Source organism: Sus scrofa, chromosome 9 (assembly GCF_000003025.6).
Source record: "Sus scrofa isolate TJ Tabasco breed Duroc chromosome 9, Sscrofa11.1, whole genome shotgun sequence".
Taxonomy (NCBI): Eukaryota; Metazoa; Chordata; class Mammalia; order Artiodactyla; family Suidae; genus Sus; species Sus scrofa.
Genome location: NC_010451.4, coordinates 5757972 through 5829608, shown reverse-complemented (window position 1 = coordinate 5829608; position 71637 = coordinate 5757972). Strand labels below are relative to the sequence as shown.

Sequence of the window (71637 nt, the reverse complement as noted above, 5' to 3'; positions counted from 1 at the left end):
AATATTTACTATAAAGCTTCAGTAGTGTGGTACTAACATAAAAAACAGACAAAACATAAATGGAATAGAATAGAACATAGATCCAAGAACTGGAAACTCAATTATAGGGACATTTGGTTTTTCAATACCTCTGACAAAACAATCCAATTAATAATGAAGAGTCAAATTAAAAAATGGTTCTAGTAAAACTGCATATCTCTATGGAAACAAATAGATTTCTATTCTTAAATTACACTGTTCCTAAAAATTAATTCAAGAATGACCATAGATCTAAACATAAAGATATAAACCATAAAGCCTTTAGAAGAAAACAAGGAGAATCTTTCTGTGACATGAGGGTAGTGAAAGATTTATTACCAACTCACAGAAAGAATAAGCAAAACATATTTGGAGGAATTTCTTCTCTCTCTCTCTCTTTTTCTTTTTTAGCCTCCCTACAGCATATGGAGTTCCTGGGCCAGAGGTCAGCTCTGAGTGACAGTTGGGACCTAAGCTGCTGCAGCAGCAATGCTGGGTCCTTTTTAACCCAGTGTGTCTACCTGGAGATCAAACCTGCGTCTTGGTGCTCCCAATCTCACTGTGTGGCAGTGGGAACTCCAAAACTCAAAAAGGTATATGCACCGTGTGTTCATACTAGCACTATTCACTATAGCCAGGACTTTAGTCTGCTTTTTCTTAAGATCTTCAGCTGGCTCCATGAGACTCACCCACATTGTGGAGAGTAATGTGTTTTGCCCAAAGTCAATGTTAATTGTGTATGGGGGAAATAATGATAAAAAAAAATTAAAAAAATGTTAATTGCATCTGAAAAATATCTTAACAGCAGCATCCAGACCATTGTTTGACCAGATATCTGGGTCTTGTGACCTAGGCGATTTGACTAGTAGGTTACATTAACCATCAGCTTCCATCAATGAGTGGACATTTTTTTTATAATGAAAGGAGAACTCGTCAAAAACAACAACAAAATAATTTTTATCAAGCTCCTCTCTAATTTAAGTGGGAGGAGAGTTCTTCTGAATCAGCTTCTTAAATCATTTTGACTAGAATTCTGCAGTTTTATTACCCTATACAAACATAAAAATCCTTCATAAATGTAAACTGTTTTTCCTTTACAAATATTTACTATTTACTTTGATTAGCTAAATACAAATTAAAATATATGAACATACTGTAAAAAGGAGGAGATAATTTTATCAAGAGGAACTTTACCGAATAAGAAAATTGAACATAGGTAACTTAGTAGCAAAAGAAAAAGATGATACAGAATGTTTTTACAGTTGACCTTGGCTCACACAGGTAGATTTAAATAAGATATTAAAATATTCTTATGTAAATATTTAAAACATCATTATTATAAACTCTAAAGCTTAAATGTCTTTAAACATATGGCATACATCGAATTTCAAGTTTGTCTAAACTTTGAAGGAATATATTTATTATACTCAGTTTAAAAATAATTTATATGTTAATTTCAAATGACGTGCTGAGTAAAAATAGAATCAATATTTGATAATGCCCATTAAAAGGGAAATGGGAATATTTGTGTAGTAATACTGTTTATTAATTGGGAAAACCACATGGGCCCACCTGTCCAGGAATGATGTTGTGGGCACAGGGTGGTATGAACAGGGTTGGAGAGCCGTAATGATGTGACCCAAATGGACAGTTCAGGGAGGGCATTGTTGAAAGGACGGCTCTATGTGTACACTCCCTGGGGTAATGTTGTCCCTGAGGCCTTCAGGCAAATGCATAATATCTCAGACCCTTGGTTCCCATCGCTCTGAAAGTCCTGTGGTGTGTAGCTCGTGAGAACTCCATATGAAGAAGGTGAGTGAAATTGCATTGCTGTGGGGAGAAATTTCAGGGGAAAACGTGCTCCTGAATAGTTGTTATGAGTCCTAACCTAGGCTGAAAATATTAGGGCCTTTCATTGGTATGAAATAGACCCAGTTGGAGAGAACAGAGCATTATATACATCATAGAAATGGCAAACACTATATATATATAATAGGCCTTTTATATTACTTTACTTCATTTTATTTTATTTATCCTTATTTATTTATTTTTGCCCCACCCAGGGCATATGGAAGTTCCCGTGTGAGGGATCAAATCTGAGCAACAGCTGTGACCAACACCACAGCTACAGCAACACCAGATCCTTAACCCACTGTGCTGGGCTGTGGATCAAACCCTGTGCCTCCACAGTGACCTGAGCTGCTGCAGGCAGATCCTTAACCTGCTGCGCCACAGCAGGAGCTCCAACTTATTTTTTGGATGAGCCAGTTTAGCAGTACACCACTGGGCCTGCGTCACAATTATAGAATGTTCCAGAACAGAAAGTGCTGTAATGGAGGGAGAGTGTGGGAACACTGGGTTTGAGGGACCTGAGTCCATGGATTGGCCCCAGATCCTGATTCCTGTAAACATCCCAGGTATTTATTCAGGGGCTTATTTATGACTTCCTGCCCTGATCTAATCATCCCACCCATGCAACATTTGTTATTTGTTATTGCATTAAATTGCTAGAGGTTTTGAAGTCTTACACTATGCCTCAGCGTGCTAGGTTCTGAAATGCACAAAGGATATCACACAAACCACAGAAAGTTCACCATCTGTTGCCAGATAATCAGATATGCTCCTGTCTATGAGATAGGTACTCTGATACTAGACTCCCTGTGAAAGCAGGAGAAAAACAAACTGAGGGAAAGACGTGTCAGGCAGATGGTGAGAAGCTCCCTGAATAGAGAAAGTTCTCTTAGCAGAACAAAGCGGGATGCTAAAGGCATCTGGATCAAGACTGTGAAAACCTGCGTGAGGCATTGGAGAGGTTTCTCAGAGTGATGCTGGATTAGGCAACCAACTCCTCTAGTACATGGAAGGTTACCTTTGAACCAGACTTTATTTCTTGAGCTCCTTAGCTCTATTCTGTGCCTCTCATAAGAAAAACTCTCTTTGCCATTCTACCTTCCTATTGGAATATTATACTATCTTCAAGAGGTACTTCAGCTATGTACTTCAAAATCTTCACAGATAGAGAAATAATTGCTTCCTCTTTTTTTTTACTATATTAGTTTTATTTTGCACACCTGAGATATTAACTTAATAATTTAGTTTTCTTGGTTACATAAGTATCTATATTGTTTTTGTGATTAAGATCTCATTTCGAGAATAAACTTCTTCATCTTTCTGTATAACATAGCCATGGCATCTTCTGAACTGAATGGGATCAGGAAGGTGCCAAAGTGCTGATGATACCAAAGAAAATCTTCAAATATAATCTGCATTTCCCCCCCTATCTCTGCACATAGACGGTGGAGTCCTAGTGGACATGACTGCCTTTAACCGCACTGGGGTCAGCCACACCGTCTTCTACTTGCTGGGCATCCCCGGCCTTGAGGACCAGCACCTGTGGATTTCCATCCCCTTCTTCATTTCCTACATCATCGCCCTGCTTGGGAACAGCCTGCTCATCTTCCTCATCCTCACGAGGCGCAGCCTGCATGAACCCATGTTCCTGTTCCTGTGCATGCTGGCCGGGGCCGACATCGTGCTGTCCACCTGCACAGTCCCTCAGGCCCTGGCCATCTTCTGGTTCCGTGCTGGGGAGATCTCCCTGGATCGCTGCATCACACAGGTGTTTTTCCTCTCTTCCACCTTCATCTATGAGTCAGGCATCTTGCTGGTAATGGCGTTTGACCGCTACGTTGCCATATGCGACCCTCTGAGATACACCACTGTCCTGACACATGCACTGGTAGGGAAAACTGGAGTGACTGTCTTTCTGAGAAGTTTTGGTACAATATTCCCCATAATATTTCTTCTGAAGAGACTGACCTTCTGCAAAAGTAACATCCTTTCTAACACTGCTTGTAAGCACATTGTCTTGGCTCGTGTTTCCTGTGATGACATACGCGTGAATATCTGGTATGGGTTTTTCGTCCTAATGTCAACTCTGGTTGTAGATGTTGTGCTCATTTTTATTTCTTATGTGCTGATTCTCCGTGCTGTCTTCCACACCCCTTCCCGAGATGCTCGCCACAAAGCTCTCAACACATGTGGCTCCCACGTGTGTGTCATCATTCTCTTCTACGCACCTGGCATCTTCTCAGTCCTCACTCAGCGGTTTGGACGTCACATCTCACCCCACGTTCATGTTCTGCTGGCCAGTGTCTGTATTCTGGCCCCACCTATGCTGAACCCCATCATTTATGGGATCAAGACCAAACAGATCAGGGACCAGGTGGTTCACGTGTTCTTTACAAGGCGGACATGAAGGTGCTGATGGAAATTAACGTTGTGCTTTTCTCAAAAATTCTCCCTGGGCTTGAGGTAAGCTTTAGCATCAGTCTGCTTTTCTTTTCTTGATCACTGATCATAAAGTTTTTCTTCTTTTTACATCAAGCATTTCTTAGTTTTAGACTACTATGCTAATAAAAAATCTATTAGAGGCTACAAATAATATTATCTTCTATCACAAGTGTTTTTCTGTCTTCTGTGGTTCAGATAAGGTGAGCAGCTGATCACTCTACCCCGTGATAAGACCAGGTTTCAGCAGTTTAGTCACATTCTGTCTTTGTCTTTTATGTTCTTATTTCTAGGACTGAACTAACCAGCGATTTAAACTAAGATCCTGGAAGACCTTTTTCTCCTCAATCTTAAAAATAACTGTGGAAGACTCACTTTTTCCTTCTAGAGATCTTTTAACTTAGCTTTTCAGATTTCATGTTTTGTAGCCTCAAAAGCAAAAAATGACAGAAAATGAGAGGTTAGAATACAGTTAGTTACACCCACTCCTGCTGGTAAGGTTTTCTGACTTAGGAATCGTAGGAATGCAACGGATTTCATATGGCCTTTTAGATCTCCTGGTTTAGACACCAGCATTTAGTGCAGCCACAGTATTCAGCATCTGTCCCATAGGAAAAAAGAGCTATGCATTTGAGGTCTCCAGTTTTTAAATTTTTATTGCAGTCCTATGTAGCCTCTAAAAGCTCTGCTGGCTTCACTTTCCTCCAGGAGAAGCCTTCTTCCTGGGCCAAGACTGATCCTTAGCCTACACCCAGAATTAGCAAATAGTTGCTAGGGGAAAGAGTGCTTGGCAATTGACAGTTTGCTTCTGAATGGCTTGCCTGTCTCCTGAAGTTTTATTCGTCTAATCTTTTTTTACTGTTCTAGTTCTCTGATGGCATAATATATAATTTTTGAAATTTATTTGTCTTCTTCTAGTTTCCATGATGGAAACATTATCATGCCATGTCCTACAATGTCACACCCAAAACAAAAATTTCAGCAACTGATTAGTGATCATATTGACAACATAAAAGTAAGAAACTAATAACATTTAGACTAAAGATAATAAATATGTATGCCTTTGGGCTACTAAGATGTATTATTTCTACCATTTTTGTCTGAATACAAAAAGTAGTCACAGATTTTTTTCATCACCCCATTTTGAGATTCATTTAATTTTGGATTTTAAGAATTCTCCAATTTAAATTAGCATATATACATATACATAATACATATGTTACACACACATACACACACAAAATGCAAAATAAGGTACTTTCTTTTGAGTCTTACTGGAATCAAGAATATACACAAAATAAAGGGACTAACTTACCTTAGGGTTTTTAAAGATTATACTTCTGAACCTAATAAATTTTGACTCAGCAACTATTTTTCTCTTGTGATACATTATTTCCATCATACCAACAAGACAGAGCATTAATTAGTGTCTTAATTACCTTGTATAGAATGCTTCTTACAGCTACACGTTCCCCCGAAGCACAAACAATCATAATTTTTAGGAATATCAGGAATTTCCAGACTTTTTTCACTCCACTAATCCTGTCAGGATGAATGTGGTCCTTTCTGCAATATTTGTTAACTACCTACAGTTTCCATCAACGATTTCATTGCTTCTCCTGAAGAGAACATAGTGGCATATTACCCCATAGTTTTTGCTTCTTAGGGCTGCACCTGCAGAATATGGGAGTTCCCAAGCTAGAGATCAAATCAGAGCTGCAGCTGAGGCCCACACCACAGCCACAGCAATGCCAGATCTGAGCTGTGTCTGCAACCTAGACCATGCTCACTGCAGTGCCTGATACCTAACCCACTGAGCAGGGCCAGGGATCAAATCTGCATCCTCATGGATACTAGTCAGGTATATCACCCACAGATCCATGAGGTGAACTCCTACCCTGTACTTTATATCACAGAGCCTTTATGATATGGGCAGTAAATGGTGCAATTTGTGTGTTTGTCAGTGGTCATTTTTCTCACCTTATTTTTTCAACCTGTAAATAGCATTTGGAAATGGCTCAAAGTTCTGTTCTTGAACCCTCTCCTCTGCTTCCATGGCATCGATTTCCTCCTATACCTCCCCAAAGATTTTCCAAGAATCACCCAGAAAGAGAAGCATATAAATCAAATCTTCAAATCTTAAAACTCTGCGTATTTGGACCTACCATATTGGACTCCTATTTATCTCATCTGCTTTATCTCCTGCCTCCCCTTCGCAGCTGCATTGCTACAGCCCTGACTTTCTCTCTTTGAACTCTCCAGTATCATTTTAAGTGTAGGCTCTTTGAACTTTCTTTTTCTAGTGCCTAAAATGCTCTATCTAAAAAATGCCTATTTTTCTATAACTTAGCTATTTATCAGATAAGTATCAGCCAAATGTTCTCATCTTAGTGAAGACTTCATCCAGTTTTAATTACCTATGTCTAAGTAGGAAATTACAGATTTTTCAAATCAAAAGTACCTCCACCAGATGCCAACCAGGACAGCTTAGCCACCCATTCTCAGCTCAGGCAGTTGTGTCTAAAACAAAATTTAAGAACTTCTGTCCATCCCTTTATCGATACTTTGCGGAGTTCCCGTCGTGGTGCAGTGGTAATGAATCCAATTAGGAGCCATGGGGTTGCAGGTTGGATCCTGGCCTCTCTCAGTGGGCTAAGGATCCAGTGTTGCCGTGAGCTGTGGTGTAGGTTGCAGATGCGGCTCAGATATGGCATAGGCTGGTGGCTACAGCTTCATTAGACCCCCTAGCCTGGGAATCTCTATATGCAGCAGGTATGGCCCTAAAAAGACAAAATAAATAAGTTATAGATACCCTTGCTTTACTTGGAGCTCGCCAAAACACTGATTTATTTGTAATTTGCCTAAAACCAATCTGTATCCTAAATCCTGTAATAACTGTATTTTCATTTGTTTAGTGAGATACCCTACTGTTCTTCCAGTCTCCTTCCTTGCAGTGGATCAAAACAAACACACAAACAAAACAAACAAATCCTGAATTAAAAATTTTTATTTTTTTATTAAAGTATATTGATTTACAGTTTTGTGCCAATTTGTGCTCTATACGCAGTCTCTCTCTCTCTCTCACACACATCTACATTCCTTTTCAAACCCTGAATTTTTCGGACAACAGGACAACAGGCTTGTCCCTGAGGGTTATAGACTGGTTGGGCTAGGACACTGTCGTTAACCTCTAACCTCCTGCCTCACTCAGAATTTTATCCTTGAATTTTTTGGACAGTTAAGCATTGCTAAGTGTATTTAGATTGTGTACTTTTCACTGTTGGAAGAAGGTCATTATTTTTGTGGAAATAAAAACTTATATAGAAATTTCTGCTAGATAAAATTTGTTAAACTACAGTTTAGCTCATAATGACATCTTAATTTAAGAAATTTTCATTTAATTATTTTCAGTATAGTTGAAAAACATAAACGACCCTAGTATTTATAAGTATTTTCTTAACATTTTGTACATATTCCACCTGGCCAGAAGCATGTCAGATGTTCATGCACTTTTCAAGAACCTATTCCATATTTAAAAAACCACCTAGAGCCCAGCTAAAGTTTATGCATAATTATATTTATGATGACTTTATTGATACTGGCAATCATTTGAAGATAAGCATTCACCAAGAGTCTACAGGTGAACTAAGATATAGGATTTAAAATATATTGTTGACATGAAAATATATTAGGTAATAAATTAATATACATATTAAGTATATTTTGTGTGACAGGAAATGCTTAGTATGCAACATTAAATAAAATATGACATACAAATCATGACACAATATACTAATGCATAAAAATACAGTTAAATGGCAAAATATTTTCTAAGAGTTAATAGTTATGTTTTATGAATATAATTATTGGTAATTATGTTTATTAGGTTTCACTAAAAAAAGATACTGTTGAAATAATAAATATAAGAACGTAAAGTCTAAAGTAAATTGAATGAAAAAGAAGTAATGGAAATTATCTTAGAATAAGAACAACTTCTTTTTTTCTTTTTCTTTTTCGGCCACACCCATGGCATATGGAATTTCCTGGGCCAGGGATCAAATCCAAGCAGCAGATGCAACCTGCAACACAGCTGTGGCAGGGCTGCATCCTTGACCCATTGTGCCATAGCAGGAACTCCAGAACAACTTTGTGTGGGCTTGTGTGTTTGGTTACATAAAGTTTAGTTCTCCTATGTAACTAAAATTAAAGACAGACGAAATGAGGAACTATTTGCAAAGAATGTTATTTTGAAAACTGAAAACTGTGAAATATACTATATGTTAAATATGAATGATTAGTTACTTTATGAAAAACTAAAATTGTTATAATCTGTAGCTAGTACAAATTAATTAAAATACATTTCAAATATAAGAAAACATTTGTTAAAAATCTCTGTGAAAACAATAGGATATAAGATTTTGCACATCACTTGATTACTTTGAAGTAGGAGAGAAGGTGGAATTATATGATATATATATATATAATATGATAATTCATATCATATATGAATATGATACATATATTATCTGATAATATGTATATATTATAAGATAAGCATAAGTCACAAAAGAAACTTGTTTATGTATTTAACTATTTTCCCAATAGCCTATAATGAGAATTTCATACACTTGCTCTTTTTTTTTTTTTTTTTTTTGGTCTTTTTGCCATTTCTTGGGCCGCTCTCACGGCATATGGAGGTTCCCAGGCTAGGGGTCTAATTGGAGCTGTAGCCCCCGGCCTGCACCAGAGCCACAGCAACGTGGGATCTGAGCCGGGTCTGCAACCTACACCACAGCTCACAGCAACGCCAGATCCTTAACCCACTGAGCAAGGCCAGGGATGGAACCCGCAACCTCGTGGTTCCTTGTTGGATTTGTTAACCACTACACCACGATGGGAACTCCATACACTTGCTCTTTAAAATGAAAAATTATTTTCTAAATTTAGTACTCCCTATGTTAGTAATGTTAGTAGCTATAATAAGTACTGGGGGAATGACATACACACATATTCACACAGACACACATAAAATGTCTTTTGTTCACATGCACACATACAGACACGCCAATGTTCATACACACACACTAATAACATACATTTAAGTGTTTTTAGTAATGATTATCTTTTTTATTGCTCAATGAATTTTATTACATTTATAGTTGTACAACAATCATCACAACCAAATTTTATAGCATTTCCATCCCACACCCCCAATGTAGCCCCCCCAACCTGTCTCATTTGGAAACTGTAAATTTTTCAAAGTCTGTGCGTCAGTATCTATTCTGCAAAGAAGTTCATTGTGTCCTTCTTTTTTCAGATTCCACATGTAAGTGAGAGCATTTGATGGTGGTGTTTCACTATCTGACTGACTTCACTTAGCATGATAATTTATAGGTCCATCCATGTTGCTAAAAATGCCATGATTTCTTTCCTTTTAATGGCTGAGTAATATTCCATTATGTATATTATCACTTCTTCTTTATCCATTCCTCTGTCGATGGACATTTAGGTTGTTTCCATGTCTTTGCTATTGTATATAGTGCTGCAGTGAAGATTGGAGTACATGTGTCTTTTAGAGTTATGGTTTTCTCTGGATAGATAGATGCCCAGGAATAGGAATGCTAGATCAAATGGTAGTTCTGTTTTTAGTTGTCTGAGGAGTATCCAGACTTTTCCACAGTGGTTGCACCAATTTACAATCCAACCAACAGGGTAATAGGGTCACTTTTTCTCCACACCCTCTCCAGCACTTATTGTTTGTAGACTTTTTGATGATGGCCATTCTGACCTGTGTAAGGTGGTCACTCATAGTGGATTTGATTTGCATTTCCCTAATAATTAGTGATGCTGAACATCTTTTCATGTTTTTTTTGGCCATCTGTATGTCTTCTTTGGAGAACTGTCTGTTTAGATCTTCTGCCCATTTTTTGATGGGGCTGTTTTTTGTTTTGTTTGTTTGTTTTTTTGGTATTGAGCTTCAGAAGTTCATAAATAAATTTTGGAGATTAATCCCTTGTCAGTTGATTCATTTGCAAAGATTTTCTCCAATTCTGTGGGTTGCCTTTCATTTTTTTTTTAGGGTTTCCTTTGCTGTGCAGAAACTTTTAAGTTTAATTAGGTCCCATTTGTTTATTTTTGATTTTACTGTCATTACTTAGGATGTGGATTTGAGAAGGTGTTGCTGTCTTTTATGTCACAGAGTGTTTGGCCTGTGTTTTCCTTTAAGAGTTTTATAGTATCTGGTCTTATATCTAGGTCTTTAATCCATTTTGAGTTTATTTTTGTGTATGGTGTTAGGGAGTGTTCTAATTTCATTCTTTTCCATGTGGCTGTGCAGTTTTCCCAGCACCACTTATTGAAGGGGCTGTCTTTTCTCCATTGTATATTTTTGCCTCCTTTGTCATAGATGAGTTGACTGTAGGTATGTGGGTTGAATTGTGGGCTTTCTATCCTGTTCCACTGATCTATATTTCTGTCTTTGTGCCAGTACCACACAGTTTTGATGACTGTATCTTTGTAGTATATATGAAGTCAGGGAGCCTGATTCCTCCAGCTCCATTTTTCTTTTTCAGGATGTCTTTGGATATTCTGGGGGGGCCAGTACCACACAGTTTTGATGACTGTATCTTTGTAGTATATATGAAGTCAGGGAGCCTGATTCCTCCAGCTCCATTTTTCTTTTTCAGGATGTCTTTGGCTATTCTGGGTCTTTTTGCTTCCAAACAAACTTTAAAATATTGTGTTTGGAATTCCCATTGTGGCACAGTGGAAACAAATCCGACTAGGAACCATGAGGTTGTGGGTTTGATCCCAGGCAACACTCAGTGGATTAAGGATCCAGTGTTGTCATGAGCTGTGGTGTATTTTGCAGATGCGGGTTGGATCTGGCATTGCTGTGGCTCTGGCATAGGCTGGTGGCTACAGCTCCGATTCAACCCCTAGCCTGGGAACCTCCATATGCTGCAGGTGCAGCCCTCAAAAGACAAAAGAAAATAAATAAAATAAATAAATAAATGAATAAAATATTTGTTCTAGTCTTGTGAAAAATGTCTTTGTTATTTTGATAGGGATTGCACTGAATCTGTAGATTGCCTTGGGTAGTATGGTCATTTTGATAACATTGACTCTTCCAATCCTAGAGCATGGTATGTCTTTCCATCTATTTGTGTCCTCTTTGATTTCTTTCATCAGAATCTTATAGTTTTCAGAGTACAGGTCTTTTGTCTTTTTAGGTAGATTTATTCCTAAGTATTTTATTCTTTTGGATGCAATGGTAAATGGGATTGCTTTCCTAATTTATCTTTCTGATCTTTTGTTGTTAGTATGTAAATGCAGTTGATTTCTGTGTATTAATTTTGCATCCTGTGACTTTGCCAAATTCATGGATGAGCTCTGACAGTTTTCTGGTACAGTCTTTAGGATTCTCTAGGTATAGTATCATGTCACCAGCAAACACTGATAGTTTTCATCTTCCTTTCCAATCTGGATTCATTTTATTTCTTTTACTTCTCTGATTGCCGTGGCTAGGACTCCCAAAACGATGTTGAATAGTAGTGGCAATAGTAGTAGTCTTGTTCCTGATCTCAGCGGGAATTCTTTCAGCTTTTCACCATTGAAAATGATGTTAGTTGTGGGTTTCTCATATATGGCCTTTATTATGTTGAGGTAGGTTCCCTCCATGCCCACTTTCTGAAGGGTTTTTATCGGAAATGGTGTTGGATTTTGTCAAAGGCTTTTTCTGCATCTGTTGAGAGGATCACATTGTTTTTATTCTTCAGTTTGTTAATGTTGTGCATCACACTGATTGATTTGTGGATATTGAAGAATCCTTGCATCCCTGGGATAAATCCCACTCGATCATGATGTACAGTCCTTTTAAGGCATTCTTGGATTTGGTTTGCTAGTATTTTCTTGAGGATTTTTGCATCTATGTTCATCAGTGAAATTGGCCTGTAGTTTTCTCTTTTTTTGTGTGCTATCTTTGTCTGGTTTTGGTATCAGGGTGATGGTGGCCTCATAGAATGAGTTTGGGAGTGTCCCTTCCTCTGCAATTTTTGGGAAGAGTTTCAGAAGGATAGGTGTTAGCTCTTCTCCAAATGTTTGATAGAATTTGCCTGTGAAGCCATCTGGTCATGGACCTTTGTTGGAAGTTTTAAAATCACAGTTTCAATTTCAGTTCTTGTCATTGGTACATTCATCTTTTCATCTTGGTTTAGTCTTGGAAGATTGCATTTTTCTAAGAATTTGACCATTTCTTCTAGGTTTTCCATTTTATTGACATATAGTTGTATATAGCAGTCTCTTATGATCCTTTGTGTTTCTGTGATGTCCATTGTTGCATCTTCTTTTTCATTTCTAATTTTATTGATTTGAGTCCTCTCTCTTTTTTTCTTGATAAGTCTGGCCAAGGGTTTATCAATTTTGTTGATCTTTTCAAAGAACCAGCTTTTTGTTTCATTGATCTTTTCTATGGTTTTCTTCATTTCTATTTCATTGATTTCTGCTCTGATGTTTATGATTTCTTTCCTTCTACTAACTTTAGGTCTTGTCTGTTCTTCTCTCTCGAGCTGCTTTAGATGTAAAGTTAAGTTGCTTATTTGAACTTTTTCTTGTTTCCCGAGGTAGGGTTATATTGCTATAAACTTCCCTCTTAGACCTGATTTTGCTGCATCCCATAGGTTTTGGAGTGTCGTATCTTTGTTGTCATTTGCTTCTAGGTATTTTTTAATTTCCTCTTGGACTTCTTCAGTGATCCATTGGTTGTTTAGTAGCATGTTGTTGAGTCTCCATGTGTTTGTGTTTTTTGCAGTTTTTTTCTTGTTGTTGATTTCCAGTCATATAGCATTGTGGTTGAAAAGATCCTTGATATGATTTCAATTTTCTTAAAATTACTGAGGTTGGATTTGTAGCCCAGGATGTGATCAATCTTAGAGAATGTTCCATGTGATTGAGAAGAATGTGTATTCTGTTGCATTTGGATGGAATGCCCTATAAGTGTCTATTAAGTCCATCTGGTTTAATGCATCATTCAGGGCCTGTGTTTCCTTATTGACTTTCTGTCTGTATGATCTGTCCATTGCTGTAAGTGGGGTGTTAACGTCCCCCACTATTATTGTGTTACTGTCGATTTCTCCTTTTAAGGTTGTTATCAGTTGCCTTATATATTGTGGTGAACCTATGTTGGGTGCATAGATATTTAAAATTGTTATATCTTCTTCTTGGATTGATCCTTTGATCATTAGGTAGTGACCTTCCTTGTCTCTTAAAATATTCTTCATTTTAAGGTCTGTTTTGTCTGATATGAGTATTGCTACTCCAGCTTTCTTTTGATTTCCGTTTGGTGGAATATTTTTTCCATCCTCTCACTTCCAATTTGTATGTGTCCCTAGAAGTGAAGTGGGTCTCTTGAAGACAGCATAGATATGGGTCTTGTTTTTTGTATCCCTTCATCCAGTCTATGTCTTTTGGTTGGGGCATATAGTCCATTAATATTTAAGGTAATCATTGATATGTATGTTCTTATTGCCATTTATTGACGGTTTTGGATTTGCTTTTGTTGCTTTTTTTTCTTCCCTTCTTCTCTTGTTCTTTCCTCTTGTGATTGATGACTCTCTTTAGTGTTGTATTTGAGTTGATTTTTCTTGTTTGTTTGTGTATCAATTGCAGATTTTTGGTTTGCAGTTGCCCTGAAATTTTGATATAGGAGTCTATATATTTTCCAGATTTTTTAAATTGTTGTCTCTTAATTGCCAGTGTCCTGAATTTGTACTCTCCTCTTCTCACGATTTCTGATTTGGGTTTCATTAATTGTTCATGGATGATTTCATATCTTTACTGTATATATGCTTTTACTGGTGTGCCTTGTCATTTGTGGTATTTTTGTTTCCTATTGATGTCTTTTCTTTTCTGTCTAGGAAGCTCCTTTAGTATTTGTTGTAAAGCTGTTTTAGTGTTGCTGAATTCTCTTAGCTTTTGCTTATCTGTGAAGCTTTTGATTTCTCCTTCAAATCTGAATGAGAGCCTGGCTGGGTACAGTAATATTGATTGGATGTTTTTTCCTTTCATCATGTTAAGTATATTTTGCCACTCCCTTCTGGCCTACAGAGTTTCTGCTGAAAAATCTGCTGATTACTATATTGGGGTTCCCTGTATGTTAATTTGTTTCTTTTCCCTAACTGCTTTCAATATTTTCTCTTTGTCTTGAATTTTGGTCAGTTCGATTAATATGCGCCTTGGGTGTTCCTCCTTGGGTTTATTTTATATGGTACTTGTTGCACTTCTTGGATTTGAGTGAGTGGTCCCTTTCCCATGGTAGGGACGTTTTTGGCTATTATTTCTTGGAATATTTTTTCTGTCCCTTTCTCTCTCTCTTCTCCTTCTGGCACCCTATAATACAGATTTTGGTGCATTTAATGTTGCCCCAGAGTTCTCTGAGACTCTTCATTTGTTTTCAATCTTTTTTCTCTTTTCTCTTCTGCATCAGCAATTTCCACTATTCTGTCTTGCACCTCGCTTATTTGTTCTTATGCCTCCTGTATTCTGCTGTTGGTCTTCTAATGAATTTTTGTTTCAGTTACTGTATTTTCATCTCTGCTTGCTTAAGTATTAAGTCTTGTATTTCTTTGCTCAGTGTTTGCTGTAAATTACCCACCTTTGCCTCCAGTTTATTTCCAATATCTTGCATCATCATCTTCAGCATCATCAATCTAAAGTCTTTTTTTCCTGGAGGCTGATAATCTCCTGATCACTTAGCTGTTTTTCTGTTTTTTTTTTCTTTCTCCCTTTTCTGATTTATAGTTATCTGTCTTTTCATTTTAATAGGTTTTTGGTGTGGTGTCCTTTTTTGCAGTCAGTAGAGTTGTAGCCTCTCTTATTTCTGGTATCTGCCCCCCTTGTGGCTGAAGTTGGTACAGGGGTTTGCTGTAGGCTTCCTGATGGGAGGGACTGGTGCCTGCCCACTGGTAGGTGGGGCTGATCCTTATCTTTCTGGTGGGTGGGGCTTTGTCCCTGGGTGAGATTAGAGGCACCTGTGCACCCGGGTTCTTTAGGCAGTCTGTTTACTGATGGGTGGGTCTGTGGTCCCACCTGGATTATTGTTTGGCCTGGGGCTTCTCAGCACTGATGGTGGGGCCAGATTTTCCAAAATGGCCACCTCCAGAGAAATGTACTCTGATGAATATTCCCGAGAGCTTTGCCTCCAATGTCCTCCCCTGACAATGAGCCACAGTCACCCCCTGTTTCCCAGAAGATCCTCCAACAACTGTAGTCAACCCCAACCCAGATTCCTACGGAGGCTCTGCTTTGCCCTGGGAACCTGTGCACATGAAAGCCTGTGTGCACCTTTTAAGAATGGGGTCTCTGTTTCCCCCAGTCCCATTGAGCTCCTGCATACAAGCCCCACTGGCCTTCAATGCCAGATGTTCCAGGGGCTCTTTCTCCCAGTCCCAGATCCCCAGGCATGGGGATTGATGTGGGGCTCAGAACTCTCACTCCTGTGGGTGAGTCTCTGTGATACAGTTACTTTCCATTCTGTGGGTTCCCACCTAGGAGGTATGGGGCTGCTTATATCATGTAATTGCTCCTCCTACCTCTTGATATGGCCTCCTCTTTGTCTTTTGGAGTAGGATATCTTTTTGAAAGTTTCCAGTCCATTTAGTTGAAGTTGTTCGCATTTGGTTGTAATTTTGTTGTGTTTATGAGAGAAGTTGAGCTCCAGTCCTTCTATTCTGCCATCTTAATCCTGTCTCCCAGTAATGATTATCGCAGAACACCAAGAATTTGGTGACTCTTGCATCATTTTATTTCCATTAATCTGTTTTGGCTATTTTTAAATGAGTGACCATGATTTATTCAAATAAATAAACATACTTTTTATAACATTTTATTGAACATATTTTAAAATATAAAGAAAATTTGAAAGAATTTTACAATTATCAACCATATGTCAACCATCTAGATTCTTCTGTTAAATTTTGTCTCCGCTTGCTTTATTATATTGCTATAAATCCTGTATACCAATTCGTGTTATTTTTTGGATATACCAAAATGTAAATAAATGCTAATTTCAAATAAAGAGTTAATAAGCATGTTTACATTGGTTTACATTTTATTGGGTGGTATATAACAGGTTTCAGAAAGGAAGGGAAGATTGACCTGGCCTTGAAGTATGAATATAGGCTCAGCACCAAATCAAAGGAAAGAAAGAGTACTCAGAATACTGTCAAGGCACAGAGTATGATGGCATGACAAAGACAGGAGAGATTGGGTAAATAATGTACTCTATTTGAGGAACAGAGTTTATGAAAGCTGTATCTTGCTGAAATACAGCTTTTGTCTAGGTGCCTAAGAGTCTTATTGGCCATGTGAAAATGGGAATCCTTAAGATACTCTTCCCTGACAGCAAATGGTAAGAGACTACCAGTTTCCTTCCCACAGCGCCATTCCCAACACCTGCAACCGTTTCCACCACGAAATGTCTCTGTTCAGATGATTAAAAGGCAAACTACTGACTGGGAAAATTTGCCAACCACAGATCTAAAAAAGTACTTGTGTTTATGATAGATAAAGAAAGCCCCAAAGTTAACTGTCAAAACCCCCAAAGAATCCAATTAGAGAAAAGGCAAAATCCATGAGCTGACATTTCACTGAAGACCACTATCAGATGACAAGCACATGGGAAATGTATAACATCATTAGCAAATTAAGACCACAATGACCAACACCAATCAGAATGACTGAAATAAGTAATAATGACACCAAATGTTGGTGGGGACACAGAGAAATTGATCGCTTTGGCATTGCTGGTGGGAATGTAAAATGGTAGAGCCATCAGGAAAGCAGTCTGGTGTTTCTTACAAAATTAAATGTAAATTTATGCTGTAACCCAGAACTGGATACTTGAGCATTTATCCCAGGGGAATGAAAACTTAGAATTGAAGAACCTGTGCATGGATGTTCATAGCAAATTTATCCATAGTGGCCCAAACTGGAAACCACCCAAATGTTCCTTAACATATGCATGTTTAAAAATACTATGTACAGTATACAGATTCATGTTGTTGACAGCAATAAAAAACTATTGATACAACAATTTGATGGATCATAAGGGAATTATGCTGAGTGAAATAAACCTAGTCTCTAGAAGTTATGTGCTAGACCATCTCATTGATACAACCTTCATGAAATAATGAACTTGACGAGATGGAGGTGGTCGAGGACTAGGTATGGAAAGAGAGGCACACTGGTGAGTCTGCAAGAGGATATCATTAAATGGCAGTGGAACAGTTTTGTATCTTAATTGTGATGATGGTTTCATGAATCTATAATGTCATATAATTAGATAACTATACACAAAGATGCAAGCATATGTACAAGTGGTGCCTGTGAAATAGACGAAATCTCGTAAGTTCTGTGGTTTGTACCAGTGTCAACTTTATGGTTTTGGTGTTGGGTAGAATCATGTAAGGTGTTGCTATAGGGGAAAGCTGGTTGAAGGGTCAAGAGGACCTTCCTGTACAGTACTTGTTTTGCAACTTCTTGTGAATCTATACTTACTTAAAAGTAGAGTTAAAAGTTGTTGAACATGGAGTTCCCTTCGTGGCGCAGTGGTTAACGAATCCGACTAGGAACCATGAGGTTGCGGGTTCGGTCCCTGCCCTTGCTCAGTGGGTTAACGATCCGGCGTTGCCGTGAGCTGTGGTGTAGGTCGCAGACGCGGCTCGGATCCCGCGTTGCTGTGGCTCTGGCGTAGGCTGGTGGCTACAGCTCCATTCGACCCCTAGCCTGGGAACCTCCATATGCCGATGGAGTGGCCATAGAAATGGCAAAAAGACAAAAAAAAAAAAGTTGTTGAATGTGAAATAAAGATATCTTAAGACAAATGAAAATTATTAATAGTAAGAGGCGTAATAGCAAATATATGTGGCACTATATGCCTGATGCCATACTGAGTACTTTACATATAGTGTAACACACTGAATCTTCATAAGAGCTCTGTAATGTTAATAAGATAATCCTAATTCAGAGGTCAGAAAATCAAAATTGACGTTTTCTTTAACCAATGGAAAAATTTAAATACACACATATAGCTATTAATATTTATATCAGTTTATAAAAATATTAAGATAAAGGACAAACATACTAAATAAATACTTAAGTATGAGCATGAAAACATATATCATTATTTATGAATTTAAAAATAATGACAAGAGACAGGGCAACATAAGAGTTTTCCAGAGTTAAATAAGCAAGAGCAGGAACAGCCAGAATTGCCTAGATTAAGAGCACAGACTTGATAGATAGAAAAAAGCATTTGTCCTTCCCCCACAACTTTCCTGAGCAGGTTTCCATTCCTCATCTTTTTTCTTTCCATTCCTTATCTTTCATATTTATTTTATGGAGCCAACGTGGAGATACTGTGAAGTAATGTACATAAAACAGTTAGCATGGGAGCTGTAACATGAGAACTCAACAAATGGAGTTATCATTACTTCATAAGATAAAATATAACTATCTAATGTTTAGCCTCAATTGCAATAAAAAATAAGTAGAATTGAAATGCAATATTATTTTATCCTTTTGAAGGGCTAAAGTTTCTAAAAATGAAAATACTCAACACCATTATTGTGCAAAGAGATAGACTATGTATCCTTTCTGAGCGCAATTTCTTAGGATTCATTAAAAAAATCTATAAAATGTGCAATAGTGTTTCTAGGACTCTACTCTTTTTTAAAAAAAGTGTTATTGAAGTATAATTGATTTACAATGTTGTGATGGTTTCTGCTGTACAACAAAGTGGCTCAGTTATGCATCTATCTATCCTCTTTCAGATTCTTACCCCACATAGATTATCACAGAATATTGGGTAGCGTTCTCCGTGCTATACAGAAGGTCCCATTGACCAACCTTTCCATATGCCTCAGTGTGCATATGCCAATCCCAAAGCCCTAGTCCAGCCCTCCCCCACCACCTGTCCCCTTTGGTAACTGTAAGCTTTTCAAAGTCTGTGAGTCTGTTTCTGTTCTGCAAGTAAGTTCATTTGTATCCTTTTTTAAGATTCACATGTAAGTGATATTATATGATGTTTGTCTATCACCGTCTAACTTCACTTAGCGTGGTAATTTCTAGGTCAATCCATGTTGCTGCAAATGCCATTATTTCATTCTTTTTATGGCTGAGTAATGTTCCATTGTATAATATTCCACTGTTCCAATGTACCACATCTTTATTCATCCCTCTGTTGATGGACATTTAGATTGGCTTCCATAACTTGGCTATTATATATAGTGCTGCAGTGAACACTGGGATACATGTATCTTTTTGAATTATGGTTTTCTTTAGGTTGATGCCCAGGAGTGGGATTGAGGATCATTAGTTTTTTGAGGAATCTCCATACTGTTTTCCATAGTGATTTCACCAATTTACATTCAACAGTGTAAGAGGGTTCCCTTTTCTCCATACCCTCTCCAGCTTTTATTATTTGTAGACTTTTTGATGATGGCTATTCTGGCTGGTGTAAGGTGGTACCTCATCATCATTTTTATTTGCATTTCTCTAATATTAATGATGTTGAGCATCTTTTGACATGTTTTTTGGTCATCCGTATGTCTTCTTTGGAGAAATGTCTGTTTAGAAATGTCTGCTCATTTTTTTGATGGGTTGTTTGTTTTTTTGATATTGAGCTACAGGAGGTGTTTGTATATTTTGGAGATTAATCCCTTGCCAGTCGCTTCATTCACAAATATTTTGTCCCATTCTGTGGGTCATCTTTTTGTTTTGTTTATGGTTTCCTTTGATGTGTGAAAACTTTTAAGTTTAATTAGGCCTTTGTTTATTTTTGGTTTGATGTTCATTACTCTAGGAGGTGGATCTGAGAAGATATCGCCATGGTTTATGTCAGAGTGTGTTTGCCTTGTTTTCCTCTAAGAGTTTTATAGTATTTGGTCTTATATTTTGATCTTTAATCCATTTTGAGGCTGGCAGCTGCAGCTCCAATTTGACCCCTAGCCTGGGAATTTCCATATGCTGTGGGTGTGCCCCTTAAAAGACATCTCTAAGTCTGGGCTCCCTGGGGTAATTGCTGCCCTTGAGATCTTCAAGCAAATACATAGAATCTCAGCTCTTGGTGGCCACCACTCTGAGATTCCTATTGTGACGTGTCTCTTCTATCTCATGAGCACTCCATTTCAAGCAGGTGAGTAATGCTTTGTTGCTGGGGGGTGTAATTTAAGGTTGGAGAACACTTAAATGTATTGAATCTTAGGTAGGTGGTTAAAAATATTAGGAATATTGTCTAGAGTGAAGTAGACTGAGAAACTTGAGCAGTTACATGCTGGAGTGACATTCACTGGCCAGCAAAATCAATCATGTGCATTTCTTTTAAAGTCAATATTGAGTGAGGGTTTTTTTTTGCTAAATAAAACTGATCATGGTAGGAGAACATACATCATGGAAACTGACAAATGTTTCAAATTGGGTTTATTTATATATATATAGTGAGCTGGTTTACCAGAATTGTCCTAGACTCACAAATAAGGGCTGTCCGAGTAGAGTGGGATGTGTTGCCTGGAAGGTAGGAGGAGGATGTGCTGAGGTTCACTGTTGGCACTGGTCCTGACTGATGCAAATATCTAAAGCATTCAAAGAGGCTTATTCATAATTTCCTTGCCCCGATCCTGCATTGCACCCATCCAATATTTGCCATTTGGTTGTTTTCATGAAATATTTTGAGGGCTTATACTGTGGCTCGCTGTGCTAGGCTCTGGAGGTACACAAAGAAAAAAATAAAACTCAGGCCTCATAAAATTCGCAATTAATTGGAGGGGCCTTGACAGGTAATCAGATGGGTCTTCTGATGATTAGACTCCTTGTGAATACAGAGGAAAAGGAGTGATTTATAGGACAATGTATCTGAAAACAGGTTCCTGACATATAGGCAGATCATAAGAAGTGAACTGGGTAAGTAGTTCTCTCAGCAGCATAAGACAGGGAGATGGAGGTGAATTGTCCAGAATGCTGAAGGTATCTGCGTCAAGGATGCTGAAGTCTTCATGAAGCATTTGAGAAATGACCATAGAGTGACCCTTGGCTAGACTACCAATCACTCTATCACACGACTTCACCTACAGACCAGACCCCAATTTTTGAGTCCCTTAGCCTCTGTTTTATGCTTCACAGTAGAAAAATCTTCTTTGCCCTCTCCTAAAAGTATCCAAGGAATGTAATCATCTGTAAGCTGGTCCTCTGCTGGCTCTTATTTTGCTTCATAGTCCTTCCTCTTTCCTGCTAGTTTTTCATCAACATTGTATGAACAGTTGGCCATCAAACCTCAATGGCACTATCCTACCTAGTTTTATTTCTTCCATCTTCTCCAGGGGGGTGCCTTTCCTCAGGGAAGTATATGTATTCAAAATGGTTGTGTGGCCACAGATTGACCTAGTGGTCGTTGTCCTCAGCAGGCACCTTCTTCTCATGAGCCTCCCCTGGTACTTCTTTCCTATGGATTATTTTCAGTACAGTTTTACCATTACTTAGAGAGTAGTAATGAACAGACATAAATTAGGAGTGGATTTTCCTACTCCAGAATAAACTGTAGAGCTGAGGAAAATAGAACCCAGGGCAGGAGACAGGTGTGTATACATGTACTCACTCTGTGCTGAGTTCTGAGTCAGACGGATTAATGTGGAGATGCTGGCTGTTGTTTATCTGGGTACCTCCGGGCATCATGGATCCCTGTAAACTTGTCACTTCCCGAGCGCTGCACCAAGTTCTCCTCCTGATAATGGAGGTGGGGATGTCAAGTTCAACACACGGACAGAGAGAGGAAGGAAGAGGGTCAGCATTGCGCCTTTTACTCATAATGGTGCTGGCTGCTTCAGGGGACCCACGAGCCCTCTGGCCACTAAATGTCTTGTATTCCTTCTAGAATCGAAAGGACTTTGCTTCTTTTCCCCCTAACCTCTCCACCTAAGAGTGAATATTTTATATATATATAAAATGTGTATATGTATATATACATATATATGTATGTGTGTGTATATATATGTGTTAAAACCATCAAAATTCTTATAAGGCTTACATTAAAAATAGATTCCCTGCCCCATGCCACTTCTAATTCTTGCTCCTCAGAAACAACCACTTTAATACTTGCCGTTTTGGGATTTTTTTAGTATTTACCTCCATTTAGATAGACAGCATGCTTATGTCATTATTTCTTGATTTATATCTTAAATCATTTCTACACATCATCCACTGACTTTCTTATATGGAAGATGAGTATTTCGCTTTCCTTCATCAGGAAGTCCCCCACCTCAAAGGCACACACGTACCTTCAGACCCATGCAGACTTTATTGATGGAGGTACACCATCATTTTTAAGATGCATATTTACGTGGACACGTGTGGTGACACCTGATCACATTTCCTGTGCACACTCGTTTTCTTCCTTGGAGTAAATGATTGTCTTGATTACTGGCTTTGTTTTCACGTGCCTTTTCTTCTGCTGGAAACGTAAACAGCATGTAAAACAACTTTTCCTTTGAAACTGACCTTTAGGTGTCCTCGTCCCCTGATCCAGTCTAGACTCATGATGCTCCAGGACTTTCCTCTGCTGTCAAACTTCACCATTCTTCAAGGAATTCCCTTCCTCCTTCACAGCCCATACCCTCTCCTGCCCTGTATCACTTTGTCTTAACTCCTTTGTTGGAGCCCATGTTTCTCCGTTTTTGGTTCATTCCCTTATTGATTGATTGATTGATTGATTCTTGTCTTCCAGTAGCTTTCTGTGCAAAGTTAATGGGAGGTAAATCTTTGAAGATATTAAATAACTTTTTCTGCTCTTACAAATTGTTTACGTATTTTGGTTTAAAATTCTGGATTGGAGTAATCTGACAGGAAGTTTCTCCCTGAACAAATCCCATGCCTACACATGGGACTTCTAATCACTTTTTAGTGCCTTGGTCTTATATTGAAGTGAATTGAAAGATCTGCGTCTAGGGTTGTGTAATCTAGCCTTATTAGACATAATAAATGGGAGAAGTTCACTGGGGCTTCAGCTTGTGCAGGAGGTAACCTTTCATTTTATCTCTGCTTTTAGCCCCATATCCCTGCCCAGCTCTGCCCAGACTCTCCAGCTTAACTTCACTAGAGACTAAAGCTCCAGTAATCCTGTTGGGTGAGGAAAGTGGTGCCTGGATAAACAGGTTGGGAAGGAGGATCTAGGAGCCTCACTCTTCTTTATACAGATTTTCAATCAATAACGCTTTCAAAAAATCCATTCTTATCCCTGCTTAGCAAATTACCTGATAACCTCTAGTTATTGAGACTGGATTCTGCAGTGAAAACTGTCTTGATTCTTGTTTTCATCTAGAAATTATTAGTTTTATCCCATCTGCTTAGTCAGTAGTCATCTATCTGCTTTCAAAATGTTGCCACTTCAAGGAGTTCCCACTGGGGTGCAGCAGGCTAAAGATCGGGCATTGTCTCTTCTGTGGCGCTGGGTGCTGCTGAGGTGCAGGTTTGATCCCTGGCCTGGTTCCGTGGGTTAAGGATCTGAGTTGCTATAGATGTGGCATGTGTAGCAGCTGTGGCTTGGATTTGATCGCTGGCCCAGGAACTTCTATATGCTTTGGGCATGGCCAAAAAAAAAAAAATGTTGCCACTTTTCTGCTCTCACCTTTTCTTCTGTTTGTTTATGCTTATGATGTCTTTGTTATTTTACTGACATTTAGCAGCTATGAAGAGGAAATAGTGGTAAATGCTGACATTTAGTCTGATATATTTAATCAGACAGCCCAAGGCAAACATTTACATAACCCGTATTTCTCTGTGTCTATTAGGGGAAGTTAAAGGTAAGCCCACGCTAGCCTGCCTCAGGGATGTCTAGCTTCAACCACACTGGTGCTAGCCACGTGGCCTTCTACCTGCTGGGCATTCCAGGCCGAGAAGACCTGCACACGTGGATTTCCATCCCCTTCTTCATCTCCTACGTCTCTGCCCTCCTTGGAAATGGTCTGCTCATCGCCATCATCCTCATCAAGAGCAGTCTCCGCGAACCGATGTATCTCTTCCTCTGTATGCTGGCTGCCGTGGACATGGTCTTTGCCACAACCACAGAACCCAAGGCATTGGCCATTTTCTGGTGCAAGAGCAGGGAAATCTCTCTTAATGGCTGCATTGCCCAGCTCTACTTCCAGCACTCCTCCTTTATTTCTGAGTCCGGCGTCTTGCTGGTTATGGCATTTGACCGCTATGTTGCAATATGTTACCCGTTGAGGTACACTATGATACTCACCCACTCTCTGATAGGGAAAATTGGTGTGGCTGTTTTCTTGAGAGCACATTGCACGATCTTCCCCATGATATTTCTTCTGAAGAGGCTGACTTTTTGCAGAAATAACGTCCTCCCACATACATTCTGTGAACACATCGGCTTGGCCAAGTTCGCCTGTGATGACATTCGAGTGAACATCTGGTACGGATTTTTTGTCTTGATGTCAACCGTGATCCTGATATTATCCTCATTTTTGCTTCCTATGGTCTGATTCTCCGTGCTGTCTTCCACATCCCTTCCCAAGAAGCCCGCCACAAAACTCTCAACACGTGTGTCTCCCACGTCTGCGTCATCATCCTTTTTTATGGGCCTGGGATCTTCTCGGTCCTCACTCAGCGCTTTGGACGCCACATCCCACTACACGTCCATATCCTGCTGGCCAACGTCAGCATGCTTGCTCCACCTATGCTGAATCCCATCATTTATGGGGTCAAGACGAAACAGATACGAGACCAAGTAGTTTACATGTTGTTTAAAAAGCAGAAATGATTAGGGGGATGGCAGGGACTGGTTTCTTAGAAATTTTGATCCTCCATGAGATGTGCTTTGGTGGCAGTGCACAAGAGAACTGGAACTGAGTCACTAGGGAAAATGGCTCATTTAGCTATGAGCTCTGGGACTCTAGCTGAGCCTATGGGACTTGCTCTCTAATCCATCTGAAAGCAGTGCCTGTGGGTCCATAGAGATAGTCATAGCTTATTCTTTGCAGAGTGAACAGGTTGCTCTCTGGTAGTTGTGTCTAACTCAGTAATATTCAATTCAACTTTGAGAACAGTCGAATGTAATATTAAGTCACACTTAGATAAATACTAGGTGTTCTGTCTTGAGCTACGTTAAGCCCCAAGACATCTCACCACACCTCTAGACCTTCATTCCTTTAATGCCTTTTCCAAGTATGATGAGCATTAAGTGGTACCCTACTCCTAACTTGTGACTTTTGGGGAGTTTTTTCTCAAAGATCATTCCCCTCAAAAGGGTACAGAATAAATGCAGACTTTCTTCCAGCAGCAATTTCCGCATCACTTTCATGCAATCTACGCTTCAGTCTCAAGGAACTGTGTATCTCTAATTTCTCCATGTTCAGTCGCGTTTTTAAGTGTCTTGGTACCTTTTCCCTAAATTATCCTTCTGTCTGCACTGACCTTCCTTCCCTTGACCTTTTAATGAAGGCTCTTCTGTCTTTCAAGGCTCGGCTTGGTGCCACCTGCACTGTGAGGTCTTTACAACTACCTCATCTCAAGTGAGGCACTATTTTCTTTACAAGATGATACCATATTGTTGATACTTCTTTTGAAAACATTTACTTACTTTTATGTAAATATTTTATAGAAAAGTAATAAGATCAAAGTTAAAATTGCAATGATTCTGCCACCCAGAGAAATTTACTGTTATCATTTTCGTGTATAATCATCCAGCTTTTCTATATAATTCTAACTGTAACAACTGTAACTATACATACATATTACCAACTTATCCATGATTTTGTAACCCAATGTTATCACATAGACCCATGTCATAGCTATTTTTACATGATAAAATATCAGATATCTATAATATTTTAATGGCTATATTGTATATCTTTTTTCCTTATTTTAAAAAAGCATGCTTTAAAGTCATTTTTTACACTAGTTGAGACAGTGTTCATTCTTTTTAAAAAATGTTTACTTTTTAAGAAATCATTTGCAATATAAACACTGTTAGAGGATTTCCCTGGTAGTGCAGCAGGTTAAAGATTCGGCGTTGTCACTGCTGTGGCTGGGGTTTGATCCCTGGTTGGGGAATATCTGCATGCTGCTGGCACGGCCAAAAACAAACAGCAAAAACACTGTGCTAGAGACACTTTCATACATAAGATTTGTCTAATATGTGTGAATTAAGCTTTGCATGACTTTAGCCTTAAGCAAAATTGCTAGGTCAGAACCATGAATGTGTTAGGCTCATCTGGCATTGCATCTAGAGAACTTATTATAAATTTTCACTCTTGTCAGAAATACATGTAAGTGCCAAAGTTTATTGCACACTTATTAGCATTTAGTAAGTAGTCCTACTTTTTTTTTTTTTTTTTTTTTTGCTTTCTAGGGCCACACCTGTGGCATATGGAAGCTCCTGGGTTAGGGGTCAAATCTGAGCCATAGCTACTGGCTTATGGCACAGCCACAGCAACTTGGGATCCAAGCCATGTCTGTGACCTATACCACAGCTCGTGACAACTCTGGATCCCCGACCCACTGAGTGAAGCCAGGGATCAAACCCACATCCTCATGGATACCAGTCAGATTCATTTCTGCTGCACCATAATGGACACTCCCAAGTAGTCCTATTTTTTAAAATTTGCCATGTGATAAGATAAAATAATTCTTCATTTTCCTTTAATTTGAATTTATTTAGTTAATAGACACATTGAAAAGTTTATATTGTGATTATTGCATATTGCATTTCTTTGGGATTAATAGTAACAACAATTTATTGACTCTGTGCAAAGCTCATTTTACACCTTATTTAATTGTCACATCAGGCTTGTTATGTTTCTCTTCCTCTATTTTGCAGACATGTAGTTTGAAGCTCAGAGCTATAACTTCCCCAAGTATTTATTTAAAGTATTTTCTCAGGTTGTTTACATTTTAATTGCTTCAATTTTCTTTGATTGGTGTGGTTGGCTATTGTTTCACGTAAAAAGATAAATAAATAAAATGTTTTAAAATCCATCATCCTGGAGTTCCCGTTGTGGCTCAGTGGTTAACGAATCTGACTAGGAACCATAAGGTTCGATCCCTGGCCTTGCTCAGTGGGTTAAGGATCTGGCGCTGCCATGAGCTGTGGTGTAGGTTGCAGACACGGCTCGGATCCCACGTTGCTGTGGCTCTGGTGTAGGCTGGTGGCTACAGCTCTGATTCGACCCCTTGCCTGGGAACCTCCATATGCCATGGGAGCGGCCCAAGAAATGGCAAAAGACCAAAAAAAAAAAAAAAAAAAAAAAAAAAAAGGAGTTCCCGTCGTGGCGCAGTGGTTAACGAATCCAACTAGGAACCATGAGGTTGCGGGTTCGATCCCTGCCCTTGCTCAGTGGGTCAAGGTTCCGGCGTTGCCTTGAGCTGTGGTGTAGGTCACAGACGCGGCTCGGATCCCGCGTTGCTGTGGCTCTGGCGTAGGCTGGTGTCAACAGCTCCGATTAGACCCCTAGCCTGGGAACTCCATATGCCGCAGGAGCGGCCCAACAAATGGCAAAAGACAAAAAAAAAAAAAAATCCATCATCCTTTTCCTTTGTGAGTTTCATTGTCATCTTAGACTATTTTCTTCAATATAAGATTTTATTATTATGCTTAGATTTTTCTTCTAGTTTTTTTATGGTATATACTTTCATATTTAATTTTTAAGCACATATGTAAATAAATAAAACTAAGCAAAATAAAAGAAACAAAACTCAGTGACCAATAATCAGAAAACAGGCATACTTGTTAAATTTTAGTATGTTTTTCAGTTTTCGCATGATTACATCTTTCTGTACATGTGACGTAATCAACTTTTTAAATGTTATATGTATGTATATAACATTACATGTATATACTACGTTTGTCACGCAATAAGAGTGGTGGAAAATTCCTAATATACCATATGAGGTAAGGAATAGGAAGACGAATCTTATTTGCACTGCTCTAACCATCTATATAAATAGTAATTAAAAATAGTCAACAATTATTGGGAAGAGTTATTTTCTCACAGACATTATCTTCTGGTGTCTTGTCATTCTTGTAATTTTTGTTCTGATCTTCTAAAAATGACAGTTTTGAAATAACTATACTGTTGAGTTGAATATGAATAGAGCTGCATATGTTTTCTATTGTTAGTGCTTTCTTACTACACCACTTTATTTTTTTATATTTGGTAATGATTTTTATTTTTTCCGTTATAGCTGATTTACAGCGTCTGCCAATTCTCTACTGCACAGCAGGGTGACACACTCACACATACATGTGTACATTCTTTTTCCTCACATTCTCAGGCTCCATCACAAGTGGCCAGACATAGTTCCCAGCGCTTATATCCTTTACTTCCAGCCATTTTATGCCTAGATTGTATAGAGTGATGTCCTTTAAATCACATAAAATTGGGCTTTGTTTGTTTCTATAACATCTGATAACTTTTGAATTTTAACTAATGAATATAGTCTAGTTATATTTCTGATGATGTTTAGATACTTTTTAAAAAGTTCTAGAAGTTTCTGTGGTGGTGCAGTGGAAATGAATCCGACTAGGAACCATGAGGTGGTGGGTTCCATCCCTGGCCTTGCTCAGTGGGTTAAGGATCTGGTGTTGCCATGAGCTGTGGCGTAGGTTGCAGACGCGGCTCGGATCGGGCGTTGCTGTGGCTCTGGCAAAGGCCGGCGGCTACAGCTCCAATTTGACACCTAGCCTGGGAACCTCCATATGCCGCAGGTGCTGCCTTAAAAAAGACAAAAGAGGGGGGAAAAAAAAAAAGAATGTTCATGATTTATGAGAAGAGGTTAAAGTATCAATATTATCAGGACTTTGGAAGACGTCGATTCCAATCTTCGTGGATACTTTGAGGGGTTCGAGACTTCAGTGAAGGAAGTAACTCCAGATGTGGGGGAAATGGCAAGAGAATCAGAATTAGAAGTGAAGCCTGGAGATGTGAGTGAGTTGCTGCGATCTCATGCTCCAAATTTAACAGATGAGGAGTCGCTCCTTGTAGACGAGCAAAGAAAGTGGTTTTTGGAGAAGGAATTACCTCCTGGTGAAGATGCTGTGGAGATTACTGAAATGACAACAAAGGATTTAGAATATTACCTAAACTTAGCTGATAAAGCCATGGCAGGGTTGGGGATGATTGACTTCAATTTTGAAAAAAGTTCTACTGTGAGTCAAATGCTATTAAACAGCATTGCAGGATACAGAGAAATCATTCATGAGAAGAAGAGTCAACCAATGTGGCAAACTTCATGTTTGTTTGTTTTTTAAAGAAATTTTCACGGCTGCCCCCGCCCCCGACCTTCAGCAGCCACCATCCTGAGCAGTCAGCAGCCATCAACGAAGAAGCAAGACTGCCTACCATCAAAAAGATTAGGACTCATTGAAGGCTCAGATGGTGGTTAACATTTTTTAGCCATAACATGTTCTTAAATTAAGGTGTGTACATTATTTTTAAAGACATTTTGCTCTTGCACACTTAGTAGACTACAGTATAGTGTAAATATAACTTCTATATACATGGGGAAACAAAAAAGTTGTATAACTCACTTTATTGTGACATCGATATTATCGTGGCAGCCTGGATCTGAACCTGTAACATCTCTGAGGTTTGCCTGTACTAACTGTGGGTGTGGCACTGTGTCCTACTGGAGATAAATGCACCTGTAATAAAGGAGTAGAAAATAAAGGTTGACAGAACATTTGTGGTCATTGAAAATTTTTATATTATGAAATTAAAGAGCATGGCATGAGGATAATATGATCTCAACAGTAGAAAAATCCATAAATAGGAGTTCCTGTTGTGACTCAGCAGGTTAAGAATCTGACTCATGTCCGTGAGGATGTGGGTTTGATTCCTGGCCTTGCTCAGTGGTTAAAGGATCTGGTGTTGCCATGACCAACACCATGAGTGTAGGTTACGGATGTGGTCAGATCTGGTGTGGCTGTGGCTGCGGAGTAGGCTGGCAGCTGCAGCTCTGATTTGACCCCGAGCCTGAGAACTTCCATATGCCATGAAAAAGACACACACACACACACACAAATCCGTAAACAGAGAAGAGAAAAAACTTAGAGTTATCAATGAAAATAACCCATTGAAAATCCCTTGAAAAAAGAGAATCACTGGTGGGAATGTATAAATTAGTGCAACCACTGTGGAAAAAAGTATGGAGGTTTCTCAAAATACTAAAAATAGAGCTACCATATCACCCAGAAATCCTCTCCTGGATATACAGCTGAAAAAAACAAAATCACTAGTTCAAAAAATACATGCGCCCCATGTATTTTTCCCAGCAGCATTATTTACAATTGCCAAGATATAGAAACAACTTAAGTGTCCATAAACAGATGAATGGATCAAGAAGATGTGGTACATATTTGCAATGGAATACTACTCAGCTGTAAAAAGAATGAAAACTTTTCAATTGCAACAACATGGATGGACTCGGAGGGTGTTACGCCAAGTGAAATAAGTCAGACAGAGAAAGACAAATACTGTATGCTATCACTTATAGGGGGAATCTAAAAAGTACAACAAATTAGTGAATATAAAAAAAAGAAACAGGCTCACAGATCTAGAGAACAAACTGGTGGTATCCAGTGGGAACAGGAAAAAGAGAGGCAGTGTAGGGCATTAAGAGGCACAAATTACCAGGTATAAGCCACAAGGATCTATCGCACAACAAAGGGAATATAGCAATATCTTAAAATAACTATAAGTGGAGTATAACCTTTTAAAAATGTGAATTACTATATTGTACACCTAAAACTTATATAGTATTGCACATCAATTCTATTTAAATAAAAAAATAAAAAGAGGCATTCCCGTCGTGGCGCAGCAGAAACAAATCTGACTAGGATCTATGAGGTAGCAGGTTTGATCCCTGGCCTCGCTTAGTGGGTTAAGGCTCCAGCATTGCTGTGAGCTGTGGTGTAGGTCGCAGACGTGGCTCAGATCTGACCTTGCTGTGGCTGTGGTGCAGGCCGGCGGCTACAGCTCTGATTGGACCCTTAGCCTGGGAACCTTCATATGCCATGGGTGTGGCCTTAAAAAAGCAAAGAAAAAATTTTTAAAAATTAAAAAAATAAAGAATATCCCTTCATGAAAGAATCAAAGCATCAGTTCTACATACAAAACAATATAAATAAATTTTAAGTGGATTTGATTTTTTTCAATATTTTATTATGGTGCCATTAATATAGGTAGCTTCTCATACGTGTTGGCTTGAATGGGTGGTGAATGAATAAATGAAGGTCAAAGAGAGTCTGTAGTATCCCTGCTCCTAAATTTCTGTGCCTTCTGGTCGTCAGGGTTGCAGAGGATGCACTTGAATAAGTTCTGGGGACTTGATCAAGACCTAACTGCATTCTCATCCTTTGCTGACTGCTCATTCTAAAACGTCTCTCTCCTGCCCCCTTTTCTCTCCTAAGCGCACATAACCTCTCCAGCATAGTTTTCACAGGAGGCTTCCGGCCCTCAGATGGGAAAGGGTTAAGGGCTTTCCAGTTAGGTCAGTGGAAGTAGAGGACATCCCAGGGGAGAAGAAAGTCACATGGCAAAGCCCATGGTCCCCAAAGAGGCTCAGAGAAATATTAATTTGCCTTGCCGTTCTTCCTCTGGCTTGGTCGTCTGGCCACTGCACACAGTCTGCAGGTTGTGGGAAGAGCCTGCCATCCAGGCAGGGGCACGGCTCCAGTCTGTGGTTCCCGATGGCTGTGACAGACGGTTTGGAGTGAGGAGAGATGTAGGTTGGTGCGACCAGGGTAGCCTGGTGCTTCTGTGGGTCCTTCTGCCCATGCGCAGGAAATGGAGTGGGGAGGGGGTGGGGGCAGAATAACTGAGTGTGGGAATAAATGATGAGGGAAATGCTGAGTTTATCGATGAAAGATGGGAGAAATGATGCTGGATGGCTTTCATCATTTGGTTCCCCAGTAGAGGCTGTGTTTGGAATTCTCCGATCCTCTGAGAGCAGAGGCAGTGGGGACATGCCAGATTTTTCTGCAGAAGTTTTGTGGCATGCTGGAAATAGTGGAATGAGAGGCAAGAAATCTTAGCTCACTTCCTCTGTGACCCTGGGAAAATTGCCCTTCTTTCTCTGGGTTTTGTAAGTCATAAGTCTTACGATAAGATTATTCTCGAGCAGGGATTGCAAACAATGTTTGCGGTTTTTTTGTTTGTTTGTTTGTTTGTTTGTTTGTTTTGTAAAGGGCGAGAGCACATATTTTAAGTCTTGCACACGGTCTCTGTTGCAACCATGCAGTCTTTCCTGTAAAAGCAGTCATGGACAATACGTGACAACTGGCCATGGTTGTGTTCCAATAAAATTTGATTTACAAAAGCAGGTGCTGGGCAGGCATTTGGCCCATAGGCGGCAGTTCGATGACGGCTGGTATCAAGGGCCACCCAGCATGGATAGTTTATATCTCTGGCTCATGTTTGGGCAATTCCAGGGTGGAACTGGTGAAGCAAGGGGCTTGTCTTGGAAACTGCATTCCCAGTGAGAGTTCTTTCTCCTGGCAAAGGTAAGAGGACCTTCAGGCTGGAGGCAGGGCGAAGAGCTGCATCACCTCTGGAAGCTCTACTTCCTGAGAAAACGGGTTTCATGAGAGGAGAGTCAGCATGCTGAGTGGAGACAGGCAAGCTGATCACTTAGAGGTCCCAGCTCATCTCCGTGAGCGTGAGGTTGGCTAGGGAATGCCTTGTGTGCATGAGGATGGGTATACACAGGAAGGAAAATTTCAAAGTATGTGTGTGTGCGTGTTCATAGAGAAGGGCTGTATGTGTGAATAGGGAACGTGCGTTAGCGTGTAAATCTTCATCAAAATTTGTGTGAGCGAATATGCGAGTTGTGCCTGTATCAGTGAATGTGTGTGACACGAATGGCGGTTTGGGTGTGTTTGAATGTATGTGGATTTGCAGCAGGCGGAGCTGGAATTGAACTCAGGTCTACAGCCCGTGTGATTTTGCCTATATTACATTGTCTTACGTGTCTTTGGCATTCTGGCAGAAATAAGAGAAATAGAAGGGAGTGGAGAGGAAGCCAAAGAAGGGTGGTTAGGTAATCAACAAAACAAAGTGGGCGTTTCTAAAGCTCATGGAACCTCGGACCCTGATAATCTTGGATTCAAATATTAGTTTTGACTTTGGGCAGTGACTTATCTGACAGTCAGTTTCTTCATGCACGAACCAGTGAGACCTTCAGTTTCGGGGGTTTCATGCAATGATTAAAAACAGTAAATATATCAAACACGCAGGAGGTATGTAGTGGGTGATATCATCAAATAAAGATGTATTAATAATAGAAATTGGAGATTCCTAATACCAAATGAAATGTAATATTAGATTCAGCAGCCATGACATGAGCGGTTACTTTAGAAAAGGAGGCTTTAGCGGTGTTCCAGGGTTAATAGTCAGGTGGCATTGGGTAAAGATGAGGAGGGTGGTAAGAGAATGGGCAAAGAGAAGGCACATCCCTCCTTTTGTAAAAGCGAGATAAATGGGGGAATAGACACATTAAGGAGAAGAAGCCAGCAGAGAGGGAGGGTGTGAAATTACCAGAGTGATGGATTAACGGGGAGAGGTACTTGAAGAGAAGGTCGGAGTCCAGGGCACAGATGGAGGGCTAAGGCTTGAATGGCAACAAGAGGGGAAAGACAAATCAACTATAAATTCGTTGGTGGCAGAGTGAGGGAGGTTATGATTTTGTTTTTCTCCTTGGCCAGGAGTCAGCGCCTCACAGTTGCTGATGAAGGGGACCAACGTGGTGTAAGGTGACATGATGTGATTCAAAGGATGGTGCGGTAGCTAAACTCCAGCTCCACCATGCACTAGCCAGGTGGTCTTGGCCGGGGGATGACACGCTCTGGTTGCTCCCCATCAGTCAGCTGGGGGAAATGACTACAGATATCTCGCATGTGGTTGAGACAATGCACATGGAGCCCCTAGCACAGAGCTGCTGCTAACTGGTCTCTTGTTTCTGTTCTCCCACCTCCCTCCCCCATGCTTCTTACATGGTACTGCCCTGGAGAGAGAACCCTAAAACGCTCACAGCCCCATGCCATTCTCTCACCACAAACCCTTGAGTGGCTTTTACTGCTTCAACATAAATTCTAAACTCTTTAGACCGGTACCCAGCGCCCTCAGTGATCTGGCCCCTACTTCACTGCCTGGTATCATTTCCTACCACTTCATACCACATCCTCTATGCTATGGAAACCCTGAATCGTTATAATTTTCCTCCAAACTCCATGTCCTTTCATCTCAGTGATTTTGGTCATGTGCATCCATCTTCACATGACTTGACTTGGCAAAACTCTTACCTATTTTTCAAGAGTCAACTCAGGGGGTTACCTTTAGAAAACCTTTTCTGAACCTGTGGAAGCTCTCCATGTTTCCCACGCTCCCTGTGTTTCACTCTCCTTCCACACCCCGCACACTGTATAGATAGTTTAATTGTCTGTCTGCCCCAAGTAGGTCCTCCAGGGGCCATGGTTGGTGCTCCTGAGGCTTGCTAAATTGATAGTTAACGCAGTTACCATTTTCCTTTTGAGGTGCACATCACATCCTGATGGTCAAGGCGGAAACTGCAACGTTATTCACAGTGCTTAACTGTTTATAGCCACCTGATGCTAAGGTCTATGACATTCTAGGGCTGGAACAACTCTTTCAGATATCTAATCCAACTTCTCCCCAACTTTAGTTTTAAGGTGATAAAAGAGAGGCCCAGAGCAGGGGAGTCATTTTACTGAGATCATGTAGCTAGTGAAGAGAATGGCAAGGAGTTTTTACCTGTTTCCTGATTCCTGACCCAGACCCTTCCCATTTCTCATCCAGCGAGAAAGGATCTGTTCCTGCTTCCCCGACTCCAACCCCATCCACCTTTTGGGGACGAGAGAAGAGGTGACTGCGATATCCTATCCTCCAGCATCCAAATGACTCACCTTGGGCATGGCAACTCCCAACCACACTGGTACCAGCCACTCACTCTTCATTCTGTTGGGGATCCCTGGCCTGGAAGACCAGCACTCATGGATCTCTCTCCCCTTCTTTATTTCCTACCTTGTGGCCGTCCTTGGGAATTGCCTCCTTGTCTTCCTCATCATCACTGAACGCAGCCTCCATGAACCCATGTACTTCTTCCTCTGCATGCTGGCTCTGGCTGACCTCATCCTGTCCACCACCACTGTGCCCAAAGCCCTGGCCATATTCTGGTTCCATGCTGGAGAGATTTCCCTTGATGGCTGTGTCACCCAAATCTTCTTCATCCATGCCACCTTCATCGCCGAATCGGGGATTCTGTTGGCCATGGCATTTGACCGGTACGTGGCCATCCGTGACCCCCTGCGCTATACCACGGTGCTCAGCCATGCAGTAATCATAAGGATTGGCCTGGCCGTGGTCCTGAGGAGCTTTTCTGTGATACTTCCCGATGTGTTCCTGGTGAAGAGACTGCCTTTCTGCCGCAGCAATGTGCTACCACATGTATACTGTGAGCATATGGCTGTTGCCAAATTTGCCTGCGCTGACATTCGTGTCAATGTCTGGTATGGCCTGTGCGTTCTTCTCTCCACTGTAGTGACGGATGTCTTGCTCATCCTGGTTTCTTACATGTGCATCCTCAGTGCAGTTTTCCGCCTCCCCTCCCAAGGAGCTCGGCAAAAGGCCCTGGGCACCTGTGGCTCCCACCTGGGGGTCATTTCCATGTTCTACTTGCCTGGCATTTTTACCATAATTACCCAGCGGTTTGGGCATCATGTGCCTCTCCATACCCACATTCTGCTCGCAAATGTCTGCATGTTAGCCCCTCCTATGCTAAACCCCATCATTTACGGGATCAAGACCAGGCAGATTCGAGAGTGTGTGGTTAGTACTTTGTCTTCACAGGGGAAACACTGCTGAGTTTGTAAGACAGGTGATATGTTTATTGATGTAGGGTCTCACATTTTTTGGTCTACTTTGTAGAGACTTATGAATTAAGGGTTGTACTGACTGTGAACAAAGTGATTTGTCAATGGCTTTGAAAGAAAGATTGCATGTTACCTTAGAAAGGGTAAGTGTTTAGAAAAGAGCATGAGCTTTTGGATCAGAAGTAGATTTGTGTCCTGAGACAAAAGTGATGTGTTTGACCTTGGGGGGAAGTTAATTATTCCCTTGGAGAATCTTCTTATCACACGCACAGCGTTCCAGAAAAATAGGGATATCAAAACCAAACTAAATCTTATTAAACAATGAGAATTATTTCCTACAACACACTTAGCTAGGACACTGAAATGAAAACACCTGGGCAAAATATATATTAACTTAATAATACATAAGGTTGAAACATCTATGTTTATATTTATAACTACAAGCTGTTTTTTGAGTTCGAAATGCTACTAACTCAAATGATGCATATAAGGTCAATTAATCTTTGCCAAGGGTGCCAAGAATTCTCAGTGAGGAAAGAACAGTCTCTTAGTAAAAGATGTTAGGAAAACTGGATAATCACACTCCAAAGATTGAAACTGGACCCTTATCTTATGTCATACACAAAAATTAACCTCAAGTGGGTGAAATACTTAAATGTAACACCTGAAACTGTAAAAGTCAGAGAAAAATATAGAGAAAGGCATCTTGACATTGGTCTCAGCACCAAAAATATAGGCAATAAAAGCAAAATAAAGAAGTGGAACTACATCAAACTAAAAAGCTTCTGCACAGCAAAGCAAACAATCAACAAAAGGCAACCTATAGAATGGGAGAAAAAATTTTCAAATACCTGATAAAGGGTTAATGTCCAAATACATGAGACCCAAGAAACTCAACAAAACCCAATAGCAAAAAAACACAAAAAACAAAAAACCCCACAAAAAACAAAGCCCAAACAATTTCATTTTAAAAATTGGCCAAGAACCTAAATAGATATTTTTCAAAGACATACAAATGATGAATAGGAACATGAAAAATTCTCAGCATCGCTAATTATCAAGGAAATGTGAATCAAAACCACAATGAGATAACATCTCAAACTTGTTACAATGGCTATTATCAAAAGATAAAAGATAGCAAATTCTGGTGAGATATGGAGAAAAGGGAACAGTGGTGTATCGTGGGTGGGAATGTAAATTTGTGGAGCCATCAGAGAAAACAGTATAGAGGTTCCTCAAAAAATTAAAAATAGAGCTACCAAATGATTCAGAAATTCCACTTCTAGCTATATATTTGAAAACAATGAAATCGGTTATCTCAAATACATATCTGCACCCCCATGTTCATTGCAGCATTATCTGCAATAGCCGAGACATGGAAACAAACTAAATATCCATTGGTAGATGAATGGAAAAGTAAAATGTATTCTATATCTGTCTATCATCTACCTATCAGGAAATCTTGCCATTTGTGATAACACGGATAACATAACCTTGAAGATATTACACTGAGATAAGTTAAAGACAAACACCTGATCTCATTTATATATGGAATCTGAAAAACCGGACTCATAGAAAGAGTGAGATTGGTGGTTGTCAAAGGTGAGGGGCAGGGGGTGGGGCAACGGGTTGGGGGGGTCAGCGTGCAAACTTTCAGCTGTAAGATGAATATGTTATGAGAAGGTAATAAACAGCATGGCGACTATAGTTAATACTTTACTGTGTATTTGAAAGTTACTAAGAAAGTAGATTTTTTTTTTTTTTTTTTTTTTTTACTTTTTAGGGCTATACCTGAGGCAGGTGGAAGTTCCCAGGCTAGGGGTCGAATCAGCGCTACAGCTGCCAGCCTACACCACAGTCACAGCAACGCCAGATCTGAGCTGTGTCTGCAACTTACACCACTGAGCGAGGGCAGGGATCAAACCTGTGTTCTCATGGATGCTCATCAGATTCGTTTCTGCTGAACCACGACGGGAACTTCCAAGAGATCTTAAAAGTTTTCACCACAAACTGGCACAAATGTAACTATGTGAGGTGATAGAGTTAACTAATCTTATTGCGGTAATCATTTTTGCAGTATATATATGTAATATATATATATAATCATTACATTATATGCCTTAAACTTAGAAAATGTTACATCTTAATAAAGCTGGCAGAAAAAAAAATATACAATGGAGTATTTTCAATCATACAAGAAGGAAGTCCTGCCTTTTGTGACAACATGAATAAACCTTACATTATCCTAAGTGAAATGAGCCAGGCACAGAAAAACAAATACTCTGGGATTTCTCTTATATGTAGAATCCAAAAAATTGGAACTCATAGAAATAGAGTGGGCATGGAAGTAGGGGAAACAGGGAGATGTTATCTCTACACTACATCTCCAAACACACTTTTAGTTTGGAGATCTAAAGTAGAGCGTGGGGACTATAGTTTAAAATATGATATTGTATACTTGCAATTTGCTAAGAGTTGATCTTAAATGTGCTCATTATACACACAAAAACAGTACGTGTGGGGTGATGAATTAATTAGCTCGATTGTGGTAATTGTGAACGGAAGTTTGGCCCTTGCCATCAGCCTCTACTGGGAGTAAAACACGAGCCACTGCATCTGCCCACCCGCAGCACCCCCTGAGCGGAGCGTGGGGTGGGGACCAGCAGGGAGGCCCTCTGTGCTCTGGGAAAACTGGAAGAACAGATCCTCAGAGAGTTAGGTATTTTTAGGAGAAGATACGGCTGGGAGGTAGTGAGGGGAGTAGGGGAGCCAGCAAGCTGGGTATTTAACAGGGTGATCTAAGGCGTGCGTAATTCAGCCTTTATTTTATTTTCTGTAATTTTTAAACTTCATTTTTATCTTTTAATTTATCTTTTTCTTCTTTTGGCTGCCCCTCGGCACATGGAGTTCCTGGACCAGGGATCATATCTGAGACGCAGTTGCGACCTGAGCTGCAGGTGCTGCAACGCCGGATCCTTAACCCACTGTGCGGGGCCGGGGGTCCAACCTGCATGTCCCAGCGCTCCCAAGACGCCGCCAATCCCATTGTGCTACAGCGGGAACTCCTCAGCCTTTATTTTAAAAGGATGGCTGCTAATGGCTCTTTTTCCGTAGCAGCGTGGAGCCATCCGTGATGAGACGTGACCATGTCGGAAAGCTAATCCCAGAGGTGTACGAGACAAGAGTGGTGGGGCAGACGGAGGCCCAATTTATTTAGGAAGCCCTTTGCAAGATCTACAGGAGAGATCTGAGCAGAGGCCCGGAGATGGAGAGGAGAACATGCTTCAGTTGATCCAGATGAGTTTGGGGCCAGATACGAGTGGCTGGCTTATGGAGGGGCTCATGAAGCAACGGAGGGCAGGAATCTGGGTGTTGAAGGTCATTTGACACAGACCCCCCGTGACCTCTCTGCCAGCGTTTGCTTGCTGATATCCTGACACCTCTGCAGAGGTAACGGTGGTTGGGCGTCCAGGGGCAAATGAGGCAGGGCTCTTGGCTGAGAGGGGGGCTAACAGAGAAGCGCTGCCACCGACAGTCTCTGGATCCCTACCAGCCCGTCCTCAGTGGACAGAGGGTCAGGGGGGGTGCATTTCTTCCACCGTCATTGAAACCAGGATTGAAGAAGGGCCGAACGGGTCCAGCGAAGCACATTCTGAGAAGCTGTAGATGAGGGAGCCGTGGTCACTGATGTTGTAGAAGGAGACGGTGCTGGCATCGTAGTCCAGGAAGATCCCAACGCGGCTCGGAGGCACCTGAGGGTAGAGGGGAGTCTGGGTGCAGGTGCCAGCCTCATATTTTTGTTTGTTCCACAGCCAGATGGTCCAGAAGCCATTGCTGGGGTTGAGCAAAAAATGTCCCTTCCTCTTCACGGAGTCTCGACACACACCCAGGTCCCAGGCCTCCTTGCCGGCCACATCCACCTCCCAGTAATGTTTCCCAGAGTTGAAGTGCTGGGCACCCAGGACCATGGGGTAGGTATCAAATCTCTCCTCGTTTTCGGGCACTTCCTGCCGGGTCTCTCCAAGCCTCACTTGTCGCCGATTCTCTGAAAGGACGAGCCACGGACTGGCCGTCAGTGGGTCCAGAGTGATGTGCACTGGAGAGAGAGGCCCGTGGTCAGGCTGGGAGAGCGGGGGGAGTCAGTAACCCTGAGTCCGGGGTGGGGGATGAGGAGGAAGTGACCCCCGGCCAACTCCGCCCCTTGCCCTGACCTTTGGGGGAACCACCTCCCCTGTCTCCACCCCCGCCCCGCCTACTCCCACCTGCCATCTCTCCCCGACCCTGGGAGGCACTGGGCATCCCTGTCCTCCCCTCTGCTCCTGGGCAGGCCAGTCCCACACCGCTGGTGCCGGCCTCACCTGCATATGACCTCAGCATCCTCTTAATCCCGGGCACATAGCACAAGCTGCTCAGGTCTGGGAAGCCGATGTTCAGCTCCTTCAGGTTCCAAGACTCACTCCTGGGGGAAAAAGAGTTAGAGACCCCCTCTGCAACTCCTAAGGAACCCTCTCCCTATTATCACCTCTGCGGATGACTGGTAATTCAATGCAAATGTGCAAACTCCTCCCGTGCTGCTGGGGTCCCTCGGGGTGGAGGGCGAAGGGAGGTAGGATGCAGTTTCCACCCAAGCACATCCTGTTCCATTTTTACGTTCAAGGCATCTGATACAGGCTGCATCACTTCCCTGAGGGACCTCATGCTGCGGGTCTTACCCAGGGCCCGTTCTGGGAGGTTTGAAACTGGTCAGGTTCTTTTTAAAGCAGCCCCAGCGGGCCGCAGACTCACAGCTTCCCTGCTGGTCAGAACCTCACTTGGTGAAGATTTTATACTCCAAGGACTGGGCACCTCGGCAACGGAGATGTCCATTAATCAGCCTTCTGAGACCAGAAACTATTTCAGCGAGAACTGGGTCTTTGAGAACAGGGAGAAGGATGGGGAAAACCTCAGTGCTTTTTTTTTGGTCTTTTTAGGGCTGCACTCATGGCATACGGAAGCTCTCAGGCCAGGAGTCAAATTGGAGCTGCAGCCGCCGGCCTACAATCCAGCCACAGCCACAGTCTTGCAGGATCCAAGCTTAATCTGCGACCTACACCACAGCTCATGGCAATGCCAGATCCTTAACCCCCTGAGCGAGGCCAGGGATCGAACCTGCATCCTCATGGATGCTAGTTGGGTTCGTTTCTGCTGAGCCACAAAGGGACCTCCAAGGGCACATTTTTAAACCTGAAAACCTTTCCCACAGGTGACTATGTTTCCTGCCACCTTCTCCTCCAACAAAGAAAGCCTCTCCTTACCTTTCCAGGACACTCTTCACCTCCTGAGGAGAAAAGAGACAGAGAGTAAGTTCTGGAGTCACTGGATGATGACGGAGACGTCAGTCCTGTGGGTGACGCGATGCCACCTGAGGACCACAGGACACTTCTCCGCCCCATTCCTCTGGGCCAAGGCCCGAAAGACGTCTTGGACCAGCTTGGAAGCAAAGGTGTGTGTGGGCGCTTGTGGGGGAAGCAGAAACCCAGCGTGGGTGGGACCTCCAGCAGGGGAAGGAAGGGCCGTTTACAAAGTCGGATGCAGAAAAAACTAACATTAAAAAGACCGGATTCTCGGTGGGGGTCGGGGAGCGCGGAAAGGGGCAAACAGCCCAGCCTGGCTGAGGTCCCAAGGTGGCCCCTGAGAAAGAATGGCCACGAGAGGATGCCCAGAACACACAGAAACTGCTCCCACTGTGGCTTGAGCTGTTCGGGTGCTCTGTGCTGCTTAATGCTGCCCCCATTGTGCATGTGAAACCAATATGCCTGAGAATATTCTGTTGCAGGTGGGTGGGGGCCCTTACCTGGGAACTGGCAGGCTCCTAGGCTCGGACAAAAGTGCCTCAAAAAGCCCTGCTCAGGAGTTTGTGCTGTGGCTCAGCAGAAACAAACCCGGTTAGTATCCGTGAGAACATGAGTTCAATCCCTGGATAGGTCAGGAATCTGGCAGGCCCATGAGCGTGGTGTAGGTTGCAGGTATGGCTCAGATCTGGCGTTGCTGTGACTGTGGTGTAGGTGGCAGCTGTAGCTCTGATTCGGCCCCTAGCCTGGGAACCTCCATATGCAGCAGGTGCGGCCCTAAAAAGCAAAAAACAAAACAAAAAACAAAGCTTTGCTCAATGCTGGGCAGAAGCAAGGTTTAGATACTGAGATGCTGGGAAGCCAGAGCCACCAGGTCAAGACAATCCAGTCAGCCTTTTGCACAAACCAGAAGTGGCCTCATGACCCCATCTGATGGAAAGACGGTGAAAAGGTGCAGAGAAAAGAGGAACCAGAGAAGGGTAGAGAAGAAGGACTTCTGAGACCACTAGTCCCTAGTTTCCCAAAGTGAGGCGAGCATATCATCGGTGGCTAGGAGGTGATTTCACGTAGAATACGTCGGTGAGTTTGTCAGAGTTACAGACTTCCTGTAATCTTAGCTCCACCTCTTACAAGTGAACTTGCTCAGGCTGTTCAGCCTCAGTTTCTCACGAGCTTCTTAGTATTGCTGCCCCTTAGTTTTCTCATCTATGAAATGAGGCTAATAGGAGCATCTGCCTCCTTGCATGGGGGATGGAAAGCCCGGCATGTTACATGTGCTGTTTAAGAATTTGTGGTTATTAATATTACTGCTGTGAAATAAACTAGAAAAATATCAGTAACATGTCACCACATGATTTCTTGACTACTACTGCTTAGGACAAATTTCCTTTTAAACTAACTTTATTCCGGGAAAAGAGTGAGACAGAGTAAAGAAAAAATAACATGCTGAAGTCATGAGGGGAGTTCCCAGAAGGAGCAGAAAGCATAAAGATGATGCATGTATGACTAAAGCCCGGGGAAACCCTTGGTATTTAGCTGACTCCCTCTCCTTGTTTCCAGATGGAGAAATTAGGTCTAGAAAGGAGAATGACTTGACTTAGCGTCTCGGAGCGAATTGGTGGCAGGGCTGGGCCACCGTCTCTTAGTTTTTTGTTCAGTGTCTTTAGTTATATTACATTTGCAAAAACCTTCCCATAGCCAAATATTCCTCTAAGAGCCTTACTGGATTCTCTTATTTAACTCCCACAAAAGCCTCTAACATAAACACTATTATAATTTCCACTTAATTAATGGGGGAAATCTGATCTTCAGAGAGATGAAGGTACCTTCTCAAGGTCATGAACCTGGCCTGTGCTACAGCAGGCACTTACAACGCCCATTGCTTTTCACTGCTGCATGGCACATGTCCTCCCAAATTTGTACCCTTCCGCGTCCTGAATGCAAACCACTCATAGTCCGAATTCCAGTTTGTTTCATTTAAGAAGATTCCAGGGACTGAGTTTCTCTGTGCTCTGAAGGTAGCCCCGAAGAGCTCTGGCTTTTTTTTTTTTTTTTTTTTTTTTATGGCCGCCTCTGCTGCCTATGGAAGTTCCCAGGCTAGGGGTCAAATCTGAGCTGCTGCTGAGGCCTAGGTCACAGCCCTGGCAACACCAGATCCGAGCTGCATCTGCAACCTACACTGCAGCGCGCAGCAGCTCTGGATCCTTAATCCACCAGTGAGGCCAGGAAGTGAACCCGAACCTGCACCCTCACGGACACTGTGTGTCTGGTCCTTAACCCACTGAGCCACAAGGGGCGCTCCCTCTGGCTTTTTTCAACTTCTCCTTGACTCTCGGGGTAGGGGGGGGCTGTCCTCAGGCCTCACCTGTAGCAGCTCCAGCATGGGGCCCCGACTCCTCCTCTCCAGCTCTGCGATCAGCTCCTGCAGGGCCTGGCTCTGCTGGGCCAGCCTGGCTTCTGTGGCCCCCAGGGCTTTCAGCTGTTCCCGCTCCTCCTCCTCCAGCTTCTGCAGCTGCCTCTGCTCCTCTTCTGCCAGGAAGTTTTTCTGCCGGACAAACTCTTCGTGGATCCTCAGTTTGTGGGCCTCAACCTTCCCCTTGGGTGTCAATGGAAAGAAAGAGGTGTTTTGGTTTTTTCAATCAAAATCTCCTAAGCTTTGGGAATGGAGGTATCCATATCTACTTGCCTTCCTTGTAGACTCATCATCTGGCTGTGTCTGGGAATAAACACACATCCGCAATTTTGCTGGGGAGGTCAGTGGGGGGCTGGAGCTTCTTCCACTAAGAGGGGGAGGTTGGGGGGGGGGGCGCTGAAGCGTCCTGGACTAAGAGGGGGAGTGGCGCTGGTGGGGAGAGCACCGGAGCTGCCCTACAACCATGGCAACATCAGCCGAAAGTACCAGGGACTCCTCAACCTTCTTCAGGTCACCGCCCAAATGTGCCCCTTTGTCCTCTTATCCCAGCGAGTTGCAGAGGGAGCAACCCCGTCCCTACCCCTAAAGCCTCGCAAAGACAGCTCACTAGTCCACTCCCAAGCCCTGGGGGAAACTGGGCTAGTCTCTGCCTGCCCTCTCCTGCTGTGACCAGAGAGGGACGTGATGACACGAGATGACCTCTCTTGCCGCCACAGCCTGACTCACCCTTCCCGGGTCCATGAGCTCCTCCCACTGTCTCTAGTTCCTGACCCACTGCTGCCCAAGCCCTGGAGCAGAACAGGCCGTAGCTCCCGCGACACCTTGCACCAGGAACAGCACGCCGTCAAGAAACCCCTGGTCAGGCTGGTTTTCCTCCCTCAGGCCTTGATGGCTCCTTAAGTCTGTCCTCAGAGCCCTTGTCATGTCCCGACAGGCCGAGCCACCGGGCATTCCTTCCTGGGACTCCTCTGTTGCAGACACGGGCCCTGTGCTGTCATCGCCTGAGACCGGGCTCCAGGAACAGGAGCTTTGGGGTCCGTCTTGTCCCCGTGCATTCTCCCCAAGACCCCCTGTCTTTGCGTCTGACTGGAGTGCCCGCCTTTTGGGCACCGTGCTTTCCTGCTCCCTTCTCTCAGGAGACCCAGGGCACGGCTGGTTTTTGGAGACTGACACATGGGGACTCCCAGTCTCCTGACGGGCATAGCTATGCACAGAGCTCTCGAGGCCAGGACCCTGGACCCTCCCCAGGCTTCTGATCTAAAGTGCCCTTCAGGACGTGCCCCTTGCCTTCCAGGCTGCTCTCTTCGTTGCAATATCCGCTTCCAGCTTCTCAGCCTGCTCCTGTTTATTTCTGAGTTTCTCGAGTGCCACCTGGAGCTTCTCCTGCAGAGAAAGACAGCGGGTAATGCCCAGTCAGACCAAAAAGTAGGGTGGGGGGGCACAAGGTCCAGGAGGATCCTACTGGTCCTTAGAAAAGCCTGAGGCGGGGAGGAGGAAGGGTGAGCCTCTGACCGGGGTGGGCATTCTGTGATGGGAAGACTCTGGAAAAAGCCTGATGTTTCTTAGGAAATAGAGGTACCCTGTTGGCGTGGTGGGGGTGGGGACACATTCGTTCCTAATTAACCAGGAGGCCACACAGAAGCATGGGCCTTGCAGCCTTTTCCCACAACAGACGCCCTGCTCCTGGGCAGTGGGAAAATCGTGCCGAGATGGTGGGTCTTCCCTTAAATAGGACATAGAAGGCAGGGGATCCCCTTCCTGTCCCCAACCCCTCAACTCCACAGGTGACTCGGTCCCACCCCCAGCCCGGGAGAACAAAGCGCTTATCAGGGCCCCACCTTCTTCCCGCCTGCTCGTGCCCAGGTGCCTCCGGGCTAAGGCCTCACCTGGTACTCCTGAGCCGCCTCCTCAATGGGGACCATGGTGTGGTCCCGGTGTTTCCGGGACTGGGAACACACCCAGCAAAGGACCTTCCCATCGTCCTTACAGAACAGGTGAAGCTTCTCTCCGTGCACCGCACACAGCTCCCACTGCGGGCCTTCCTTGACCCCCTGGCTCATCTCTTTGAGGTTATCCACCATGTTGGCCACCTGCCGATTGGGCCGGAGGTTCCTGAGCAGGAAGTGCTGCCGGCACACAGGACAGACGCTGCCCCCATCCTTCCCAACCTCGGAGATGCATTCCTGGCAGAAGCTGTGGCCACATTCGATGCTCACGGGCTCCACCATGGGATCCAGGCAGATGGAGCACGTGACCTCATCCCACATCCTTGCCAAGGGCAGTGCTGAGGCCATGGTGCTGCCGGGCTATGAAGCAGCGCTGAGGAGATCTCGGGGTGGCCTAGCGGGGAGGGGAGAAAAGGAAAGAAGGCGATGAGAAGAGCTGTGTGAGGAAAACAGAACAATTCAAAGGAGACCTCGAGGGAGCGTGAACTGGAGGGGCTGAAAACAAAGGTAACAACGACGTCAACCTGAGTCACAAGGGCTTCTCCTCCGGAGTCTGGTCCAATGAGCCAGTCAGACAGAAGGGGAAACTGAGTCCTCAAAAGAGATAGCAAAAATTGCTGGGAATCTGAGATCAAGCTGCTTACAGTTCCACTTTCATGTCTATCTCTGCTGAAACCCTCGGCGCCCAGGCTTACTCGTCCATCTTCCATCTCCAGCCACTGGTCCTCTTGCTCTGCTGAGAAGCTAATCCTAATAGCAGCGACCACTTACCATGCCCCTTCCCCCGTGCCGGGAGGCACATACTTCACATTCCTCCTCATTAATCCCTGAAACTTGGCAGGAAGGAGCTATCTATCACCCACAATATGAACATATAAATAAGTATATATATACACACACATCTGCACGTGCACATATTTATCCATATGTGCAGGTGTACATACCTATGTGTGTACACACACACAGACACACCCACACACCCACACATGTCTAAAGAGCACTCCCCCACCTGTTCCCTCAGCTTCCTGAAGCAGGCACCTGTCTTTGTTTCCTCCAGGGCACAGACCCCAAAACTTCTAATACCCTAAGCAACCCTGCCCCTGTCGTTTCCAGAGGGGACTTTTGTGGATGGGCGTCTCGGGGATGGCAGGCCTACCCCGCCCTGGGCTCCGGAGGACTTGGAAGTCGGTTCACAGCCCAGCCTCCTCCCGGGCGGACGGCAGCACGGGGAAAACCGCCGGTTAGGGTCGAGGGAACCCTGCGCCCAAGAGGGCTCTGGGGCAGCAGAGAGCTCGGCTGCAAGGGGCTCTTCAGATCCGGGGCAGCGGAGAGCGGTCCCCCGGGGAGGCCTGGGGTACCCGGGTCTAACCGAGTTCGTGAATCCACTCACCTTTTCAAGGGACTCCGCAGATAATAGCTGGCTCCAAGTTTCACTTTCGATTTCCCGCATTTCCCGTCGAGCGCAAGTCTGAAAGGAAGGGGAGGGAAGGGGCGGAGGCGGAAGGCGGGAGGCGGGCGCGTTGAGCTTCGGCCAGTGTCAGCGCCCCGGGGCTAGGATGGCTCAGAGGCTCCGCAGCATCCAGTCCTTGCTTTGCGCTCCTTTCCAAGTCTCTCTGTCTAGTGGCCTCAAGTAGTGTGACTGCTCCGTGGAGAGGCTGCTCTCTTTGACTCGGGTGCTTAGCCCCAGCCTCCGTACCGTGCCACCCAGAGCTGCCTTAAGGAGTTTGGGGTGACCGAAGGAGCTCGGGGGAGCTCTCCCACAAAGGCCACCGTCTCTAGGGAGTTCCCTTCATGGCTCAGTGGTTAACCAACCCGACTAGGATCCATGAGGATGTGGGTTCCATCCCTGGCCTCGCTCAGTGCGTTAAGGATCTGACCTTTCGGTGAGCGGTGGTGTAGGTTTCAGGCGCCGCTGGGATCTGGTGTGGCTGTGGCTGTGGTTGAAGGCCGTCCCCTGTAGCTCTTATTTGATCCCTAGCCTGGGAACCTCCATATGCCACAAGTGTGTTCCTGAAAAGCAAAAAAAAAAAAAAAAAAAAAAAAAAGGCCAGTTTCTCTCTCCTACTTCAGGAAAAAATTCTTTTTAGGAGATGCGGTAATTAACATTGGGGAGAGAGGGATTTTTTTCCTGCATTTCTCCAAGGTGGGTATCACACCAGGGAGTGGGACGAAGGGGCCTGACATTTATTGAGCACCAACTGTAAACTTCTCACTGAGCTAGGGGTTTTCTCAGGTTTATTATTATCAATTTTAAAATTTGCAGCAAAATACACATAGCATTCACCATCTTAGCCATTTGTAAGTGTCTAGTTGCGTGGCATTAAATGCATTCACATTATTGTATGACCGTCACACTATCCACACACAGAACTTTGATCTTGCGAAACGTGAACTCTGCCCCCATTAAACAATAGTTTCCCATTCCTCCCTCCCCTCAGCCCCTGGCAACCACCATTCTGTTCTCTGTCTCTGTGAGTTTGACGTTTTCGGTGCCTTACGTAAGTGGCATCCTACCGTATTTGTCCCTTTGTGACTGGTGTATTTCACATAACCTGAGATCCTCAAGGTTCATCCACCGGAGCCGGTGACAGGACTGCCTTCCTTTTAAGGCTGAGCGATATTCCAGCGTCTGAGTATTCATTTTGATTATCCGGTTATCTGTCGACGGATGCTTGGGGTGGGTGGCTTCCGCCTACTGGTTAGGGTTAGGGTTAATACTGCTGTGTCAGGTTGTTTGCTTTAAGCCACGCAGCGACTTAGCAGTTGAGTTATTGTCACAGGAGAGGACACTGAGAATAAAGGGAGTGAGGTGACTTTAAGTGACACGGTAAACCATGGTGCCTGAGAGTTAAAAGTTCAGGGAGGACCCTCGTGTTAGGGACAGCCAGGAGATAACAGGCTGCCTGAGAGTCCAAGCAGAGGTTGTAGGCGCAGCTGATAGGTGTGCTCATGTGCTGTAGAGAAGGAAGATGGTGAGGCTGGAAAAACTCTCACTTCCTTCCTACTCATTTCTTTTGTCCCCATATAAAATAAATATCGGGAGTTCCCGTCGTGGCTCAGCGGTTAATGAATCAGACTAGCATCCATGAGGAGGCAGGTTTGATCCCTAGCCTCGCTCAGTGGATTAAGGATCTGGCATTGCTGTGGCTGTGGTGTAGGCCAGCAGGTGTAGCTCTGATTCAACCCCTAGCCTGGGAACCTCTGCATGCTGTAGGTGTGGCCCTAAAAAGCAAAAACAAATGAAAACAAACATCAACTGAACTTCACTTAATATTTTCTATAGATTTGGGAGACCTAAAGACACTCCATGCTTCTTTGAAATTTCCAATTCTGTTTTTAAGAGAATTTGCTCAGTGAAAGGCCAGAAGTTGATGTCTTAGGTCCAAGTTGTACCTCTGTGTCTCTACACTCAGATTTAATTCCAAGAACATAATCCCAGAAAGCAAAGTGGGAAACAGTAAAAAAAATAAATAAATAAAATAAAAATAGAGGGGACATATGCAAATTTTCAGTCACTCAGAAAATGATCTGCTTCCTGTCCCTTGCAGCCCCTCCGTGGTTTCCTGCAGGCGTGGAGTAGGGAGGGGTAGACAGGAGTGTAGGTCTCGTGATCGGGCAGACGTGGGTTCGGTGCTAACTCTGCTCTTTTCCAGTTACCTGCCATCTCTCTGAGCTTCAGTTTATGCACCTGTTAAATGAAGATGTTCATATATACACCTAGGGTTGCATTGGTACCTGCTCAATAGTGTGCACACAGATCAATTAGCATAACAAATGCATAGCTGTCATTGTTTCCACCTTTCAAGTGGCTATGGAACCAAAGTTTTCCCTCATCCCCGATGCTCCTCATTCACAGCCAGTACTTGAATCCTTCAGGCTTCTTTTCCTGGTGAGGGGACCCAAATCTTCATTCCTGAATCATCGGTATTCTTAATGTTCCTGTCTTCATTGCACTGGCCATTGTTAATTAGGCATCTTTCCAATGTCTGTTGTGGGTTTTGGGCACCGTCTTCCTTGCCCCCATTATGTGCTAGCAAGTCACATTCTCCTTGATAATAGGGATGAGTCATTCCAGCTAGTATAGAAACCCCATCCTCTACCTTTTCGGGTTTAAGAAGCCCCAGAGAGCCTGGGGACAGTGGCAAATTCCTGTTTATTAGAGCCAGGTTTTCTTACTCTGGTGGAAGGAGTTTCCTTTCTTAACTAGTTCCTTCAAACGGGGCCGAGCCTCTGTTAGGGGATGGAAAGAAAATGTTTTGTAATTGAGTCACTAGTTTGATGATAAACAGGGGCTGTTTCTCCCTCCCCTTCTTGATTCTCCGAAGACTGTGTTCATGATGGATATGAAAAAATTGCCACCATATATTTTGTTGTTGATTTTAGACATGTGCTAGAGTTTATGGGGCACCCTTCCCATTGCATGGGAGGGGGTTGTTTACAAACTGCTGCCGTACCTGAGCCCTCAGCAGTACCTCCCAGCTTCTAATGGCTGATGATGCCCAGTGTAAGACCACTACTTCCAAGGGCAGTCCCGTTCCCAGAGTCTTTGACAGTCAAGTGATGTTGTTGGCGACCCTGATGGTGAGGTTTGAAGATGATGGTGCTGGCAGAAGCAATGTCAGATGGAGAATGGATCTGTCTCTGGCAGAGTACCAGTTTTGTCAGGATATGTTGCTTTTGGTTCAATGTAATTCACGTGCCACTAGATTCTCTTAGAAGTAGGAAAAGTCAGGTTCAGAGCTGCCTTTTATGGGCAGGTGTCCATTGCAGCTGGGATACAAGCTCTGCCTGAGTATGGGTTTCTCCTCAAGCTTGTCTGTTGACCACTCCTGATAAGGACACTTGTACAGAAGCCCACACAAGCAACAGGTGACTGGGACAGAGGCTGATCAACAGCCACAGAACGGGTGGTCTTATTTATCTGATGACCGAGTGCATTCTCGGCATTGTACGTCCTCCAGTGGGTATGCACATGGGCAAAAATATTTCCACTCTGGACCCTTTCCTAGAAATTCTGGGCACGCTTCTACCCATAACTCTGTTATTCATCTCTCAGTGTTTTTCAGCCCTGGACCCACAGACCGATCTGTAAAACATGGTTGAGGTGGTATCCATATATCACATACATCAATTCATCTTTCTTATTTCTTTTTGCTTTTTAGAGCTGCACCCATGGCATATGGGGGTTCCCAGGCTAGGGGTTGAATCGGAGCTGCAGCTGCTGGCCTACACCACAGCTCACAGCAACACTGGATCCTTAACCCACTGAGTGAGGCCAGGGATCAAACCCACCTACCCCACAAGTCGGGTTCATTACCACTGAGCCACAGTGGGAACTCCCCGGTTCACCTTGTCTTTCAAGCAAAGTGGACAACTCCCTGCTTCAAGTTCTGTCCAGTGGGAAGATTTTCCTTCACCACTGTCCTTCAGGGTGATATGTACTTGGTCCTAATCTTGTGAACCACCTCAGATTCTTTTTTTAAATTAAATTTAATTTTTTAATTTTGACTAAAAAATTTTTTATTGTTATTTCCCCAATTTTTTTTCCTACTGTATAGCCTGGTGACCCAGTTACACATACATGTATACATTCTTTTTTCTCACATTATCCTCCATCATACATGACTAGATATAGTTCCCAGTGCTACACAGCAGGATCTCATTGCTTATCTATTCCAAAGGCAATAATCTGCATCTATTAACCCCAAGCTCCCCATCCATCCCATTCCCCCCGCCTCCCCATTGGCAACCACAAGTCTATTCTCCAAGTCCATGATTTTCTTTTCTGTGGAAAGTTCATTTGTGCCATAGATTAGATTCCAGATATGTGATATCATATGGTATTTGTCTTTCTCTTTCTGACTTACTTCACTCAGGATGAGCATCTCTAGTTCATCCATGTTGCTGCAAATGGCATCATTTTGTTCTTTTTTATGGCTGAGTAGTATTCCATTGTGTATATATACCACATCTTCCTAATCCAATCATCTGTCAATGAACATTTGGGTTGTTTCCATGTCTTGGCTATTGTGAATAGTGCTGAAATGAATATGTGGATACATGTGTCTTTTTTAAGGAAATTTTGCCTGGATATATGCCCAAGACTGGGACTGTTGGGTCATATGGTAGCTCTACGTATAGTTTGCTAAGGTACACCCATACTGTTCTCCATTGTGGTTGTACCAGCTTACATTCCCACCAACAGTGCTTTTTATTGGAGTATAGTTGAATTACAATGTTCTATTCATTTTAGGAGGGTAGGAATAACATATACACACTACTTATAAAAAATATGATTAATGAAAACCTACTGTAGAGCATAGGAAAATCTAGTCAAAAGTTTGTAATAACATATCAGAAAAATGAATGGATAGATTTACAATCACTGCATGATTGAATCCTATTACACCTATGGAATTTTCTGCATTTATCACCTATGACCCAGACATTCTGTAGAAATTCATAACTCTTTTTTAATGTATATAGAATTTTCTTTTCTTTCTTCTTTTTTTACAGCCTTTCCTGTCTCCTGTGGATATTCCCAAGGCTGGGGTGAATTGGAGCTGCTGCTTCACCTGATTCTTTTGAACCTCTCTTAATCTCTTGGCATCCTAGCAGTGTTGGGTTATCAGTCTGTACACACAGTTTTGGATTTGAATGCGACCTCACACTGCAGGTCATGAGATCCAGATTTCTGAGAAGCTGTTATAGGCAAATGACACAAGCAAAAATTGTAGGAAGTTAGTTCTCCATGAGGTGATCACTGACAGCAGAGATAGGGTGGGACAGATAAACTCCCCTCCTTCCTCTCCTAGGGACTCCTTCCAGGTCGGGTTCCTCCTGGCAAGTCCTCTGACGAGCAAACCCCGCTGGCTGAGGAGTGTCTTTTTGAAACTCATGAGGAACTATTGTCCAGCGTGATCATGCGTTACATTGCATTGTTTTGCATTTTTCCTTGCCTCACTTCCCTTCCCCCAATGCTGATTGTCTCACTTCTCTTTTTTCTTGCTCCCGTTGCCTACTGAATAAAGGTCGATAATTTAATCCCTCCTCAGGCTCATCTAGAGGATCTGGTCCATCTTCCTTTGATATTTGCAATCCCCAAACCCAGGTAGAAACCAGACCACAAGGGAGCCTGGGAAATCCAGCATTCAGGAATTAACCTCTTGCAGTGAAGAGAGGGGAGCACTATATTGAGAGCAAACATGCAAATGTTTAGTGTTTTATACATATCATCTCATCTATACCTCTCCAGATAGTCTTATCGTCTCAAGTTTATAAAGTGGATCCTGATGCCTTTAAAGTCTAGGTACCTAGAACAGAGTACCTACTTGGAAATTAAGGAGTTTAATTAAATTCTGCTTGATTCTATGCACAATGATCTCTACTACAATCCAGGCCTTTTGTTTTAATATGTTTAAGGCCAACCTGCTCTTAGAGTCTCAACTCCTTCTCCTTGTCCACTAAAGCAGAGAGCAATGTACCAGTTTAGGTTTTACCCATGCTTTTACTCTCTTTTAGAAGCATAAGCTTCAGAGCAAAGGATTGTGCTCAGTTCATCTCTGGGTAAAGTATAATGAATAAAGGAACCCCCATTTTGTGACCACATCAAAGACTATTGGATAGTGTGGATTTTATTTGCTTTGCTTTGCTTTTTAGGGCTGCATGTGCGGCATATGGAAGGTCCCAGGCTAGGGATCCAATCAGAGCCAAAGCTGAAAGCCTGCACCACAGCCACAGCAACGTGGGATCTGAGCAGCGTCTGCAACCTACACCACAGCTCACGTTTAGAATGAGTAGAACAAGGAGCAGTCTCTCATAAGCAGATAGAATTGCTCTGAAGTGTCTCCTGTATACTTCCATTTACCATTTTCTCCTCCATCCCTGGTTTGAGAGAAGACCTGGCATTAGCCGTATTTATTACTTTGAAGATAAAGAAAGCATCCTAAAATTAGGTGTGAGAAAAGCGAAAGAAAGTATTTCATCAGAGAGAGGTGAGTATTTCAACAAAACAGTTAAGAATCTGTTCAAAAGTGATCTCTTTACATCTAGAAACTGAAGCATGAAAAGTATCTAAAATCTCAAATATAGAACTACCATATGACCCAGCAATCCCACTCTTGGGCATATATCCAGACAAAACTTTCCTTATAAAAGATACACACACCCGTATGTTCATGGTAGCACTATTTGCAATGGCCAAGACATGGAAACAACCTAAATGTCCATTGACAGATGATTGGATTAGGAAGATGTGGTATATATACACAATGGAATACTATTCAGCCATAAAAAGAGCAAAATAATTGCATTTGCAGCAACATGGATGGAGCTAGAGACGCTCATCCTGAGTGAAGTAAGTCAGAAAGAGAAAGACAAATACCATATGATATCACATATCTGGAATCTAATCTATGGCACAAATGAACTTTTCCACAGAAAAGGAAATTATGGACTTGGAGAATAGACTTGTGGTTGCCAAGGGGGAGGGGGAGGGAGTAGGATGGACTGGGAGTCTGGGGTTAATAGACGGAAACTATTGCATTTGGAATAGATAAGCAATGAGATTCTGCTGTGTAGCACAGGGAACTATATCTAGTCATATATGATGGAGCATGATGGAGGATAATGTGAGAAAAAGAATGTATATATGTATGTGTGACTGGGTCACCTTGCTGTACAGTAGAAAATTGACAGAATGCTGTAAACCACCTATAATGGAAGAATAAAAATCATTTAAAAATAAAATTTCAGTGAATGATAAAAGGGTGTGTGATAGGTATGGGAAGGCTTGCACTGGGGTGCAGCTCACGGAGGACAGAGATTGGCTTGCAGTCAGAAGGACCGTTTGGAAAACCCCAGCATCTCTCAATGGCAGAGAGAACCCGGAAATATGCTGTTCTCTAATCTGCAGGAAACCCGGGAACCTGGAGTGGAATAAAGAGGAGTTAGGTCTCACGGATCTTGAGAACAAACGAGTGATTCCCCTTGTGGGGTGAGGAGGCAATTTGGGGGCGGTGGTGTGGAAGGGACAAATGATTGGGTATAAGACAGGCTCAAGGATGTACTGTACAACATGTGGAATTTCGCCAATATTTTGTAATAACTGTACAGGAAAAGCAACCTTTCAAAATTGTATACGAAATAAGCTAAAATATCCAAAGAGGAGTCACAACATCCTGTAGCCTGTCACCTCTATGTGATCTTCTGTCCATGGTGGAGAGAAAGGAAGCAGGGACAGCTGAAACCAGTGAATGAAAACCTCTGACCTTTTACAAGATAACTGACATTTTTCAAGACTCTCAAGGTCCTGAAAGCCAAGGAAAGCCTGAGAGACCCTCACAGACCAGAAGAGACTAAGCAGACATGAGACGAATTGCAATGTGGCAGCTGCATTGACTTCTGGAGCAGAAAACAGACACTGGTGGGAAAACGGGAGAAATCCAAATAAAATCTGAACTTTAGTTAACAGTAATGTACCCATATGAGTTCTCTAGTTTGGTGTATGTACCATGTTTACGTAACATTACAGAAACTGGGTGAAGGATATGTAGACATTCTCTATGCTAACTTTGTAACTTTTCTGTAAATCTATCCTGAGATAAACTATTTATTTTAAAAGACCCAAAACTCTAAGAGGGGTGGAGGAAGTGTGGCGTGAGGATGGGCTGTGCAGAGGAGTCCAAGCAGATTCCTGAAGACTCTTCTCAATTTCCCATTGGAAGGAAAGGGAGCCTGTATGGAGCTCATATGATGCACCAGTACGGATCCCACGAAATAACCATTATTCCTGGTTTACAAGAGAAGCATCAAAAGCTCAAGGAGTTAAAGCCATCTGCTCATTACACACATGTGCTGAGAAACAGATCCAGGAATAGAGAGCAGCTTTTCTGCTCTCTCACGCTTGATGAAAGCACTCCGCGGGTATTAACAGGTGAGAGGTATTGCTCCATCATTATAGCTTTATTTTCAAGCACCTTCATTCCCTAGGCACAGACCTAAAGTTAGATACAGAAAACTTTTCTCCTTTCCAACGCGCTCCTAATATTTAAAGCACTGAGGCATGTCTTTTTGGTTACATGCCTGATTTCTCCTTCTCTCTAGAAATGGAAATTCCTTGCAGGCTCTGGAGCCCCAGAAGGTCAGACCGCGTACCAGTCTCTAACCAGCCTGGTTCCCACCCGCCTCTGGGTACCACCTGGCTACTTGGGGGTGGGCTCTTTGGGAGGAGGCATACTTTGGTTTCTTTCTGGTGCCCCTTAGCAAAAACCATCAGGATGTAGGGCTCGATGCTTCCTTTCAGGTCCCGCCGCTGCCTGGCCCAGCACTCAGGGGGCTCAACACGTTCAATTAAGAAAATCTCCTGTTTTGCACCCAGAATCCCAGCAGACCTGTTATTTCTCTGCTTCCACCGGGAGGATTATAAAGGCCTGGTCTTTATCGACACAGCAAACAATGCTTTTCACAAACAGAGGTGCCTTGGAGAGGAGACGCAGGCTCTGGAGTGATGGTGAGTGCGGGGAGCCGGGTGTCAAAGCCGGGCCTGGGGGAGGGCCCGGAGTCTGGAGGCCTCGCACTGCTGCCCCACACCAGCGTTTTGGCCTCTTGGCGGCACTGAATGGTCTCTGCTCAGGGCAGACAACTACCCTCCAGGTCTTTCCATAACCTGAGAGTTACCTCTGGCCTCTGCTGATCCTCTGTATGACATAATGAGCTTGGGTCATACCTGTAATGAGTTCTTATCACATCCGTGTCCTTTTTTTTTTTTTTTTTTGGTCTTTTTTGTCTTTTGAGGGCTGGACCTGTGGCATATGGAGATTCCCAGGCTAGGGGTCTAATCAGAGCTGTTTGTTGCTGTCGGCCTACACCACACCACAGCAACACCAGATCCGAGCCACATCTGCAACCTACACACCACAGCTCACCGCAATGCTGGATCCTAACCCACTGAGCGAGGCCAGGGATTGAACCTGCAACCTCATGGTTCCTAATTGGATTTGTTTCCGCGGCACCACGACGGGAACTCCCATGTCCTTTTTGAGTTTGACTGTTCCTTACTGAGAAACATGGTCATCCCATGATGAAAGGAAACACTGCTGCTTCCCAGGCCCCAACCAGCCAGCCAAAGCCACAGGACAAGCTCCTGGGGATGCCAGCCGCAGGAGCTGCTCCTTGCACAGGCTGAAACTGATGGATTTCCTGCATATCACTGCGGGCCTTCTGATTATGGGCAAAGAGACTCAGAGAGGATAGGCTCAGCCTTGATCTGGGGTCCATCTGCAGGACCACATCCTAGCCAGCTTGTCCTCTGTAGTTTGAACAGGTGTAGAGGGGTGACTTTCTAGCTCATCCTTAGCAAACTTGAGAAGGCTGGCAGCTGTGTAACAGCTGATCAGGGTTAGCATTTATTAAGGGATTATTTCTTGACGAGCTCATTTAACCTTAGCAAAACAGTGTGAGAAATTCCCCTTTTATAGGTGAGAGCATTAGGACATAGGAGGGTTAAGAAATGTGTCCAGTGTTATACAGTTAATCAGTAGTAAGACCAGGATTTATATCTTTATTTTTTAAAAAAATCTTATTTTTTGTTAGAGTATAGTTGATTTACAGCTATAGTTGATTTACGGCATAGTGACCCAGTCATATGTGCGTACACACACACACACACACACACACACACACACATTCTTTGTCTCAGCCATCTTCCATCATGTTTTACCCCAAGATCCTGGACATAGTTCCCTGTGCTGTACAGTGGGACCTCACTGCTTATCCATCGGCATGGATAAGGCCAGGATTTAAACCCGGCAATCTGGGTAGAGGGTACCTATGTCTGCTCATGCTGCCCACCCTGGAGCAGATACCTGTAAGATGCCACCTGTCCCAACCTCTGAAAAGCTAATATGAGGAGATGCATGATTTTAATGGAACATCCACTCCTGGTGCTTTTCAGACATTCAAGGAAGGTACCACATTTGCAGATGTCTCAGCTCCTTAGCAGATTTATCTGTGTTAATCCAGGAGGGAAAGGCACAGAAGCTGGGTTACAGCATATTCACAGGTACCCATGATTGATAACAAAGAAGTCTGAAGCCAGATTGATACTATCTACCTACCTAAGTACCTACCTGCTCTATTACTTATTTAAAATTAAATATCACTCAATACTTAGAGACATTCTTGATCCATTCCAGACGCTGGCATCTCTTCATATATTACCAGGCTTCCCTAGTTAATATCTAGTCAAAGATTTGGTTGCCAGCTTTTAAATGAGGCAGCACTTTGAAGGTGGGATTTGAAGGGGATCTATCGCATAAACACATTTAAAGAGATTAAGGAAGGATAGACTTGTGGTTGCCAAGGGGGAAGGGGAGGGAGTGGGAGGGACTGGGAGTTTGGGGTAAATAAATGCGCAGAATGTTGCCTTTGGGATGGATTAGCAATGGGATCCTGCTGTGTAGCACTGGGAACTCTGTCTAGTTACTTATGATGGAGCATGTAATGTGAGAAAAAAGAATGTATACATGTAAGTGTAACTGGGTCACCATGCTGTACAGTAAAAAAAAATATATATATATAAATGATACAAAAAATAAAGGGCTTAAGGAAGGAATTTTCAAAAGACTGATGGGATCAGATTTATCTAATAATCACGATTTTTTTTCCTGTATGAATCCCAAATCTATAAACAAACTAAAGCCTTTTAAGGAACTCCAGCTTTATGCCTCAACTCAGATTTCACTGCAGTTTCGTTGCTAGTTTTCAGGATTTAAGTCTTGTGTTAAAGCAGTGGCTCCTGAGCATCTCTTGGTTTGCATGCACGGGGGGAAGGACATGTCCCCACACATCCCTAGAACAGAATAAAGGTTCAAACTGCTGGAAAGCTGTAGGAGGTAGAGGGGATCTGAGCTGTTTCTGGGGAACTGGAGACACTGCAGAAGGGTTGTGACTGTCCAGTTACAGGTGCCTGCCCCAGACAGGTTCATGCTAGGTGTCTTCCTGAGTAAAGCAGTATTGGTGCTCAGCTTGGCTAAAGCACAACAGCATCCTGAGCATGGCGAAAATGTGGGTCCCCAGCTCCCGATGGCCTTTGTTAAGCTGGGGCTGCAGTGCCAGAGCTTCATGGTCCATAACCTCCCTTTTGGCCCCAGGACTCAGCTGGCAAATCCAGAGGCTTAAAGCCTTACATCCCCTTGGGCATCAGTTGCCATAGAAACCTTCTTGTAGGAAGAGGGTCTCCAACCCTCTCTCTCTCAACTGGGTCGCTTCTTTTTGGTGGCTCATAGTTTGGCCACGAACCACTTAGGGGCAGACTTCCCTGGTTAGGAAATAGAGTCTTGGCACTGTTCATGGTCTTTTGGAACCTGATGAGTAAGATGGTAGAAGGGCAAAGAGGGTAGTTTAATTTTTTCCTCTTGCCCTTGAACGGGTTTGCTCTGCAAATTCTTTCTCTGTCTCTCCTGCTCTTTCTTTCTCTCGCTGTTTATTTTTGCATATATGGTTTTATTACGTTGCTCCTTTGCTCTCTCAGGAGGAAGTTCTTTCTAAGCCGTGAGCTATAATTAAACTCACACAGTGGTCAACACAGAAGTTGTCAGTAAGTGCATGGGCCCTTTATAATCTTAGAACTCTTCTACTGGGAACTTCAAGGATTGATGCATATGAGCAGTCAGGGAGGAGTTAGGGGCAGTAAATGAGGAGATTTCATAAATCTGTAGTCGTATTTCATCTACTTTGGGGATGGCAGTTTACAGCTCTCCTAATATTAATAACCATCATAGCCAGCTGACAAAGGCAGTATAACCCAGGGCTTCAGAATATGGTCTCTGGGAGTTCCCGCTGTGGCTCATCAGTAATGAACCTGACTAGTATCCATGATGATGTGGGTTCAATCCCTGGACTCACTCCGTGGGTTAAGGATACGGCATTGTCATGAGCTGTGGTGTAGGCATCTGTCCATTCCCGAGCACTCTCATCACTAAAATCTGTGAAAATAATATTTGACTCTTAAGATCAAAATAGATATTAAATTGAGACTACATGCAAAGCACTTAGCACAGTGCCTAACACATAAGCACTTTAAAAAATTATGACGAGTATTTATCAAGTATTTACTGCCATATGAGGCAGGTGTTAACTTTCATTCCCATTTTGTATATAGGAAAACTGAGGCACTCAACTTCCTAAGATCCTGAAGAAAGTGGATGAGTCAAGATTTAAATCTAAACTTTTTTAAAAAATCTTTTTAGGGCCACACCTGAAGCATATGGAGGGTCCCAGGCTAGGGCTCAAATCAGAGCTGTAGCCGCTGGTCTACACCACAGCCACAGCAATGCCAGATCCAAGCCACGTCTGCGACCTACACCACAGCTCACGGCAACGCCAGACCCTTAACCCACTGAGCAAGGCCAGGGATCGAACCTGCATTCTCATGGATGCTGGTCAGATTCGTTTCCACTGAGCCATGACAGGAACTCCTGTTTGTTTTTTTACATGATAGGCGTGCAATGTTTTGGTGAACCCCCTGTTACCCCTGCAGCAGAACAGGGAGAGGAGACACAGCTTTGTCTTCTATCACAAACTGACTACTGGATTCTTGGGTCTTGGGTGCGGGCGGGCTGCTGCAGGCAACTTGGCGATTGCATCCTGTGTGGAAAGGTTGGAAAAGCTGGGAGTGATGGAAGCAAAGAAGCTGGCTGCACTGATTTGAAGATCACTTCTCTTAGCAGGTGACTTCACTCCTGGCTCAAACCTCTGCATCTGCTTTAAAGAGAGATGGGGTTGGAGGGAGGGGGACAGAAAAACTGGCCTTGAAATTATCCTGAGGACGAAGGATCTAATAACCACGAAGTGCCAAGATGCCTTTTCTTATATGGAGCAATTAGGCAAATAGCCTTTTTCTTTTGCCCAGCCTGGACTTAAATCCTGGATCCATCATCCAACATCATGACCTTGGGAAAGTTACTTTGCTCGTCTTGGCCCGAATTTCTTCATCAGAAAATGAAAAATATCCCCCATGGTTAGGGGATTTAGTAAGCATATGTGTAGGAAGCATTCATAAAAGACAAATGTGTTATGGTGTAACTCTTACTGTTACTGAGTAAGAAAATAAACTTAGGACCCTGAAGACGTGTCAGAAAGCAAGGGACGTGGCAAAAAGGGAAAAAAAAAAATAAAAGGTAAAAAAGCATAAGGCAAAGTGGATTTAACTCCAGCGCAGTAATGCAGGGATCTCCAGGGACTTCAGAAAAAGGGGCTGTCCAAGGGCTTGAGCACGTTCTCTTTCTCTGATGGGACTGTGGGCAGGTGGTTGTCCTTTCACTCCACTGTGGACAGAAGCTTTGTGCAAACCATCTGATGCCGTATGGGATGATAGTCTGTGAAACCATTGCTCACAGGTGGGCTCCTGTATAAGGACTAAGTTGTATCCAGAGGAAAAGCCTCCGATTTGGTTTCCGGCCTTCCAGTCTTGCCTGGCAGTTTGGGAGACGTGTCCTAAGATTTCTGCTAGGGCACGGCTTGGAGAATCAGGGCTGATCTGGGATCAGGATTGTTCAGCCTGGAGCACGGTATTCTGCCTGAGACTCAGCCCCTTACTGTGGCGACGGGAGGTAACACCATACTCAGTGTGCAGCTGTCGGGTAACAGATGATGACAGGTGCTCTTCCTGTCCTTACGGAGAATCATCATGGGAAACTGGTGGAATCACACCTGCTCACGTTGGAACAAATACGCACGTTCCTTTAGGGTCTCCTGCCTTCCGTGGGCTTTCCTTTGTATATGCCGTTTCCTGACACAGTGCTTGACACATGATGGAAAGTCCGTTGAGCAAGACAGCAATTACAAAACATAAACCAGGAGTTCCCATCGTGGCGCAGTGGTTAACGAATCCGACTAGGAACCATGAGGTTGCGGGTTCGGTCCCTGCCCTTGCTCAGTGGGTTAACGATCCGGCGTTGCCGTGAGCTGTGGTGTAGGTTGCAGACGTGGCTCGGATCCCACGTTGCTGTGGCTCTGGCGTAGGCTGGTGGCTACAGCTCCGATTGGACCCCTAGCCTGGGAACCTCCATATGCCGCAGGAGCGGCCCAAGAAATAGCAACAACAACAACAACAACAAAAAAAAAAAAAAAAAAGACAAAACATAAACCAAACCATCCTTCAACAAATAGACAGAAGCTTAAACAAAGGGAAGCAGATGGGAAGAGTATATACTTCATGATTCTTACAGGAAAAACTAATTTGTGGTGTTAGAATTCAGGACAGTGGTTGTCACCGAGAGGTTGGAGGGACTGGAAGGGGTCATGGGTTCATGGGGAGGCTGGCAGTACTGGTTCTTGACCTGGGGGCTTGGTACGTGGGTATGTGCCCTTTGAGGCAGTTTCTCAGGTGTTACATTTAGGCGATGTAGGTGTTTCTATGCACATTTTATATTTCAACTAAAAGCACATTTTAAGGATTATTGAATATGGTATATTTGCGTAGAAAGATATGAGCAGCATTTTTAGTGCTTAGGGGAGAGGTGACTTAGGAGGCGACAGAGCAAGGATGAGCAAGGTCCTTCCTGCTCTGGACCCTCCACAAAGATCTTGCTTCGATCTGATCCTGTGACTTCAGGGACCAGTGAGCATCATGAAACAAGTCCTGTTAGGAGACACCTCCCCGAAACAAGTCTGATGGCTGTGCTTCCTCCCCAGACCCACACGCACTTAAATGTTCATGCTAGTCTTTTCCTCAGCATTCTGATCATGATTCTAAAGGCAACGTGGAAGGCCAACCAGAATACAGAACGACTGAACAATGTGGGGTAGTTAGGAGGCTGTTATAATATCTGGGGAAATAATGTGATTTCAGGTGGATTATTTTCAATGGGATCTGAAAGGAAGAGATAGTTCACAGATAGTTGATTTGGGAAGTATATTACAGAGTGAGAAGAGATACTAGGTTTTTTGTTTTGTTTTGTTTTGTTTTGAGATTTCACGGATAACAGGAAAGGCAGGCAGGCCCAACAGGTCCTAGAGGGTGCGCTCTGGGGGAAAGGGGAATTACAGTTTGTAGGTTCCTCAGGACATTGGGTCTACAATGCAACCAACATGAAGATGCTCAATAGACAAAGGGAGATACCATCCTGCTGCGGAGGAAAGAGGTTTGGGAGGCCGCGTAGCCCAAAAGTGTTATGTGAATGATGGGAATAGACGAGCTTACACACTACGCTCTGGCTCCCTGCTTAATGTTGAGAAGCCTGGGGTTCTGGAAGCTCAAGCTTCTCCGCCTGGCTCTTTAGGTGGGGTCCCTTAGGACCTGTCAGCTCCACCCTTCAGCCCCCCACCTCTGGAGACCTTCAAAGCACTTGGTCCTATCATAACTGCTTTTATGATAAGAAGCCTAAAAAAAGACACGTAAGAGAAAAATGTCTTCTAATTAAATTCACGGCCACTGGACTGTCTCCAAGCCAGGGTCCAAAGAAAACGTGCAAGTCTCAGTAGCCAGTGAGGTGGAGGTGGTGTTGGAAGGAAGGAGCTTAACAAAAGAGAATTCATGAGTTCCCGCTGTGGTGCAACAGGATCGGCAGTGTCTCTGTGGCACCAGGATGCAAGTTTGGTCCTTGGCCTGGCACAGTGGGTTAAAGGATCCAGCATGGCCACAGATGTGGCATAGGTCACAACTGCGGCTCAGATCTGATCCCTGGCCCAGGAACTCCATACGCTGTGGGGTGGCACAAAAAACTAAAAAAAAAGGCAGTTCATCTCAGTTCCCATCGTGTTTACCAGATGTAGCTTTAGCGAACTCTTGGATACATCCTCCAAGCCAATCCGCCTTCACGGGAGAGAAATTTGGTACCATTGAGCCCATGGGAAAGAATCTTCAGGCCCCAAAGGATTTTCCAGAAAAGAAATACAGAAAATGTTGATTCTGTCATAGCACCAGAGGAACAAACAAGCAGCCTTTTCAGAGGATGGTTTTGGAAATACATCTTTTGTTTGAGTGTGTCCTTTCTGGTGCATTTGTTAATAGATGGGTCAGCCTGTGGAAAATCCGCCTCCAAGAATAAATAGAATGGAGTCTAAACATGAATTTAAACAGAAGACAATTCTCCTTTCTTCATTACTTAGTCTGAGAAGACACTCTGGGGATAGGTCTTGGACATAGCTAAAGTAAGAACGGAGGCTGTTTGGGCCAGAGCGAGGATAGAGGCTGAGTGGCTGAAGCAGTAAGCGGAGATGAGCTCATGAAATTTACTCACTATCACTTTATTCACGGGGAAGATGAAATTATCTAGGGAATGGAGCGGAATGGAGCGCCTCGGAGGAATGGGGTTTCTCTCGTGGCCTGAGAAAGTGTTGTGGGGCAACTCTTCGTGTCCAGTCCTTAGTACTCGGTAGGGACTTTATAAGTGATGATCAGTTGAATGAGTGCCTCTCACTTACAGGATGGACAACGCTCTCCTGGAGTCACTATGCTCTCCTGCAACAGCAGCATTTCTGGCCATTCAACCTTCCTCCTCACCGGCTTTCCAGGCCTGGAAGCGGCTCATCATTGGGTTTCCCTCCCCATCAACCTCCTCTGTGTGGTTTCCATCCTGGGTAACAGTTTCGTCCTCTTCCTGATCCGCACAGACCCAGCCCTCCACGAACCCATGTACATCCTGCTGTCCATGCTGGCGGCCTCTGACCTGGGCCTCTGTGCCTCCACCTTCCCCACCATGGTGCGGCTCTTCTGGCTGAGTGCTCGGGAGCTGCCCTTTGATCTCTGCGCAGCACAGATGTTCTTCATCCACGGCTTCACCTACGTGGAATCTGGCGTCCTCCTGGCCATGGCCTTTGATCGCTTTGTTGCCATCCGGGACCCTCTGCACTATGCCTCGATTCTCACCCACTCTGCCATGGCCAAAGTGGGGGCCGCCATCCTGGGGAGGGCGGTGCTGCTCAATCTCCCAGGACCCATCCTCCTGCGGCGTCTGCTCTTTCCCCAGATCAGCGTCCTCTCTCACTGCTACTGCCTGCACTGCGACCTTGTGGGACTGGCCTGCTCCGACACTCAGGTCAACAGCCTGGTTGGCCTGGTCTCTATCCTCCTCTCGCTGGGCTTTGACTCCTCCCTCATCCTGCTGTCCTACGGCCTGATCCTGCGGACTGTGCTGAGCATCGCATCACCTGGGGAACGACTAAAGGCACTCAACACCTGTGTCTCGCACCTTTGCATCGTTCTCATCTTTTACTTGCCCAAACTGGGGCTGTCTGTGTTGCACCGAGTGGAGAAGCACAGCTACCCGGCTCTGGCAGTGCTCATGGCCAACCTGCACTTCTTGGTTCCGCCCTTCATGAACCCCATCGTCTACTGCATCAAGTCTAAGCAGATCCGTCAGGGCCTCCTGAGGCGCTTCCAGCAGAAGAGGGTTGATGTCGCATAGAAGAGCCGGACACAGTGGCACACAACCTCCGTGGGTCAGCCTGGATCTTGGGATGGGAGAGGATCCTGGTGGAGAGTAAAGTTTTGGGGTGTCTGAATGGTTCATTCTTACTCTTGAGCCTTTTGTGGGGGCGCCATCAGCTTCTGCAGTTGTAGTTTTGGGGGACTGAGACCTTTGAAAAGCATGTAGAGGAGTCATCTTGATGATCCTCTCATTGCTCCGATCAGAGCTGAGCTATTTCAGACTCATAGGTACTGCAGCACCTCCTTGCCTAGGGGACTTCACCAAGCTCGCTGAGAGGATGTGTGTGCTTAGCTCTTTGGGCAGGCACTCCTATCCTCTTCCCCACTGGATTTTTGTCCCCATTTCCTTTCAAGCCAAAGGAAGAAGTATATTCCTATTATATTATGTACACTAAGAATATTATGTAGTATTATATACTTAGGTATATTATTAAGAAAGCTATAGTCACCTTAAAATTGGTCCTGTTCTCCCACATTGAACATGAACCAGCTCATATACCAAGAAATGGATCACGTAGGATAAAACCATACATGCTAAGTTCATCTAGCATGTATTGACATCTTAGAGAGTGGTGCTGTTCTCTGGGTTCTTTTCGTGTGTGTCTCTGCTTTGACATAGAGAGAAATGTTGGCAATGCCAGGCCCCTGAAAGCTGCTCAAGGACTATTTAGATTTCCTTATGATTAAGTATTTAGCATCATGATAATACGCACTTTCTAAGCCTGCATTAGCGCCCACAGGAGGGAAAAGCCCACATTTGGTGCTAGATTCCATGATTTTGTCTTTTAAGAAGGCATTTCTCTCAGGGTTTACTAATTCTCTGTATCTCTATGACTGCCAATTCCACCAAGTATGATTTGAAAAGATGTAAATATTAATTTTCACATGTATTCTGATGTCACTACTTAGTAACTGAATGATGGGTGGGCAATGTCCATGCATGAGACAGTGAAAGGCATCCCTGCAGCATTAACAACTCCCATCTTTCGGGTCTTTATTTTTTTTTTTCCTTCTTTCCTCGGGGTAGTTCTTTTTATAATTCATTTTTTTAAAAAATACCACTGTTTTGAAGTATGATTGACGTATAAAACTGTGCATATTTAATGTCTACAACTTGATGAGTTTGGAGATAGATCTACTGTACAGCATAGTTAACAGTTCTGTATTGCACCTTAAAATTTTTCCAAGAGGATAGATTTTAAGTGTTCTTACCAGAACAGAAAAATAAAAATAAATAAAAAAGCAAAAGGGAACTTTTGGAGGTGATGGATGTGTTTATGGCATAAATGAGGGTGATGGTTTAATAGATCCCTTAATTTTATTGGTGTCACCTACTTGATATTTTTGAGATGTGAACCCTATTAATCTGATTGAATGCTTATATCACCAGAGGTTGGGTAGGTTTACAGCAATGAATGTCCATGCTAGCCATTTGCATTTATTTTATTTTAAAAATTAAAATGTGTTTGGTTGGTTTACAGTGCTGGGTTAGGTTCAGGTGTACAGCAAAGTGATTCATATATATATAATTTTTCAAGTTCTTTTCCATTATAGTTCATTATAAGATTTTTAATATAGTTCCCAGTGCTATTGTATAGTAAGGTCTTTTTTGCTTATTACTTATATGTAGTGATGTGTATATGTTAATCCCCAAATCCTAATTTATCCTCACCCCACCGCCCTTTCCCGTTTGGTAACCGTAAGTTTGCTTTCTATGTTTGGGAGTCTATTTCTGTTTTGTATATAAATTCATTTGTATTATATTTTTAGATTTCACATATAAGTGATAGCACATGATAATTGCCTTTCTCTGTCTGACTTACCAACTTAGCATGATAGTTTCTAGGTCCACCCATGTTGTTGCAAATGGCATTGTTTCTATTCTTTTTTATGGCTAAGCAGTATTCCATTGTGTGCGTGTATGTATATATCCCTACATGTACCACATCTTCTTTATCCGTTGTTGATGGCCATGTAGGTTGCTTCCAAGTCTTGGCTATTGTAAATAGTGCTGACGTGTACAATGAGATGCATGTATCTTTTTGAATTAGAGTTTCCTCTGGATATATGCCCAGGAGTGGGATTTCTGGATCATGTGGGAACCCTGTTTTTAATTTTTAAAGATATCACCATACTGTTTTCCACAGTGCCTGCACCAATTTACATTCCCACCAACAGTGTAGGAGGATTCCCTTTTTTCCACACCCTCTCCAGCATTTATTATTTATAGAATTTTTTATGATGTCTATTCTGATACCTCATGGTTTTGATTTGCATTTCTCTAATAATTAGTGATGTTGAGAATCTTTCCATGTGCCTATTGGCCATCTGTATATCTTCTTTGGACAAATGTCTATTTAGATCTTGTGTCCTTTTTTCTGATTGGGTTGCTTGTTTTTTCATATGGAGCTGTATGAACTGTTTGTGTATTTTGGAAATTAAGCCCTTGTTGATTTCATTGTTTGCAAATATTTTCTCCCATTCTATATGTTGTCTTTTCAGTTTGTTTATGGTTTCCTTTGCTACGAAAAAAACTTTTAAGTTTAATTAGGTCCCATTTGTTTATTTTTGCATTTGTTTGCATTACTCTAGGTGATGGATCTAAAAAAATATTGCTGTGATTCATGTTGAAGAGTGTTCTGCCTATGTTTTCCTCAAGAGTTTTATAGTATCCATTTTTCCATTTAGGTCTTTAATCCAGATGATTTTATTTATTTATTTAAATATTTAAAAATACTTATTTTTTATAATGATTTTTATTTTTTCCATTATAGGTGGTTTACAGTGTTCTGTCAATTTCTACTGTAACCCACTCACACACATATATATATACACATTCTTTTTCTCATATTATCCTCCATCATGTTCCATCACAAGTGACTAGATATAGATCCCTGTGCTATGCAGCAGGATCTCATTGCTTATCCACTCCAGTTGTAATAGTTTGCGTCTATTAACCCCAAATTCCCAGTCCATCCCACTCCCTCCCCTTCACCCTTGGCAACCACGAATCTGTTCTCCAAGTCCATTATTTCCTTTTCTGTGGAAAGGTTCATTTGTACCGTATGTTAGATTCCAGATATAACTGATATATGGTATTTGTCTTTCTCTTTCTGACTTACTTCACTTGGTATGAGAGTCTCTAGTTGCATCCATGTTGCTGCAAATGGCATTATTTTTTTCTTTTTTATGGCTGAGTAGTACATATAATTTTATTTTTGTATATGGTATTTAGAGAATTTCTAATTTCATTCTTTTACATGTAGCTGTCCAGTTTTCCCAGCATCAATTATTAAAGAGACTGTCTTTTCTCTATTGAATTTCTTGCCTCCTTTGTCATAGATTAATTGCCCATAAGCGTGTGGGCTTATTTTTGTGCTTTCTATCCTATTCCATTAATCCATGTGTCTTTTTGTGTGTGTCAATACCACACTGTTTTGATCACTGTAGGTTTGTAGTATAGTCTGAAGTCAGGGAACATGTTTCCTCTAGCTCTGTTTTTTCTCAAGATTGTGTTGGCTATTCGGTGTCTTTTATGTTTCCATACAAATTTAATTTTTTTTTCTAGTTCTGTGAAAATGCCATTGGTAATTTGATATGGATTGCATTGAATCTGTAGATTGCATTGGGTAATATGGTCATTTAAACAGTATTGATTCTTCCAATCCAAGAACATGGTATATCTTTCCATCTGTTTATGTTGTCTTCAATTTCTTTCATCAATGTCTTAGAGTTTTCGGAGTAACTTGAATCCCTTTTATTTGTTTTTATTCCGTGATTGCTGTGGCTAGGACTTCTAAAATTATGTTGGATAAAAATGGCAAGAGTGGGAATATTTATCTTGTTCTTGATTTTAGAGGGAATGTTTTCAGCTTTTCACCATTGAGTATGATCTTAGGGGTGGCTTTGCCATATATAGCTTTTATTATATTGAGATACATTTTTTTTGGTCTTTTTAGGGCTTGAGAAAAAACAAAAACAAACAGAGCTAGAGGAAACATGCTCTTTGACTTCAGAGATTGAACCTTCATTCTCACAAACACTATGTCAGGTTCTTAACCAACTGAGCCACAACAGGAACTCCATCAAATACATTTTTGGTTCCCTTTTCTCTTTCTTCTTCTTCTAGGATCCCCATCACGTATAGATTGGCTCCCTTTATATTATCCCATATATCTCATATATTGCTTTAATTTTTTTTCATTTGCCTTTTGTTTACTGTTTTGATTGGGTGATTTCCATTCTGTCTTCCAGATAACATAGTCTTCTCCGCATTATTTAGTTTCCTATTTATTGCATTTAGCTTGGATTTCATCTTGGCAAGTGAGTTTTCTCATATTAATTGTCTTTTCTTTATAGTTTCTAGTTCCTTCTTACAGTGATCAACATTTCTATCAATAGCCTTTTAAAGTCCCTTCGGTATTTTAATCATCTCCTTTTCCAACTCAGGATCTAGTAGGCTGGAGAGGTCTATTTCATTGCTCTTTCAGGATATTTCTCTTGTTGTTTTAATTGGGAGTGATTCCTCTGTTTCTTTATTTTACTTATATTTCACTGACTCCATGAATTTAGGAGAAGCACTTATCTACTGCAGTCTTGAAGGGCTTTTTAAATTTGAGATTGTCCCTGCGTAGCCTTAGTTAGGCTAATCTTTTTCATTTGAGGGCTGTTTGTAGTATGCATACCTGCCACACCTATCTCAGTGTGTGCTGGCTCTTATCGCCTTGATGGGCATGTAATTGCTGTGAACAGAGTCACAACTTTTTTTTTTAGGGCTACAATCACAGCGTATGGAAGTTCCCAGGCTAGGGGTTGAATCAGAGCTACAGCTGCTGGCCTATACTACAACCATAGCAATGAGGGATCTGAGCTGTGTTTGGGACCTACACCACAGCTCACAGCAGTGCTGGATCCTTAACCCACTGAGTGAGGCCAGGGATTGAACCTGTGTCCTCATGGATACTAGTCCAATTCCTTTCTGCTGAGCCACAATAGAAACTCTCTGCTCTTGAGTTGAGTAGTGCTTCCTCTTTGCTCTGTGGTTGTCACAGCCCTGTTGGAGGCAGGGTCTTCTCCCTAGTTGTTGGACTGGAGTCTCCCCAGATCCATTTCTGAACTATGGTATGAAGTCAGAGGGACTCCAGCACTTCTGCTTATAGAGGTTCCACTGAGTATTCCTCTGTAGCAGCTGGAGGTGTGCTGGGTAGGGTCCCTTGGCACCTGTGTTGTGTGCTCACAATGTACACTGTTTTTGGCACTGCTCTCAGCCCTACTTCAGCCATGGGAATGCTGTCAGTCAGCCTGGATGTCCCTTAGGTTCTGTGCTCACAAAATTAGTAGTGCATATGCACCAGTGCACATCTGCTGAAGTAAGGCACTGGCACCTGTGTAGTCACACATCTTGGAGCTATAGCGTCAGCCCAGGTCCCAGCCCCTCCTCTGTGTGCATGCACCTACAAAGCCTGCAGCTGCTAATGCCAGACCTGCTTCAGCCTCGGGGGCACCAGTGATCGTCCTGGATGTCCCACAGGTGCAGCGCTTACAAAGGTGACAGTGGTGCAAATCTGCCAAAGTTGCACAGCCATGGGGACATGGCTCATATTTTAGCTGTGCTTCTGAAGTCACATGGCCCCTGATATCAGCTCAGATTTCAGCCTTGCCTCTGTGTGTGGGTAACTTGCTTGCGCTTGTGAGTTCCTAGCACTAGTATATGTGGAGCCATCCTGCTGTAAGGTTGGAGAGAATAGGGCTGCTATTGTGAGGCCACGCCTGTCTCTTTAGGTGCAAGTTAACAATGCGGCTTCTATAGTGGATAAGGGCTCCATCCTGCTCACACCCCTAGTTGCAGCCCAGACCACACTCTACCTTTTCGTGTTGTCGCTGTGCAGCCAAACCCAGCCCTTTCCCTGGGTCTGTCTGCTGAAGCCTGAGTTTCAGCACATAGCCCTCCTGTGCACCAGCAAATGTGCATCTTAGGCTGGGCAGTTCAGTGAGGTGGCCACAACCATTTGTACTGGTCTCTCTCTGTTCTTTCTGCTGCAAGCCAGTTGCTATACTCCTTTCTGAGCCTCTGAAACTCCTTTTCTTGCCTAGATGATCTCTCAGCCAGTGAAGGGAGTTCCAAGGATGAGGGAACCTTTCCTCTTTTACAGCTTCCTTCCCGGGCATGCAGGCACCATCCCCATTCCTTTTTTTTCTTTCATCCTGTCCAATTATGTGGTGATCTTTCTTGTAGCTTTTGTTGTATGAGACCTTCTGCCAGTGTT

General features: G+C 43.0%; 4 protein-coding genes and 1 pseudogene across 6 annotated transcripts; 4 read left to right on the top strand and 1 right to left on the bottom strand.

The window, feature by feature from the left end:
* Positions 3332-4276, top strand: LOC100517357 (olfactory receptor 52B4-like). The gene has a single exon (XM_003129582.2). It carries the CDS (start codon positions 3332-3334, stop codon positions 4274-4276), a length of 945 nt encoding a protein of 314 aa, XP_003129630.2.
* On the top strand, positions 24183-25126 carry LOC110255387 (annotated as a pseudogene).
* On the top strand, positions 31522-37185 carry LOC100518798 (olfactory receptor 52B4-like). Its single transcript, XM_021062419.1, has one exon. The coding sequence runs from the start codon at positions 35292-35294 to the stop codon at positions 36240-36242; it is 951 nt and encodes a 316-aa protein (XP_020918078.1). The 5' UTR covers positions 31522-35291; the 3' UTR covers positions 36243-37185.
* TRIM21 (tripartite motif containing 21) lies at positions 38981-47476 on the bottom strand. Of its 3 annotated transcripts, none has more exons than XM_005656620.3 (7): positions 47330-47476; positions 45880-46333; positions 45281-45376; positions 43946-44176; positions 41545-41567; positions 40609-40709; positions 38981-40346 (listed from the first exon to the last, which is right to left on the bottom strand). In XM_005656620.3, the coding sequence occupies exons 2-7, from the start codon at positions 46285-46287 to the stop codon at positions 39826-39828; spliced, it is 1380 nt and encodes a 459-aa protein (XP_005656677.2). In that variant the 5' UTR covers positions 46288-46333; positions 47330-47476; the 3' UTR covers positions 38981-39825.
* Positions 64145-66767, top strand: LOC100518622 (olfactory receptor 51G2-like). The gene has a single exon (XM_013989499.2). The coding sequence runs from the start codon at positions 64347-64349 to the stop codon at positions 65346-65348; it is 1002 nt and encodes a 333-aa protein (XP_013844953.2). The 5' UTR covers positions 64145-64346; the 3' UTR covers positions 65349-66767.

What these genes read in the sequence shown, in the direction of transcription:
- LOC100517357 (XM_003129582.2), top strand. Translation starts at nt 3,332, where the DNA reads ATGACTGCCTTTAACCGCACTGGGGTCAGCCACACCGTCTTCTACTTG.
- LOC100518798 (XM_021062419.1), top strand. Translation starts at nt 35,292, where the DNA reads ATGGCAACTCCCAACCACACTGGTACCAGCCACTCACTCTTCATTCTG.
- TRIM21 (XM_005656620.3), bottom strand. Translation starts at nt 46,287, where the DNA reads ATGGCCTCAGCACTGCCCTTGGCAAGGATGTGGGATGAGGTCACGTGC. An exon ending in CGAAGAGAGCAGCCTGGAAG is followed by an intron (nt 44,177 to 45,280) that starts GCAAGGGGCACG and finishes TTGACACCCAAG; the next exon opens with GGGAAGGTTGAGGCCCACAA. An exon ending in GATGCTGAGGTCATATGCAG is followed by an intron (nt 40,347 to 40,608) that starts GTGAGGCCGGCA and finishes CTCTCTCTCCAG; the next exon opens with TGCACATCACTCTGGACCCA.
- LOC100518622 (XM_013989499.2), top strand. Translation starts at nt 64,347, where the DNA reads ATGAGTGCCTCTCACTTACAGGATGGACAACGCTCTCCTGGAGTCACT.